This window comes from Molothrus aeneus, chromosome 19, assembly GCF_037042795.1.
Source record: "Molothrus aeneus isolate 106 chromosome 19, BPBGC_Maene_1.0, whole genome shotgun sequence".
Lineage (NCBI taxonomy): Eukaryota > Metazoa > Chordata > Aves > Passeriformes > Icteridae > Molothrus > Molothrus aeneus.
The window spans coordinates 9,240,448-9,311,372 of record NC_089664.1 but is presented as its reverse complement, the minus strand read 5'-3'; the positions used below and the strand labels follow the sequence as shown (position 1 = coordinate 9,311,372).

The following is a 70,925-nucleotide window of genomic DNA, read 5'->3' as shown; positions in this document are numbered from 1 at the left end:
CATTGAAGCAGCTCTTGCCTAACAGAAGTGGAATACTTTATTTCTGTGCTTTGAATGCAGCTCCAGTGTGCTTGATAAAATGAACCCATAAAATTGCAAATATGAGGCAATTTGACTACTGATGGCTAATGCATCACAAGGGCCCAGGGAATGGGAGCATTTAAAAATACCCCATCTAAACACTGGGCACTGCCTCCTTGCCTTGCTCTACAGCAGAATAAATAAACAATATGCGTCTATTACCTTGGCATTGTCCAAAGCCAAAGAATGAGTGCACACTGTGCTACTTGCTTTTTATGGCTGATCCATTATGCCCAGAGACCAACGTGGGAATGAGGAAAGGGGGAATCAACAGCTCTTTCCCTTGGAGGAAAGGCTCCTCTTGTTTCCCTTCCCCAGGGGAATTATTTTCTGTGGTTGCATCCAGCAGCAGGATCCAACCTTGGCCTGACTCTCCTCCAGTTTTGGGGGGACAGCAGAGCCAGGGGAGAGGGGACAGAGCCCACAGCCCTCAGACACCCCCTGTAGTGCAGGGAAAGAGTGAGGGAGCAGCTCAAGATCAGTGTTGATTCCTGCAGGAAACAAAACACCAGGGAGCTGACAAGGAGCACAAAAAGAGACTTTTCACAGGGGTGGATGCCAGGACAAGGGGGAATGAATTCAGACTGACAGAGAGCAGGGTTAGGGGGAATCTGAGGAGGGAATCCTTGTCTGTGAGGGTGGGCAGGCCCTGGCAATCCCTGGCAGTGCCCAAGGCCAGGCTGGATGGGGTTTGGAGCTCCCTGGGACTGTGGGAGGTGTCCCTGCCATGGCAGGGATGGGATGGGATCAGCTTTAAGGTCCCTCCCTACTCAAGGAGCAGAGGTGTGGGAGCAGGACCTGTGCCCTCCCCAGTCCCATTGCTGGGCTGGTTTCTTCTCCTGCAAGGACTCCGAGAGCTGATTCCAAGGCAGGCAGTGCTGGCAGAGTGGGAACATCCAGCCTGGGGGAATCCACGCCAGCACACCCCGTAATCTCTTCTAAATTGTCTGAGAGTGGGAGGAATAAAAGAGAGTGAAAATTACACACCTTCCCCCCCATCCCCAGCTTTTCCTGGGCAATCTCAGAATTTATGGAGACAACTCCTGTGGGATGCTCCATCATGTCATCCAAGACTTGAGTATCGACTCCTCTCCCGCTGCCGCCGAGGGAAGAAATATGATAACGGGTGGGATAATGAAGCAGACATGTTTGCTCCAAATCAAAGCTGCTCTCTCTTCAGCCAGGAGAAAAGGGTAAAGAACTTCCCCTTCACGATATTTTTCTCAGTAATGTGTTTTGACAATTTAATTTAGAAGTCATAGAGTAGCGAAGACAAAGTCACCCGGTGGGTGGACACCGGCGAGTTCAGTTGCCTTTGTGATGAATTGGTGATAGTACAGAGATGACAAAACAACACAGGGGGACAAGGAGGAGGCTGGCAGCACTGTCGAGAGCAGGCACAGGATAAATTGAATGCTACACTTCATCCAGGAGCTTCAACATTCCCAGGCATCCCGACGTAATTTATGAATCGCAATTAGCATTTTATTACGGCTCGTGCCCGAGCTCTGCCTATCACTTGGGTTTAGGTTTTGCAAGAGTTGCAGAGCCAAGTTTCCCTAAGTTTAAAGCACCTTATTTATTTAAATTAAAGTGATAAGTACTCCCAGGAGTTGGCTCTGCTGTTCTGCAGGTGTGTGGGTTCCTGGTGGGGAGGTTTTGGGGCTCTGGCAGCACACGTGTGTTCTGCTGCTGTTGGACAGGCTGTCCCAGGAATGCTGTGGGATCATCAGCACAGCAGCCCTGGGGAGCAGCAGGACCAGTCTGTGCCCCACAGCCCCAGTTTGGGATCTGAACTCTGCCCCTGCTCCCCACTGGGCTCTGACTCTGCTCTGTGCAGCTCTTGCAGAGCCCCATCCTGATCTTTTGGGTCTGATGGCTCCCAGATTTATTTCTCCTTTACCTGAGATGTAGCAACTTCTGTCTCTTGCCCTTTGGTGACTTCTCCAGGCGACCAGCAGAGGAGCAGCCACTGCTGCTCCCTTTTCCATCCTGGGTGGGGACCAGAGCCAATCTGCTTCCCTTGCCCTGCAAACAGAAAATCGTCTTAAAAACCTTTCTGAAAAGGGTGTTTGAAGCTGGAAACTGGAGGACTTTGTGGGCAGTACCCACCAAATTGCCAGCCCTGCTTCAGGACCCACAGCACCCCAGGAGGTGCCCAGGCAGGGTCAGGGATCCCTCTGCCCATCCAGCTTTGCCTGGAGTTGCTACCTCCATGCAGGGACACAGATCTATTGTACAATTTAACTCCAGAGTCACTCTGTAAGGCCCCTGACTGTGTTCAAAACGACTCTGCAGGTTGTTATAAATATACAAAGCTTTTTGTGGGGATATTCATGAAATTCTATCACCACTTACCCTGGCTGGTAATGGCCTTGTTTATGTATGGGCTCTCTACCTGGCTTTGCAGCCTCTCCAAACACAATTCCATTACAGTGTTTAACTGCTCTATCAGTGTAGTACTTAGCTCTCCCTGCTTCCCAGCACAGCTCCTTAATGGCCAGGGAAGGTATTAGGCACTGCAGTTTGTGAGTATTCAAAAGAAAGTTCAAATCTCACGATTTCTTTATTTTAAAATTCATGGAATTTCTAAGTACAACTTGTAAGCCATGACCAAACAGTCATTTCTTCCTTAAACAGCTTTTTCTCCCCCCCACCCCTCCTCTTTCTCCTCCAGCAGTTAATGTGATCTCAGCACAGCTCTGCAGGTGCCAGTCCCTCCTTGTCCCACTGGAGTGGCCCCAGCACCCTCGGGGTCCCCACGGGCTCTTCCCTGCCCAAGAGCAGCCACAGCCCACCCCAAGCAGGGGGACTTCACTCTGGGGGCACTGTGGGCTCACTCTGGGGGCTTGCAGGGGGTGTGGGGCAGGGAAGCAGCTGTGCCCTCCCCAGGAGTGCAGGGGGGAGCAGAGCAAGGGAGGGGAACAGGATTAGAATTGAGGAGAATATTGAAAAGGATGTGCAGTACCTGTGTGAGAAGGGTGGCAGCATCAGGCCCCTGGTGGTGCTGGGGACACAGCAGGGCTGGGAATTTTCCCTCAAGTCCTTCCTGAGCAGCAGCTGTGGTGGGGTGGCCCCAGGTGCCACCAAAGCTGCTCCATCACTGCCACCCTCGCAGCCCTCCACCCCAAACCCTTGCCCCACAAACCCAGCACATCAGCCTTCTCCCTTTGGGCACTGCATGGATCCAGCTCCCAGATTCCTCCCCTGAACTAAGAAAAACCTTTCACCTTCATATCTGGAGTCCCAAAGTCTCAGTTCCCACAGGGAAGGATGAATCCCCACCTGCACCAGGCCTGCCCCATCCATCAGCTGCTGCTTAACCTGTGGCTGTCACCGTGGCACGGGGTGGCAGGAGGCAGCTGGGAGGATTTGCCTTCTCTTTCCAGCTGATTGAGAGCATTTTCTCCTTCCCTTGTATGTTTTGGCAGAATGTCACAATTTAATTGTTGGAAACAAGAGCAGGAAATATTAGCAGCACTGGCACAATAGGATTTTAATTTAGCTTCAGGACAGAAATGGGTCTCTAGCAGAGTGCCAGGCTCCAGGATTGCCTCTGACTATGAGGAGCCTGGAGTTTGCCTAATAGTTTTGCACAACTGGGGTAATTCTGCAGGGATGTGAGGGACTTAATTGGGCTGATGCTTAAACACCCTGGTAATGCGAGGCACACTGCGTGCTCCCAGCATCGTTATTAAACAGCCCATTTCCCTTTTTAATGATCATCTTGGATCACTCCAGCAGTGATCAGCCAATAATCCCGGACAAATAAACATCTGTCTTCAGTGCTGCCACAGCTGGGGCTGCTGCTGAGGCTGGCACAGAGGGACAGCAGTGCCCCGAGCCCCCAGGGACCCCAAATAATCCCTCTGTGCCCAGCCCGGGGGGCTCACAGGTTGGGTGGGCTCTCAACACCACCCCTCGGGCCACCACTGTCTGCTCAAGCAGGAGGGGCCTCCCCACCCACCCTGACATTGAGGTAAAATATGGGGCACCACTCAATTATTCAGTTGGCGAGAGGGGCTCTCAGGATGGTGTGTTGCTCTTCTGCAGTGTAATTAATAGTCTTTAGATTAAATATGAAATCATTCCTGCTCATTAATAATTCAGCGGCAGCGTGGCGATCTTTGGAGAGGAGCAGCGCTTCATATTCCTCTCGAGTCTGGTGCCTGGAACGCTCTGGGGGAGGCAGCCGCCCTTTCATCCATCTCAATTACAGCTGCTGCCTGCTCATTTCCTTCTCCAATGGGTTTTGCAAAGGTGTGAAACTTTCCTGCCCCTCTGGCCTCGGTGCTGAGCGGTGCCAGCCCCTCCTGGGGGTGCTCTGCATCCACTCCGGTGCCAACTTCTGGTGCTTCCCAAGCTGTCCGTGGGCAGCGCCAGGAGATTTTGGGTTGGACGGAGCTCGAACGCACCTTCACCCTCCTCCTCACGGGCCCTGAGCGTGCAGCCCACACCCGGAGGGAGGCGGAGGGATGGGAAAGAGCTCCCGGTGGCCGAAGTGCCTGCAGTGACACTCCTGCCGTCATAGCATCATCCTTGGCCACGGCAAAATCACCAGCACCAGCTCCACAAAGCCAAAACTCCACAAAAACCTGCAGTTCACAATCCCAGCTCCCCAAACCCTGCAGTTCCCAATCCCAGCTCCACAAACCCTGCATTTCCCAGTCCCAGCTCCCCAAACCCTGCAGTTCCCAGTCCCATCTCCACAAAAACCTGCATTTCCCAGTCCCAGCTCCCCAAACCCCTGCAGTTCCCAGAAACCAGGAGCTGCCCCAGCTTTCCCCCACCCCTGCCAGCCCCAGGCCCCTCTGCTGTGCTTTACAGGCAGGATGGGGATGATGGGTTTTGCTAATGCTGACAACGACCATAATTTACCTTTACACCAGCACTGAAAACAGAGAAAAAATTCATGTCCTGGGACATCTGTGACACAGTTGCTGCTGAGGGCAGATTTATGGGCAGCCCCAGAAGCTCCCAGCAAGGAAAACACCCCAGTGCACACAGAGAGGTGAAACAGCCTGGGTTGACTGCAGCCCCTCTGTGGGGACCAAGCCCTGCTCCAGCTGATCCCAGTGCAGTCAGTGGGATGGGGAAGGGAGGGAGGGAAGGTAAATCCCTGTCCTGGTGCTGCTGGTGGGCATCCACAGCCCTGCTGGACTGCTCCAGGGCAGGCAAGCAGCAGATGGATGGCTAAATCCCCCTGAAGATGGCACCTGGAGCAGCAGGAATGTTCTGGGATGCCAGGCTGAGCCAGCAGCAGCTCCAGAGGGTCCCTGCTTTTTGCAGAGTGCCATAATTCCTGTTCCCAAAGAGCAAACAAATGTGAGACAGCTGCTGCAGGAAAACCTGAAATCAAAGCTCCGGGTGCAGCAGGCAGGAGGGCAGGATGAGGCTGGTCCCAGCTCAGGGCAGGAATCGCAGCCCTGGGCTCGCCTGGCTGCAGGCAGCAGCTCCAGGGGCCCCAAAAGCTGAGTGTCACCTGTCCCAAGGAACCCCAACAGCCCCACCTGGCTGCCGTGACCTTTGTGGAGCCCTCCCGATTCCCCACGAGCTGCTGTGAGAGGAGAAACTTGTTTGCACACCTGGCTGGCTTTAAATGGGTTTAATTCCTATTTTAAACGGGTTTCATTCCTATTTTAAACGGGTTTCATTCCCCCGTGCCCGCCACAGCTTCCCCTAGAGAGTGAATGGCTCAGCTGAGCCCGCCGGCTCCGGGAGCGGCCCCGGCGGGGCTGGCACTGCCCGGGCACCGGGGCATTGGCCAAAAGCAGCCAAACGCTGCCTCTGTGGGCTGAGAGGATGTGGGGTCACGGGAGAGGAGGGGCAGCAGGAGGCCAGGGACACTTTGGGGGGTCAAAAAGCCTCCAGAGGGGTCCCATGGTATTGGGCATCCTCCCAAGAGGGGCTGGTCCATAAATCCCCCCCGGTGCATAATGGGATCCCCACATCCTGTGGGATACTGGCTGGGGTGGTGTGGGACAATTCTGGCGCTGGGTCCGTCCCCAAATCACCCCTAAGGTGCTGATGTCCCAAACTGGGTGTGAGAGGAGCCAAAGCCAGAAAGACTCTGAGCATCCCGAGATACCCAAGAGGTGACTCCTCATTAAATTGGGCACAAAACCAGGCAGGGATCACAGAGCAGATTTCCAAGACCTGCTTCTTTTGGAGACCCTTCTGCGTGGTCCAGGGGGATGAAAAGCCAGAGCCATGAGGGAGCATGTTAATGAATCTGGAATCCTTCTTTTCGGGTAGTGCTCGCTCATAAATGAATCCACTTTATAGAGCCATAGCAGGGAGGAAATGACTGCTCGGAGCCTGATTTATCTGCTCAAATGCTTTGTAGTACTTCAGATTAATAAAAATATTTAATAAAGAATCAACTTGGTTTATGCAAAGAGAATCACATCCCCTGTATTTTTATTACTGAAAAATTGGAAGCGGGAAGGAATAATGATATAAGCTACTGTATAAATGACAAAAATACCCATTCTAGTTATATGCATTGCTGTACAATCTTTTTCTATCCTATAAACATAATATATTCTTATGCCTATTTCAACTGATTCAGTAGTCATATGCTGCATTGTGCAGTTTAATACCATCCCATCCTCAACAGCTCTGGCAAGTGATTAAATAAGAAATAAATTTTGCTGTCATTGCATTTAAAATCAAATCAAGGATCATTTGTTACCCCAAACGAACCAGTTATCCTGCTCTGCTCATAAGGAGGCTGCTGTTTGCTGAAGCATTTAGAAATGTATATATAGTAAACTCTTTGCATAATGGCTTGTACTGTAATATGATCTTTATGAGCCTCCCGCTCCGGAGACGCTCAGCAGCGCCAATAAACAGCACATTGCTTTTTTAATTTAAAGTTATAGGTATGAGACACTCCACGTTCTCCTTGTGCTCCTCTGAGCCCTGCTGGCTGTGCCACGGAGCTGGGGGCAAAGCTCTGTGTCCCCCCAGTGTCCCCCAGTGTCCCCAGTGTGGCACCTCAGTGACACCCCCAGTGCTGGCGGCTCCTCCCCAGCAGCTCTCGGGGAGAAACCCGGCCTGGCCAGACCCCAAACATGCAGGGAATACACCCAGAGGGCAGAGACAAACTGTCCCATCACCAAGTACATTAAATTTAATGTCACCGCCTCGTTAATGGCCCCTCACGTGGTAATGTGTAATATAAACCTACAAATTAATTGTGGTACCTCCGAAAGCTTCTTTAGCTGCTGCCAGAATGAAACCTGGCTAATAACCATCATTTCAAAGTCCTTTCTTCTTAGAAGATTGTGTCTGACCAGACTCCTTTTGTTGGCTCATTATTTTAGTTCCTCTCCTCTCCAGGAATTGCCGTGTTCTGGCCACCTCCTCATCCTCACTGGGATTTACCTGAGAGCAGCTGCTCCTTCCTCTGGGATTTCATCCACAGGTGAGCCTACACTGCTGAACCACCTGCCTTGTGCTCCAGGTGTGAGCAAAAGCCCATGGAGGGAACCTTTTTCCTTGGAAAGAAAAGAACCCCAAAGTATTTTCATTAAAAAATGACCATTGCAAGGAAAAGGAGGTTCCTGGGGTGCCCTGTGGGGGTTTGGGCATCACCTGTGGCTCCCAGCCCCTCACCATCAGCCACAGACCCACCACAAACCCCTCCAAACCCACTGGGTGAATTATTTGTTGCAAATTATTTGCTCAGCTTTAATTATCAAGTTTTGGCACCCATTAGTTAAACCGGTTAATTTTATTACGGAGAAAACAACAAATCACACGGCTGACAATAATGAGGATGAACAGGCATTTAATTATCCTTGTTCTAGACAGAACAATTATTAATTTTAAACTGCAAAAACTCATTTGGAAAGTTTGGAGTCTGGAGGATTCTGATGGGGAGCGGGGATGTTGTCTGTGGTCAGCGGCTTCATTAACACCAGGAGCTCCAGGAAATCAATTCCTGCGCCAGCCTCTTCCTCCCCCTTGGACAGGACAGGAGGAAAACCAATAAACTCCTGTGTTTGGGGTTGTTAAAAGGGATTTGGAGTTGCTCTTGCAGGCACTGCTGGATCTGGAAGGGTTTGGGGTCCCTGTGCACCCAGCAGGACACAGATCCCCCCGAATTTGGGACAGCACAGACCCCTCCCCTCAGATCCTTCCTCAGGGCATCCCCAAGGAGAAGCAAAACCACCCAATAATAAAAATTGGGGGAATGAACCTGAAGAGGGGAGGAGCAAGTGGAATCTCATCATTTATCCCCAGTGGTCAGTGGCACAGATAACATTTTTCAAAGTGTAATTGCAGTCAATTGTACTTTCCCCCCAGTGCCCGTCAGCTCAGCTGGGGTGATAAATGTTGGCTTTTAAGCAAGAATGGATTGATTATTAATAGCTTAGATACCAGTTACAGGAACTGCAATAAAGCTAGATTTTAATTTCCCTCTCTATTAAGGGATCTCATGTTTCATTCAATGTAGAGAGAAAATGGGGGGTTTTGCAAAGATATTAGATTTACTGCCACTGTAAGAGATCATTGATGCAACCAACTCTGGGCTGTATTTGACTGATTCTTCAACAAAAGGGTCACTGAGTCCCCCTGAGCCCAGCCCTGAACCTCCGTGGCAGGTGGGAGCAGAGGATTCATGGAAACCCAGAATGGTTTGGGTGGAAAGGACCTTAAAGCTCATCCATGGGTACAGGCACCTTCCGCTGTCCCAGGCTGCTCCAAACCCTGTCCAACCTGGCCTTGGAGCAGCCACAGCTTCCCTGGGCAACATTTCCACATCTCCAGAGTTCCTGATCTCCCAGCCTCCCTCCTGTGCACTCCTGCTCCCCATCAAACCCAAAATCCCAGCAGAAAATCACTTAATCGGGGCAGGGATGTTTTGGCTGTGATTTGTGTCTAAGTCAGGAGCAAAAGCATAAAAGCTGCCTTGACTGAAGAACAGAGTTGTGCATTTTAATCTCTTATAACTTACTTTTATGATGTAATTCTGAATTATGTTATTGCATTTGTATTTAGAGAGCACACCAGATGGTGCATGCAGTAACACTTTAAATTAGGGTTTCCCAAATACACATTAAATTTAGATTTAATAAGACAGTTATCACATGGGAATTAAATACCAATTGATTATTTAGAAGGTGCCACAGCTCAGCAAAGTGTGCAGCTCCTGGCACTGCAGCTGGCACAGGGGAGGGACCTGGGGGAGCACCCAGGGCTCCTGCCAGGCCCCCATGGCCTGCCTGGCTCTTTGTCACCTCAGTGGTGACACGAAGGGAGGGACATTGCTGTCCCCCCCAGCCAGGCCAGTGCCCCAGCATGCTGGATCCCGGTGTCACCCAGACTGGTTCCAGACCAGCACCAGCCCTGGGAAAATCAAATCCCCGCTCTGAGGGCACCTGCAGCCACACAAACCCATTGACAGCCCTTGGTGCCCAGCCATGCCCAGCTCCCGCAGCCCCACGCCCACCCCGTCCCTCTGGGGCTCGTCCTGGTGGCACAGGGGACAAGGGGACAGCCCTGCCTGGCAGTGTCCCTCCCGCACAAGGAGCGGGGATCCAGCCCTGTTTCCATGTGGGAAGTGATCACAGCTCACTCACTGCCAGGTCTGTAAAAGCATTTAAGATCCTTTGCTGCCACTGATTTATTTTTTTATTATTATTATTATTTTTATTATTATTATTCCGAGCCACAATGTGCTGCTCATAGACTGCAGGTAATTTACTTTTCTAATCAAATTGATTTCCATTCAAATGAATTCTCTTGTCCATCTCCATTCCAGTAATGTTATTTTAAGCGTGAGCTCTGTCTTGGTACAAATGTCTAATCAAATGGGGAGATGCAGAGGGCAGCCTGGTGTGTCCTGGTGAATCACTCACAAGTGAAATTAGAGATGCTTTTAGGTGCAATAATTTATGGATTGTAACTTCTGGTGAGGCCCAGTGAGTGAAATTACATTGCTCTCCTGGATTTATCTGCCTTGGTTTGTGGCTTGGCATTTCTGCCTTTATTTTTTTTCCTCCCCGCATTTTTGCCCTGTCCCTGAATTGGGCTGATATAATTCCTCTCCCAGAGGGATGAGGGTGTCCCTCCCTGGAGGCCCCCAGTGGGGACAATCTGCACCTGTGTGGGTGTAAATAGAGAGCCAGACTCAAAGAGTTCGAGCAGGTGCTCCAAAATCTCTCCCTCTGGAGCAGATCCCAAGGAAATTAAGGCAGGTGAAGTCCTAAGAACACACCAATAACCAATTTTTAATGCCCTGGGGAGGAGCACACCCATCACCGCTCTCACCCACCTCCCTCTCATTTTGGCACTGCCAAAATCACAACCCCACTCCAGGCAGGGGGAAAAGGCCTGTTTTATAACAATAGCCATAAAAATAATAACATCAGTGCCAAGAAAATCCCCTTTGCACCCCACAGGCTTCCTCCAGCCGCTCCCCTCGCTCTGCTGCCGCAATCCCGGGGCCCAGCCGGCCTGAGCCAACCCCCCCTGCGCATTTTCCCTCAGCACATTTCTACAGCAACGTCGTTTACTTGGTTAAATAACTCATTTATCTTTTTATACTCTCTGCAGATCATAATACACCCACTCTGACAATACCGCACACCAAAGCCCTAATTTTAGCGCTGGTGTTTAGAAGTAATCAGTTTGAAATATTGGAGCGGGCCTACGATGGGCTTGGGGTTGGTTTTTTTCCTTTTTTTTTTTTCTTTTTCTTCCCCCCCTGAAATACTGACGTTTGCAAGAAAGCTGCTCATAAGGAAAATTCTGATTATAACAACTCATTTAGAATAAATCAGTTTGAAATGGTTTATGTAACGCGGCGGAATGCGCCGTGCGCCAAGCATCCAAGTTTCTGTGTTTTTCCTTCCCAGTGAGATGAGATTAAATGAAACCCCAAATGCAAGTGGTTTTGGGCACTTTCTATTTTGCTAAGCTGAGGAAATGCAGCTTCTCAGCAATTTTATGGCCAATTGGGTTGGGGGGGAAAAAAGGGTAAAGATTAGAGAGAGGAGAATTACCACTCTCAGAAAGGAGAATTACCAACACGCCCAACCCTCCCTGCCTTTGAAACCTTTCCCCCTCCACATCCTAAAGACAACAACAATTCCAGGACAGCCTCATCTGGGCAGAGCCAGGGGTCCTGGGATGCTGCTTGGAGCTCCTGGTGCTCCATCTGCCCTGCTGGTGCCTGGGCACCTCCCCCTGGAGCAGGGGAGGCAGCGCTGCCGCATCTCCGGAGCATCCCCAGAGGATCCCCTGAGCATCCCCTGAGCATCCCCCAGAGCATCCCCTGAGCATCCCCTGAGCATCCCCTGAGCATCCCCTGAGCATCCCCCAAACATCCCCCAGAGCATCCCCAGAGCATCCCCTGAGCATCCCCAGAGCATCCCCAGAGCATCCCCCAAACATCCCCCAGAGCATCCCCAGAGCATCCCCAGAGCATCCCCAGAGCATCCCCTGAGCATCCCCTGAGCATCCCCCAGAGCATCCCCAGAGCATCCCCTGAGCATCCCCTGAGCATCCCCTGAGCATCCCCCAAACATCCCCCAGAGCATCCCCCAAACATCCCCCAGAGCATCCCCTGAGCATCCCCCAGAGCATCCCCAGAGCATCCCCCAAACATCCCCCAAACATCCCCAGAGCATCCCCCAAACATCCCCCAAACTTCCCCCAGAGCATCCCCTGAGCATCCCCTGAGCATCCCCTGAGCATCCCCACCCTGCCCCAGGGCCGTGGGACGCCCTCTGAGGCCTGGCAGACTCGTCACACGTGTCCCTGGGGGGTGGCAGGAGCCCTCCTGCCCGTTCTCAGAGCCTGGGGAAGGATTTTCCCTGGTGTGAGGTGGGGAGCTCCCAGCAGAGCAGGGGACAGGAGGATTTCAGCTGCTGCTGCATCCTCCAGTCCCGGCCCCACTCTCTGGAAAAGCCCCAGATTAATTTGGGAGCGCAGCAAATTCAATTTTAAATAATTATAACAATAAATATTAGTTTTTATGAGTGGAGGGAGGGAGGGAGTGTGTGATGTGTCCAGGTAAAAAAGCCAAAAGATGCCCAAACCACATCAGGTGAGGCCCAGGGCAGTGCAGGGAACTTCAAAATCCCAAAATTTGGGCAAAACCCTTCAATTGGCCAAATCTGGGGAATGTTTCATACCTTGAAGTGGAGCCTGAGGCACCAGAGCCCCCTCAGCATCTATTAACAACCCCCTGCTTAACACTGCCCACCACCTAGAAACACAAAAACCAGAGCAAAGGAAACCTTTTAATTGTAATTTACTTTATTATTTTGTAAATGTGAATTTTACAAAGCGTTTTACAATTAATGATCACATTGGGTTGGTTTTTTTTGTTTTTGTTTTTTTTTTTTTTTAAATGGATTTTTTCATCATATGAAAACAGCTATGAGCACAGTTCCAGCTCGGGGGCAGGGGGGGTCTTCATGTTTTCTCTCTCTCTTTTTTTTTTGTTTTAGTTACTGATATATCGTGTCAGCCATGGCTACAAAATAACAGTCTGAACTATACAGAGTAAGAGCACATAAATACTAGTGAATAATGCACGGTAAAAAATAAAATAAAATAAAATAAAAAAAAAAAAAGAAGAAGCTAGCATCGTTCGTGGCTGAGACAGTTGAGGAACATAATTCAGTGGTACTGTGAGATTTCCTTACAGCACAGAAAGTATTTTTAACAGTCATGAATTACAGTACTACTTAATACCCTATGAAGACGCTTTAAAAACAACCTTGTACTTTAAGTCCTTTTTTTTCCCCAAACATTCTGTCCAAAGGATTAATGTTCTATTTGAATCAAGTGCCATCCAAATGTTCAAGTCAAAAATATTTATACATTTATACTCAGTTGTTTTTTATTATTTATTAATTATTTCATTTACTTTTTTTTTCTTTATTCTTGTCTGCTAAAAATAGTATTGCAAGTTTTGGCTTTTTTTTTTTTATTATTTATTATAACCTTGACATAAAAATCACGATTTTTTTTCTTTTTTTTTTTTTTTTTTTTTTTTAATTTTTGTGTGTGTGCAAAACGCTTTTAAACAGTGGAAGAAACTGGAGGAGGAGTGGAGGGGTTTCCAATGTGAGTGTGTCCCACTCGCCCCCCAGGCTCGCTCCCAGCACGGTTTGGAGAGCAGGAACACTTGGAACAGCAGTTGAATCCCGGGATGGCCACGGGGGCTGCGGGGACAGCTGGGGACACTCTGGGGACACTCCGGGCTCACCCCGGCTTCCCACGGCTCCTTCTCCATTCGCAGCGAGCGATTTCCAGCAAAACGAGAGCTCTGAGCACAGCCCCGGGGCACAGGGATGGGGACAGGGATGGGGACAGGGATGGGGGACAAGGACGGAGACAGGGATGGGGGACAAGGATGGGGGTCAGGGATGGGGACAGGGATGGGGGACAAGGATGGGGGACAGGGATGGGGGACAGGGGTGGAGACAGGAATGGGGGACAGGGATGGGGGACAGGGATGGGGGACAGGGATGGGGACAGGGATGGGGACAGGGATGGGGGACAGGGATGGGGGTCAGGGATGGGGGACAGGGATGGGGGACAGGGATGGGGGACAGGGATGGGGACAGGGATGGGGACAGGGATGGGGACAGGGATGGTGGACAGGGATGGAGACAGGGATGGTGGACAGGGATGGGGACAGGGATGGAGACAGGAATGGGGGACAGGGATGGGGACAGGGATGGGATCAGCCCCAGAGGACAAGGCTGGGGGGACAGGGATGGGGACAGGGCTGGGGACAGCCCTGGGGACACCACCGAGGGCTCTGCTCCCCAAAGCCCGCGGGCAGTTCCAGTTTTGGGGCGCTGCGGGGCTCGGAGCCCGCGGTTCCCAGCCCGACGCCCCGGGAATCCCCAGGGAATTCCCAGCCCCGAGGAGCCGCTCCAGCTGCTGCCCTCCCGCCGGGAAAGGCCGGGAATGTCACCGTGTCACCGTGCGCCAGCGGGGGTGGCGGAGGGAGGGTCATGCAGCCCCTCGGCTGTGCAAAGCGGTGTTTAATTAGCGCTAACGAGGAGGAGAGGAGCTGGTCCTAGGCTACGGCAGCTGCGGGGAACTCGGGTGCTTTTACACTCTGCGCTCGTTAAAGGTGCTTGGTATAACTTTAGATATAGAATATACAGGTAATATTGCTAATAGTCAAGCATAAGAATAAAGGTGCAGACATACCATAAATACTGATGCTCTGATTTTACACTGTCAGACCTAGATGAATGCAGTTTCCTATTCACATTATAAAGCAGCCCCAAAATTCTAGAATTTAAAATAGTGTCGTAAACAAAGAGGAGGAAGGAGTTGGTTATGATCTGATCTTCTTAATCTGTTTTCCTTGGAAAAAAAATGATCAAAAAATTCTAAGGCACTCAGGAAAGCCGCATACAATCGATGGACTGCTCTGTTCTCACCTTACATTCAGTTTTAAGGGGTTATTTTTTTTTTGCATTTTTTTTTGTTGGTTTTTTTTTTTTCTCGGAAGAATACAATCATTACCATATAACATTTTCAAACATATCATTAATCCTCCACACACAGGAAACATTAGTGCAAAATGCTTGCCCTCATCTACCAGATAAGGAAAAACCCAACGCCCTTCACATTTTAGAAGTTTGCCTTCCTAATAATAATAATAATAATAATAATTAATAAAACAAACCCAAATCAGGAAAAAAAAAAAAAAGGAAATGAAAGGAAAAAAAAAAAGAAAGGAAAAAACCCCAAAATATACAGGAAGTTGTGCTAGGTATAAAAATATATATTTTCACTGTGCAACTTGACTCTCTCCAGACTCTCTGTCCTAAGCCATTCAAGTACTTTGCTGCTGCCCCCCTGGTGGCCCCCCTGGCTGTCTGGGAACAGGTTTGGTCCAGAATTAATCCCTCCAGCCAAGTGCAGCCCCCAGCTGGGGGGCTCAGCCTGCTCCCCACCCCCAGCAAGTGCCAAAAAGGAGGAGGAGGAATCCTCTGCAATATCTTTTCTCTCTATATTTATATTTATATATATGCACACAGACACACACACAAGGGACGACTTTTGATCTCCGGCACCCGGAGCCGCTCCCAGCTTGCCTCAAACTTTTGGCAAACCCAAAGATCTGGGGATCAGGAGGGTCCTCAGCCAAACCTGAGCCCCACCAAGCTGGCTGAGCTGCCCTCCAGCAGCTGTCCCCAGGGCACAGGAATTGCTCCACGTCCCCAGGGATGGCTGGGGACAAACCCCCCAAGCTCAGCCTGTGGTCCCCGGGGTTGTTCAGTGACGTGGGTAAAGTGCAAATAGAGCCGTGCCCATTCCCACTTCTCTGAAGCATCCCACACCTCTGCACCTGCACCAGCCCCCAAAACCTGGTCTGGGGCGTCACAGTCCCCCCCAAAAAGCTGTGCCAAATCCCAGCGTGGGGCAGGACTCCCCCATCACTGATTTGTTGTGTCAGGAGCAGTGGCACAGGCTGGGCAGCCTCGTTATTTACGATGCAAAAAAACTGCTTCAAGTATCAAAGAAAACAAAACAAATGGCCAAAAGTTGGGTTATCCTCTCCCCACTCCCCCTTTCCCAATGGAAATACAAAGAAGGAAGAAAACCCTGAGCAAAGCACTGTCTGGATTAGGGAATCAAAGCAGGAAAGAAAAGAGGAGCACAGCCACAGCAGCCTAAAAGTGACTCTTTGTGCACCTTGTTCCTCGTCCCCAACGTGTTAGAGAACAAGCTGCAAGTGTCATTAAAGCAGGTCGTTAAATCACAGTAAAAATAATCATCATTAAAAAAGGAAAGGAAAAAAAGGAAAAAGCCAAACTTGGCTTTACTGTTCCTGTCCCCATCCCCTGGGGGCACCCCAGCAGTGCCATCCCCGTGGGACCCCCAGCACTCGGGGGAAGCTGCAGGGTCCCCTTGGACGGACTCTGCTCACTCTGGGGTTTGGAAAGGGGAGGGACAGAGCAGGTACCTGCTGCCCATCGGGCTCCAGGGACACCCACAAGTCCCATCCCGAGGCCACCAAAGCCACCACAGCCTGGGGACATCAGCCTGCAACAAGAAAAATAAAGACAAATAACTCCACATCGGGTTTTCCCCAGAAGGGGCAGCGGGAGGGTGGGCAGGAGGCAAAGCGCTTCCTCCCGCCCAAAACCTCTTCACAGAAGGGCTCAAAGCTCATTTTTTCTTTTAATTTTTGCTTCCAATACACTCCATATTATTAAAAAGTGAGAGCCTGGTTGGCCTGGGGAGGAGGGAGGGGCAGAGGGTGAGCTCTGCACGCACTGAGCTCTGCCTCTGGTGGGGATGCTGCCAGGAGCCAACACCAAGAGCTCCCAACTCCGTGCCCTTTGGAGCAAGAACAACGTGCTCTCCATGCTCAGATCCCTCCCTGAATCCCTTCACAGGCTGAGGGGGGGCTGCTCCCCTCCCAGTGGGTGCCCCTGGACCTGCACACCCTGGGGTGCTGAGGGGTGACAGAGCCCGAGCCCCCAGGAGCGGGGACGTGAAGGTGCAAACACGGAGAAGCAAAGGAATAGGAGAGGCTGGGAGGGAGGAAGGGAGGAGGGAGAGAGAAACCAAACCCAAACCCAGCCATATTGGGCAAAAACCAGACCACAACCACAACGGCAGCCAGGCTCTCCACCTGCATCCCACACAGTCCTCCCGACACGTGCCAGCCTGAACTCCCACAGCACCATCCCTGCTCCAGGGGGCTGCAGGAACCTCCCTGCGACAGCAGCACCCACGGCCAGGGCTCCCCCTGCCTCCAGAGGGGTCTGGCCACGATTTCACTGCCACGATTTCCCCCAGCCCATCCCACTTGGCTCGAGCCCTTCCCGAGACAAACGCGGCCAGTCACAGCACCTGCACCCGAACACGCCTCGCTTTCCTGTTCAGTGACAAAACTCTCCTTAGAGGACAAGGTTAACGATGGCTTTACTTCTGAGCTGAGTGATGGATGGGGTGATGACGGGGTGGTGGTGGGTGGGGGGTGGCTAGCTTTTCTCCTCCCCTTCTTAAAACAAACAAACAAAAAAAGGAAAAACCAAAAAAAAACAAAAAAAAAAAAAAGGAAAGGAAAGGAAAAAAAAAAAGAAAAAGCTACAATCTTATAGACTAACCTCAGGAATATCAAAAAAGGAGCCCAATATTTTTTTAAGTAGGTCGCCACAGACCTAGTCGTTTACAGTATAACGAATGCGATTATTTCCTTCATAAATTTTAAATACAAGCAGAATAAAAATCACATTTTTTTCAGGCAACAGTAGCAGTTCAGTAGGTAAGTGGCTTGATCACATTTTTTTTTTTGTTTCGTATTAGTAATGCATGCAAGCAGCTTTAGTATTACAGATCCCTTATAGGTCATGAAATGTTTGCTCTCTTTATAAAGTCCCTCCATAAGTACCATCCTGTCTCCTCACGGGGGTCTCGGGCCGGCTGGAGGAGCCCGAGCCTTGCTCGAAGGGTTGGGGGGTGCTTTGGGTTTCTGACGCCACAGCCTCCGTGGCAGCTGCCTCCTGGATCACAGAGCCGCTGCCCTCGGCGTCCTCGCCCTGCTCGAAGGACTGGCTGGACCCGTTGCTGAGCTCCACGTTCACCGTGCTAGTTCTCAGGGCTACGATAGTCCCCGCCTCGCTCCTCCTCTCTGCATAGATGCGCTGCTCGAAGGGCTGGGCCGTGCCAGGCTGGAAGTCGGGCTCCAGGGGGACAGTGTTTGTGGAGGAGCCCATGACGCTGCGGTACATCTCCATCCCCTCGGGCAGCATGGACTTGATCTTGGGCAGCCAGCGCTTGCGCACGCGCCGCGCGTTGGTGCACATGTCGGCCGCGATCACGTTCATCTCGCTCTCCTTAAAGCTCGGGGCAAAGTTCTGACAGTACACTGCAAAAACAGGGAGACACGGGGCTCAGCCTTCACGGGGAGGGACACAAAGGTGAGCCCGGACTCCCAGGAGGGAGCAGAGCTTCACCCACAGGCCTGAGCTCTCCACACAGACAGAGCTCCTCAGCTGGAGACAACCAGGAAGGCATGAACAAGAAGGGACAACCAAGAAGGGACAACCAGGAAGGGACAACCAGGAAGGTATGACCAAGAAGGACCAGGAAGGTATGAACAAGAAAGGACAAGCAGGAAGGTATGACCAAGAAGGACCAGGAAGGTATGAACAAGAAAGGACAAGCAGGAAGGTATGACCAAGAAGGACCAGGAAGGTATGAACAAGAAAGGACAACCAAGAAGGTATGAACAAGAAGGGACAACCAGGAAGGCATGAACAAGAAGGGACAACCAGGAAGGCATGAACAAGAAGAAACAACCAAGAAGGGACAACCAGGAAGGGACAACCAGGAAGGTATGAACAAGAAGGGACACAATCAAGAAGGTATGAAGACCCCAGAAGGGCCCCTGTCGCAGACATGTTTTATGAAAAATCCTTTCCTTAGGATCTTTTCTCCTGAGAAGCTGAGAGGCCTCAGAAACGAAATGTAACCAATGGTTATCTGCTGCTGTGGAATGCAACAGGTTCATCTGGGATTGGTCTCATGTGGTTGTTTCTAATTAATGGCCAATCACAGTCAGCTGGCTCAGACTCTCTGGTCAGTCACAAGATTTTATTATCATTCCATTCCTTTCCTTTCCTTGCTAGCCTTCTGTGAAATCCTTTCTTCTATTCTTTAGTATAGTTCCAATATATCATTTTAATATAATATTTATCATAAAATAATCAATCAGCTTTCTGAAACATGGAGTCAGATCCTCGTCTCTTCCCTCATCCTGGGACCCCTGCAAACACCACCACAGGCCCCTCACTGCATGGAGACCCCCACAGCCACAGGGGATGGCCAAACCAGAGGTGGACACACAAAAGACCCCACACACTCCCCGTTAATGGCTCCTAAACCCCCAGTGCTGCAGGAAGTGTCAGAGCTGAGGGGCTGCCCCAGGGACTGCCCTCTGCCTGTCCCTCTCCTCACACCACCCCTGCGTGGCCCTGGCTGCTCCAGCACCCATCCCTGTGCTGGCACAAGCCCTGGGAGCTGCAGGAGCCCTGCAATCCCTCGTGCCCTGCTCCTCTGCAGCAGCCAAGCACCTGATGTTATGGAGCAGCATCCAAGGAACTGCCATGGTGAACAACTGTCAGCTAAAGCTCCTGCACAGGGACAAATCCAGGCAGGAGGAACCCACCCCATATCCTGGCACACAGCACCAATGCCCTTGCAGCCCCCCTCATGGCTGCAAAGTCTAGAGTTGGGACTCTGCAGGATAAAATTGCCAACAGGGAGCTGGCTCCACCATCTTCAACCACATTACTGAACATCTGCCCTCTTCTCCCTTTCCCCCAGATGCCACAGGGCAGCTGGAAGGCCCCTGCACTTTACAGTTAGGGAGGGGAGAGATTTCTCTTCCAAATCTTAAAAACAAAATGAAAAAAACTGCTTAAGAGTTTTGTTCTCCAGCACAGTAATATTTACACATAGATTTACTCCCCAGAATTCAGCCAGGGTGAGAGAACACAGTGATTCCCACTGCATATGAAGTCCATGGCAAATAGATTTTTCTCAACCCTTCAGGGTTTTCTCCAGCACCTCCTGTCCCAAAACACTACAGATGACTGAGGGAGAAGCGGCTGGTGGAGAGCAGATTCCACCCACAGCTTCTCTGGGCAACCAAAAGGACGTAAACTAAAAAATAAATTGATTTTCCTACAACCTAATTCCACCATTACCACACAACAGCGTGCCCTCCCCTGCGCAGGGCTGGGCCATGCTGTCCCACCCCAGCAGCAGAACACCCCTCTCCTTACATTTGACTGCATTGAGGACCCTGCTGTCCAAGGGCTTCCTGCTGGGATCGCTCGTGGAGGACCTGATTCCAGTTCCACAGCTGTTGGCAAGAGTGTTCCTGTGGGGAGGCAAAGGATATAATATAATATATATAATAAAATAATAAACCAGCTTTCTGATTTATTATTTATATTTATAAGGGACATCCTGGGAGAGGGGACCAGGGGGCAGCCACTCCCTGCCCTGCTCCCTCCAGGTCCTGCTGGAGGCATCACCAGGATTTTAAGCTGAGGAATGGGAAAATGTGCATGGAAATGGAATCAAGTTCTCGAGCATCACTAAGAAAATGCACAGAGCTGAGTGCAGAGGAGGAGGCACCCCCGACCCAGGGTTAAACCCCTGGGAGGTGAAGGGAACAGGGAAGGGATCCCTTGGCAGAGCACGAGGAGCAGCAGGACAGGACAGGACAGGACAGGACAGGACAGGACCTACCGATCGAAGAAGGTGGCCAGGAGACGTCTGAGCAGGACCTTGTGTTTGACACCAGCACATAAATGGCAATTCATCAGCTGGCCCCGGGTGATGTAAACACCTGAGCCTGCAAGGGGGAGAGGGAAATCCAGAATGAGCCCCTGACACAGCCACAGAGCCACCCCTGAGGCACCCACAGCTCCTCCTCGCTGGTGGGAGCCTCCTCTTCACCTGCTGCAACAAGGACAGAGGGGTTTCTGGAGAATCCTGACAGATCCTTGGGGTCTTGGTGAGTCCCAGGCAATAACAACTCCTAATTTTATCTGTACAGACAGAAAGTCTATGGGAATCAAATGAAAGGGTTCTTATTTTCTCACCAATGCACACTGTGCAAGGCTTACACTGTGATTTGATATGTACAGATCAGATTATTTATTTTTTCTGAAGCAAGAAAACCCCAATCCATTTGGCCTTTTCTTTTTTTTTTTTTTTTTTTTCCCCAGTGCAAGACTGTAGAACACAGAGCTGGAAATGAAAGAAAAAAAACCCATCTAGCACAGAAAGAGGTACTTGGTTACAGATCTAACTGCTTCCAAAACCCCAGCCCATCACCTCTTGATACCTCTGGTGAGCAGGGAATTTTCCTTCTAATGCACAGCAACTGCTGCCTTTGAAGCTGCTGCCTTTAAGGATGTTTTCTGGAAGAAAAAGGAACCCTGTGCAAAGCAGCTGGACATGTCCAGAGGTCTGGCAGTACTTTACAGCAGGTTTTATATCAAACCTTTTTACTCTGCTCACACACCAACCTGCTCCTGCCTCAGCTCTGCTTCCAGGGAGAGGTTATCCCATTTTTCAAGCATTCTCTTACATGAGAGGGTTTTGGTATTTGCTTTTAATTAAGATTAAATAATGGGTCATAGCTGGATCCAGAACACACTCTGTTCTCAAGATATAAAACCATCTGCTAGAGCAGTACCATTTCCTCCTGGATTTCCAGGGAAGAGGATTGTCCCTGACCTTGTGGATGGAGCTGGAGCTCAGGGCAGCCCCTGGGCTGCACCAGAGGCACCCCAGGACCCCGATCCTGCCCCAGGATCCAGCACCCCTCTGCATCTCTGAGCCATGCCACCTCTCACCAGGAATCCTCCTCGTGTTCTCTTCCATCTAATGAGGGGTTTTTGTTTTGTTCTGTTGGTTTTTTTTAATAACAGCCTCAGCCCCTCCCTCAGATGTGCTGTGGTGACTGCAAGCCTTGTTAAAGACCCTTTTTCAGAGAGGGCTGCTCGAGTTTGCTGAATCAACTGTAGCATGAAAAACCAGAAACAAAAGGAAAACACTCCCACTTGGAGAGTTGAGGAAAACTTTCACAGCAGGATCAAGCCCTCCCTCCAGGTCTGAGACAGGAATTAGGGGAGTTTATTTTGTATTTTAAGAGATAAGGCATCAGAGCAAACACCAGCCACCACTGAGGGGAACTTCACTTTAATAAATGAAAAATAACCAGGCAGCCACTATCGGTTAGTGATATTAATCTGCTTTTTTCCAGATTGAAAAATGTAAATCAAGCAGAGTTGCCTCAAACCAATTTGCAGCTCTCACTGTGAAAATAACCTGCACTACTTGATGGTTTTAAGAAGTCTCACATTAAATGGAAATGGGTACAAAATGAATATTCCAGATCCAAAATAAATACTTGTGGTTGTACGCTGTGCTTTGCCTTCCATCAAAGTCCTGTCCTCCATCAGCTGCAAATCTTTGTGGGCATCCCCTGAAATCCTGACTCCTTCTCCAGAATGAAAATGAAATCATGCTACTCACCAAGAGACAAATGACTGGAAGGGAAGAAGAATTGATTTGGATGGACTGTGCTGCCACATGTCCCTTTTGGACCAAGGGCTTTGCAGGGATTAATTAAACCTCCCCACCTGGGGGCACGTCTGGGATGCCCTGCCCAGTCATCCCCACACAGCCACATCCAAGGGAAAAACCCACAGCCAAGCCACTGCAAAGTAAAGCTGGGGGGAGCTTCTAAAAGCAGAATATGATTATTATGATTATTTCCACTGGAATTCGACCCGGTCACTCCAGTTAAACACTTTCTGCGCAGTGCTGGGTGTGCCTGGGCTGGCACAACCACCTGGTTTCACTCCTCCAGCTCTACATTCTCTAACATCTTCCACCTCACACTGGCCAGAAATCTTTTCTAGAGAAGGAGTAAATTCTGTCAGTATTGTAAATTCCCCCCAAAATGAAAATAAAGACAGAAGAAAGGACCAAACCCAATTCCTTCTCCTCCTGCTGCAGCGTTTGACCACTTAGTAAATTTATGAAGAAATTTTACAGGTTTTTCAAAGCTTGTTCATTGACACAGATTTTTATCTCCCTTGCTTTGTAAATCTTGCAATGTGGCAATTTTTGAAGGGGGGGGCTGTTGGGTTTTTAGATCTGTGATTCTAAATGAAAACACATTCACTGCAGCCACACCGAGCAGGAAGAACACAAGCTGCAGAATTCAATTAAAATGCTAAATTAATTCAATTGAATAAATCCTGTTAATGACACATTTTTCTGTCAGCAAATTAAAGGAAACTCGGAACTTTCCAAAAGACCATTGGTGACGAATAATCCAGAAAGACACAGCAAGGGCACACAAGATATGGAGAGCACAACTCCAGAAGGGAAACAGCAGCGATCCAGAGGCATTCCAAGGAGAATCTACCTGCAACCAGCTCGAGTTTCTCGCCAGGATCCCCCTCGGAGTAGAGCTTTGGGTGGCAGCGGTAGCCGATCTGGCTGATGAGGCTGGCAGGGAGCGCCACCAGGTCCCGCCGGATCAGCACACAGGAGCGGTTCTCCAGAGGGATCTGCTCTGCCTTCTCCTGAGCAACTTCAAAGTGAAAAGGGAAAGCTGTTAAAAGAACTTGTCATGACGCTGACGAGGAGGTCAGGGCTGACTTCTTCACGCAGCAGTTGGGAATATTCCCCCCCTCCAGACGTCCAGACATGGGGCAGGTGCCACCTGAAAGCTTGGGAAAATCCCCTGGTCTCCCCCTCCACAGCAGCCTCAGGTTCTGCAAAAGGGATCCTCAGAATCTAATTATGCTTTAACGTCTCCTGAGTCAACAATTTGTGAAAATGGACAGCTCTGCATGGCTGACATCACTCTGCACACGGAGCTGCTGCCCCACACACCCCACGAGGGTGGCAGGAATTTCACCAGGGGTTCTGAACAAGCAGTGAATTGCCCCAGTTTGGTGAACACCTGCAGCAGTTCCATCATTACTTCCCTTGATGGTTTTCCCTGCTGAAGTTAAAATCCAGACCCTGCAGACACCTCTGCTCTGAGAGAGGTCAGCAGAGCCTCTCTGTGCACCCACCAGCCACCTGCAGCCCACCTTCCCTTCCTCTGCCTTCTGCAGGCCAGCTTTCCCTCTCAGTAACAGAAAGAAGCCCCCATCAACAAGGCAAAAAATGTTATTAAGGTGTAGCTTAAAAAAAAATACCAAAATAAAGACCAAAATACCAGATTTTCCCAACCTGCTCTGATGCACCATCTCCAGAGCCCACCACTGCCCAGGAGCAAGCAGTAACATGGAAAAGCTGGAAATACTGGGCTGTCCTGCCAGCACCTCCAAACCTGGGCATTGTGGGCACACAGAGGATTGGTTTGTAAAGCACATTTACAGTCCAAGACCACCAGATTGCTTAAAATGACAATTTTTGACAGCAATGAGGGCTGACCATGCGCATCAACCTCAGGACACAGTGGGAGTCAGCTCCAGGGCTGAACTGCAGCCCAGCTCTGCCATGATCCACCTTTTTTCCCCAAAAACTGTTTGATAACGTGGCAAGTGCCAGGCACAAACCCAAACCCAGCTCTGTGCTCAAAACCTGTCAACACCGAGAGAAGCAGAAACCCCAGCAAGGAGCATTTCTGCACTCAAAACCTGCTCCAGAGGTGTCTTTTCCTGCAATTATCCCCGAGTTCTGGGTTCGCTTTTCCTCCCTGCAGATAAAATAACAAGTTTTGCAGAGTTGCTGCTCAGTAACCCAGGGTGATGGCTCGGGGACAAAGGGAGCAGTGTTCTGCTCTAAGTAGGACACGGCCACGGTGCCCTGCTGGGCTGGGGCATCCCAGGGAGGCTCTGGGGGCATCCCCACCCTCAGGACATGGGCTGGATGGCTCCCTCTGCCCCTGAGGAATGCCAGGAGGGGCTCTGGAATGGCAGGAGGACGGTCCCTGCTCAGGGAGACAGACTCAAGAGCAGCAGAACGACTCTCAGGGTGTTTTTAAACCCTTTGTGCCATCGCAGCCCCATCATCAGTGGGAAATCTGTGCCATTGACGTTCCCAGCTGCAATATTCCCTGCATTCCCAAGCATCCAGAGCCCAGATCCAGCTGCAGATGGGGGTCAGCTCCCACTGAGGGAGAATCTCAAAGACCAGCTCTGTTTTGAGGCCTTTAAAGAGTGATAAGCAAACCATATCCCATAAAATACTGGTATTTTCCAGCTCAAAGACACCAAAAAAAGCAAAGGGACAGTGGGAGGAACCAGTCCTGCTCTGCTGTCCTTCCCAGGCAAGGCAGGGCCACCAGGGCAGCTCCAGGGGAAGACGGGACACCTCAGTCATCTCCCAGAGGCAAAATTTTACTCAGAGGTAAAATTAAATATACAACCCCTAGGAGCTGTATATGTGACCTACACAATCCCACCCCAGCACAGGGCTCTGCCAAGGTTATTAAAAATTACTAAAAATTATTAAAAATTGAATTTTTAATATTTCATTTTTACTCTAACCAATGGCTCAGATCGAAAGGACCCACAATATCCATCAGCACCATACTTCATAAACCAAACTAAAATTCAGCTAAAAAGACCAAGTGCACTTCAACCCACTGCTGGATTTTGGTTACATCTGTCCTGCTAGCTCACTGTCTATAAATCTCATATTAAGCATGGCCATGAATCATTTTGGGGGGCTTTGTTTCCATTCAAGCATTAGCAGAAAATCAACGATACCAAACAAAAAGAGGTTTGGGGCTTTCAGTGGCACCTCCATTGAGCAGATAGCAATCAGTTATGTAAAGGAGCAGGACACAAGAGCCACTTTGGTGCCATGTTTCCACAGAAAGCCACTCTGTTTGGCCTTTCTGCTCCAGAGAACAGGAGAGCATTTGCTTCTAATTAATTTGTATCTTCAGAGGGCAGCGGCTCCTTCCCTTTGAATGAAAGGGCAAACAATGGGAAGTATTGTTAAATACAGTTTTGTTCCTGAACAAGAAAGGAGCTCCCAGCCAGCAGAGAGGGGCAGGAAATCATTACAGAGGAAGCCACCAGAGCTGCCAGCCAAACACTGGAATATTTGATTTATTTGGATATATGCTTTTATCCCAAACTTAGCTGGAGGCTGCAGCTGCAACAGGTGGTGCAGAATGGGAAAAACCCATTTTCCTGCATTTTTCTGGCTGAAGAAACAGCCTCAAACTAACTCACTGGTCCATGCTCCGTGGCTCCAGGCCCTGCATGATGTTGGGGCTCGTGTCCTCCTTATCCCTAAAACAAACTCCAGAGGTCCCTCACAGCCCCTTGGTGCTGAGCCCATGATGCTTGGGTGACATTGGGATTTCTGCATGTCCCACCTGAGCTTTGCTGGGGATGGGCTGCTCAGGTGAGTGATTGGGAATTGCTGGACACACACCCGGCCCCAGCACTCACTCATCTCTTTACTTCCTGACAGCAGGGCTTCAAAATGGGTCATAAAGCTCCAATTCCCACCAGTTTGGGTTCTCCAAACTGCACGTAAACATCAAGGTGCTCCTGTGGGTAAGAAACAACTGCTGCTGGTTTAGGAATGGGAGGTGGAGATACAGAAAGATCAGAGTGATGGAGCCTCACCCAAAAACGGATCCTTACAGAGTCCCAACATGCAACCACACATCTCAAGCCCTGAATAAAAGGCTGGAGATCCCATCTCCACCTGCTTCACCACGGATGCAAACATGTGGATGATCCTTTCTGTACACAGCCAGAAGTCACTTTTCAAACAGCAATATTTTACCATCTCTCTCCCATCAGCTTATTTTCCACTGGCAGTGGGACCACCTCAAAAATATCTTCCCTCCACAGCCTCAGCATCCCCAGCATCTGCTGCAGATGTAAACCTGGAGCAGAGGACACACGCAAGCACCCTGGGATAGATCCATCACAGAGTCCCAACGGGGAGAGTTTACATTTCCCAAATAGTACATTTATACCAACGTACTGAAATGTAGCCTTTGATTTGTGACCTATTTATACAGGGAGGTAATCTGGAATTAGTATAGGAAAAATATTACTGGTTTATAAATACCCCTATCTTGCCTTCGCCTCAGATCTCAGCCAGGAGTGAAACATCTGCCAGCCTAAAATTAAACATCTGTGGTTCAGAGGGAGGAAAATGGGGCTGGAAGTTTAATGCCAAAAAAGGCCAGAGGCTGACTGCCCCCAGCCTGGGGCTCAGCTCCGACCGTGCCAGGGTCAGGATGGGGCACTGCCACCACACAGCCACTCAGCCTGGAAAACACCTCCAAGACCACCAAGTCCAACCTGTGATCAGTGCCCACCTTGTCCCATGAACACACACAGCCAGGCTTTCAGCAGTCTGCAGGTGTCTGAATCCCTCTGCAAAAGCCAAAGGGCTCTGGTGGATAACTGGCGCAGTCCTCTAAAATCCATGAACCGTTTGCTGCTGAGCATCCTCCCTGTGCACAGGCTGGTCCCATGGGGAGCAGGGGGAGCTGGCAGGAGCAGGGGCTGTCCCTGCAGTGGCAGCCAGCTGCTCCATCCCACTGCAATTCCTGTTGTGGCTGCCGTGGTTTGTGATTTACGGGGCTGCAGCGCGCCGTGCCCGGCTCCGCTCGGGATGCTGCACGGGCTGCACCATTTGGGATTCTGGGCTGTTCCTTGCCCTCTTTCCTTACTGTCAGGAATCAGAGGCCAGGAGAGAAAACTATTCTCTCAGCTAATTACCACAACTATTCTATAATGGCTATTTTAGATGAATTTTTAATGAAGTGTGCTCTTGTCAGTTCAGGATTTCATAACTTTCAAGTCCAGCCTTTACATTCCAGCCATTTGCTGCATCAAGATTTTTCCCTTTTCCCTGCAAACCGGTGCAGCAGGAGCAGGGGAGGAGGACGGACCCTTGCACAACTTCTCTGGTGCCTGTCAAAATTAAATTAACTGCATCTGCTCAGCAGAGAGCTGACTGACAAGAACGTGGCTCAGCGCAGAAAAGCGCCGAGCATCTGCAAGTCCTGCTGAAACCCACTTCAGCTCAGGCCCACGACGCTGTAATTAACAGGGATAAAAATACTTTGCTTTTGTTTAATGTTTTCTGGAGTTGTGCGTTCCTCAGATCAGATGCTGGAAACCTCATTAAGTCTCGCTCGTGTCCTCGAGGCCCACATGTTCTCCACACCCAGACCTAGTTCTGGAGTCAGGAGCCATTTTACCGCAGTGCTCCCAGCCTGGCACGGCAAACGTGGCCACTAAACCTGGCCAGAGCCTGGGGGGAAACTGAGGCAGCTTTTCCTACCCCCCTCTGGCAGCTGCCACCCTGCCTGCCAACACCTAAGCCTGACCCTCCTGTGTTTAATCCTGGCCTCATGCTGCTGTTCCTTCTGCAGGTCCAACACTCGTCCCGGTCCCTCACACCAGTGCCACCGCTGCAGGTGGCACCAGCCTCTTCTCCCAGGGTTCCTCCGAGAGGAAACAGCCTCAAACCGTGCCAGAAAAGGTTCAGATTGGACTTCAGGAGGAATTTCTTCATGGAAAAGGTGTTCAGGCATTGGAAGGAGCCGCCCAGGGAGGTTTTGGAGTCCCCATCCCTGGAGGTGCCCAAGGAACAACTGGATGTAATGCTCAGTGCTCCTGGTGGTGTTTGGTCAAAGTTTGATCTTGGAGGCCTTTTCCAGCCTTCACGATCCTGTGATTTGGAGATGTGGATCTGATCCAGCTTTGGAAATTCAGAATGGCTCTGACTACAAAAAGGGGTGAAGAAAATAAATTAAAAACTCCCAGCCTTGGGGCAAGAAGAGGATTGGTGACCCCTCCCAAGGGTGGTGGGTGATGCTGAAGGCAGGTGAGGAGCATCAGCCACCAGTGTCCCACCACACCCTCACCAGCACCAACACTTCAGATGGGGAACAAAAAAGCCCAGAAAAAGAAGGAAAAAAAATCCAGCAACCCTCTCTGAAATTCAGAGCTTCGTCTGCTCTGCTCCTCTTTGGCTTTGTTTTTGTTTTCACAAACAGGGCTCTTGGAAACCTTGGCAATGCCTGGTTTAAAGGGCTCCCCCTCCCCCAGGGCTTTGTGAGGCTGTGGGATCTCCATGCCAGGAGCAGGATTAGCTGCCTTCTCTCTTCCATCTCACAGTTTCATTATTCTGCACCTTTTGAGAGGGTACAGTTTATCCTGAGTAATTAAAACACAGCTAGCTCTACAAGTCCAAACCATAATGGAACAGCTTAGGTTTTACTTTTTGTAACCTGTCTTTTGCATGCCCTCTTTTCCAGGAAGCCTGATACCTATAGCTGCCTTATTTCAAACAGGAAACTCCCCTGAAAGGTGCGGGTGGGGAAGAGGAATTTCAGCAGAAATGTGGGATATTTAGAGCCTTACAACCTGCCTCTTCCCTGCATGGCCTCGGCATCACCACCTGCAGAAAACAAGCAGGAAAACTTGGCTGTGGGATGCCCAGCCCTGGCACAAGGGCTGCAGCATCTCCAGTGACACCTGAGAAAGCTGCTCAGATTTTCACTTTTCCAGCTGGGATGATTCCTGCCCAGCATGGATTAGGGACAGCCTCAGAGCTGCTGCCTCCACCATCCCCAGGCTGGTCCTGTCCTTGCCTTCTGAGCTGGTTTTGTTCTGTTCCTGCAGGAACTGGCCCCGTGACAGGGATGGAAAACACACTCCAAGGGCATGATCCCACTGCTCTGAGGAATAACTGAGGGCAAACCCACATTGCTCACCACAGGTTCTACAGCAGGGAAAAGCAAAATAAACCCAAAGCAAGTGAGCAACAGCAAAATTCCTGTTCAGTCTGACTCCAACAGCAGCCATGGAGGAGACCCTGACCTTGTCCCACCCCTGATCCCACTCCTCTCCTGCCCCATCCCAACCACTGGAACCTGAAGCAGGACAGGGAGAGTACTCAGGCTTTTGAGGTTCACTTCCTACATCTCCTTGTCCACTTCTCTTAACAAATATTTCTAATATTAAAATAGTGAATTTGCCATTTCCCCCTTTTTCATATGACTTAGTAAAACAACACCTTGGAAAATCCTGTTTATCTGCTTGCTGTCTGTCAGGGAACGTGGCAAGAGGATGCTGAGCTCCTGGGATGGGATGGGATGGGATGGGATGGGACAGTGTGTGGGGGTGAGCCCACTCTCAGTACTAAGGAAGCCTACCTGTTTTATGGAACAAAAAATGTCCTATTTGCCAAATCTTGTTCCTTGGTGAAGACTAAAATCAAATGGCTTTGAGGAAAGCTCATCAATGAACCAGAGTTAAAATATTTGCAACATCAGTGCAGCAATTCCAGGAGCCAGAGCAGGGGAAGCAGCTGCAAGCGAGGGGATGCTGCGTGCAGCCAGAGCCAGTGGGAAGATGTCCCTCCCTGGGGAGCTCCTGAGGATCAAAGCTGCTGCCACAAACACCTGCAGCTCCCACGAGGAGGCCACTGGGAGGCTGAGCTTCCATGTGGGACACTGCCAGCCCCATCTGTGCGGGGTGCTGGGAGCTGCTTCCACGGGGGATGCTCACAGGACAGCACCCAGGGGCATCTCCCCTTGGAACTGAGCTCCTGGACCTGCAGCCCCTCTGTCCTGGCTCCTCAGGAGGGTCTGAGCCCTGCAAGGTGCCAGGGAAAGGGGATGTGTGCCCAAGGAAGTGGGAGGGAAAGGAGCTCTTGTGTCCCTGCGCCCACTCTGAGGCTGAGCAGCAGCTCCCAGCCAAGCACCACCAAAGTGAAGCTGCCTCCTCTGTCTGAGACCCGTCAAGGGATTCACACTTATCCCTTAATCCCAAATTCTGGAAGGGCAGCAGAGGGGTTTTACTTAGTTCTTGACACTGTGTTTCTAATGGAGAAATAAAAGAACATCAAGCCCCAAAAATGCTTTTCCCTTTCCGACAGTGATGTGTGGGACAAGGAGAGAGGGGCACTTCAGGCAGTGAGGAAAAAAGTCCATCTTTCCTTCCTGTTGCAGACATTCCTAGTTAACTTCAACAAAAATTATTTCATTTATATTCTCCCTTCCTCCAAATATCCCATGCTCATCACTTTTTTTGGAAACTCTTATTCCAAAAAGCCAGGACAGAAGACAGCTCCCAGAGTGACCACCTGGCCCTGGGCCAAGAGGGTGACCCACGGCAGGTGAGCTCAGCCATCACCGCGGGATGGATGCCACCACCACAGGGCTCGTGCAGCCACCAGGCTCCTCGCTGGCAGCCTCAGCCAAAAAGCAAAGGCTGAGCTGACCCTGGTGGATGATACAGCCTCTCATCTAAAGAATCTCCCAGCTAGGGAGCGATGGCAGGGGAGACCTGCCCATGTCACACCTGGACATCAGCACCAAGCCCACCACGTGGGCAAAAACCAACAAATGAAACCCCCAAAGACAAAAACCCGGTGACCAACCCAAATCTGCCCACAGTGGCTGGACAAGGCCCACACAACCACATCAAGGGGGCAGAAAACCCAAGCAGAGAGAGAACCATCCATTACCAGAGTAACCTCCTGAGGACTTGATGTACATCTGCCCGTACTGCTCCTCCACCATGGTGTCGTAGGCCTCATCATCCTCCTCATCCTCCTCGTTGTGGTAGGAGGTGGGGCTGTCGGTGGTGGGGATGCTGCTGGCGCCGGGGCTGGTGCGCTCTCCCTGGGAGTACTGCACCTGCTGCACGTTGGGCAGCAGCGTGGCCAGGTTGGGCACGCCGTAGTAGGAGACGCGCGACAGCTTCAGGGGCCCCGCGCTGGTGCCGCCGCCGCCGCCGCCGGGCCCGTCCCGAGCTCCAGGCTCCAGGGGCCGCTTGCCGGGCAGGCCGGGCAGGGCCTGCAGCTCCAGGTTCTCGTGTTTGACGCGCGTGAGGAGCGGGATGGGCATGGAGGGGGACATGACGTAGGGCGCCGAGGCCGACTGCAGCTGGTTGCAGGGGCTCTGCGGCTCCGAGCTGGGGTCTTCGATCATGGTGGTCTGAGAGTCACAGTGCGGGGAGCTGACCTTGAACATCAAGTCCGTGCCTTTCTCCACGATGTGCTGGATCTGCAGGAAGCCCGCCGTGTACATCACCACCAGCTGCTCGCTCGCCGCCATGGTCAGCTTGCCGGTGTAGCAGAAGGAGAGGATCTGCTGGAAGCAGGCGGGGGGGACGGTGCCCGGCAGCTCGAAGGCGTTTTTGCTGTTCCCACTGAACAAGTCTCGGAAGTAGAGGCTGCTGGCGGCCAGCACCGCCCGGTGAGCCTTGAAGGCTTGGCCCTTCACCACGATGGAGACATCGCAGTAGAGCCCCAGCAGGCGCTGCTCGTTCAGGCAGCCCAGCACGGTGTTCCCGAAGTTGGGAATCTCTATGTGCAACATCTGCGACATGGCTCAGGATCGGCCGGAGCTCCTCAGACATTCAATGCAGGAATATCCAAAGTAGGGCACATCTGAAAAACGGAGAAGGCAGGGGAGAGAGGAACAAGGTTTTTAGACAGTTCACCAAAGGCAGGCGGGAGCACAGGAACCCACCTTACCCGACATCAAAGGCTCCAAGGCGAGCTCCCAGAGCCAAGGTGGAAAAGCGATCGCTTGCAAAAATTACTTATCGGTGGTTTTGAGCAGCGTTGGGAATGCCATTGGTGGATGGCAAAGGATATTTCAAAAAAAAGCAAGTATTTCCTTCAAGTTGTGGTCTGTTTAAATAAGCACCACTGATTTATTCCCCCGGGAGTTTTTACTTTATGCAGGAAAATCTGAACGATAATGGGAGAGAACAGTAAAGCAAACGAAAGGCAGTCAGACAGATCTCGGTAGCATTATATAAGAAACACAACAACCAGCAGCTATGTTGAAACTACAGAAAAGATATTTATAAAACAATGTGCCATTCTGCCCGAAATAAATACAGGATTCTGCCGGAGCGAGAGCTCCCAGGAAAAAGCACTTTGAAAAGCAATCTTCCCATTTGCACCAGAAAGAGGGAGCGTTTCAACAGTTAAACCCCTTCTCAACAGATTTATCCTCCAACAAAACGAAGCTTATCTCCAAATTAAGCCAGATATTTGAGCCCCAATAAAACAAACCAACGTGCCTGCCGCAGCGAGCCGCCTACCAAGTTGTCTTCTTATTTTCCTCCCCCAGACGCCGAGCGGGGCAGGGGGAGCCCCAGCCCAGCCCCCGGCGCCCCCGGTACCGGCAGCGCGGACCCTCCGAGCCAGCCCGGGCTGGGGGCGGCTCCGCAGCCCGCCCCGGCCGCTCTCCGGGGCCAGCTGTACCTTTTGGCCATGGGCAGAATCCCTGCTCCCAGCTCCCAGAAGCAGAGGCTGGCGCTGGAAGGGCGCCGGGAGGTGCGCAGAGCCCGAGCAGGTAACGCTGGTGCAGCCTGGGCGCTGAAACTCCAGCGGAGCAAATCACTGCGGATGCACCGAGCCCAGACCCCCCCGTGCTCCCTCCCCAAACACTCCAGGAGATTTAAAATCCTGCAATACCACTGAAGAAAAACTACCTTTAACTAATACTGAAAGCTCAGAAGAGCGATTTTTTTTTTTATTAAAAAAAAAAAAGGAGAAAAAAAATTAGAAGTTTATCTGAGAAAGATAAAAAAAAAAATCTCTGGAAAGAAAATAATAACCCACAAAGAGCTGCTCTGTTCCCATTGCCGAGGGGAAAAAAAAAAAAAAAGTCCTATCTGCAAGGCCACGGGGTAACAGGAAGAAAAGGGAACACACTCGGAGCCAATTTAATTGTATCTGCATGGTTAAAAAAAAAAAAAAAAAAAAAAAAAAAGGGGAAAAAAAAATCTTCCAAGCGAGGAAGTTCGCGGTGCCTTCGCCTGGCCGGGAGCGAACGTACCTTGAGCAGCGGCCGCTGCCGAGGGGCTCCGGTGCCCCGAGTGCCCGGGGGAGGGGGAAAATAAAATATAGTATCAAGAGCTAGGTTTGTATCTGCTGGAGCTCGAGCTTTTACCAAGTCAAATCTCCCCGGCAGCGCACAGCATCTAAATGAATAGGCCGGATGCAGATTAACATTCAGGCTGCTCTCTGCAATGAATAGAGCCCTTTGATTAGGGACCTGAAGTAAATGCCAGTTTCAAACCGAAGCTTTAAAAACAGAGAAATATCAGTGCCAGAGGAATGCTCTCAGTGTTGGTACAAGACAGACTTTTGATGAGTCACTGCAATGCAAACAAAGATGGCAGAAATACTGTACTGTATGCTGATGAAATGCTTAGTGGTGCCACGGCAACTGAGACAGGTTTTAAATTTATAGTGCAGTTTTGCATATGAATTACGCTGTAAACTGCCTCCCCTGCCATCTAGTACATCCAGAGTGTCAAAGCATTTAAACTATTCCAAACAGTCTGCAGAGCTGGCACTGCTGCTGGTTAACTCCTGCGGCCAGGGGAAGGCAGGGAGCAGGGCTGGTGAGCATCCCCTGCATCCCCCCAGCACCCTCCTGTACCCCCTGCATGTCCCCAGCATCCTCCTGCATCCTGAGCATCCCCTGCATCCCCCCAGCATCTTCCTGCATCACCCCTGCATGGACTCAGCATCCTCCCTGCACTACCCCCACATGCCCCCAGCATCCTCCTGCATCCCTCCAGCATCCTCTGCATCCCCCTCAACAACCCCTGCATCCCCCCAGCATCCTCCCACCTGGCCCAGCATCCCACCCTGAGAGCTCCCCAAAAGCACCTGCCCAAAAGCACAGCTTTGGGAATGCCCAAATTAAAGGTGCTCCTTGGGCAGCCACAGTCCTGCTTCCTGTCCCCCCCCAGATCCCCCCCCCAATACAAGAAAGCCTTTCAAATGCAGGAAAAATGTTTACCCCTTGGGGAAAGCTTCTTTCAGTCTGTGGCTGAATCCACTAAAAGCAAATCCATTTGCTTAAGTAATGAAATCCCAGTCACATTGTCTCCTGGATTCAGATTTTAAATTACCTTCGCATTTATTGAGCATGTTTGGTGCTTTTTTCTGGGAAAGAGGGTGGGGCCTCCCTTTGCTTATTTCTCCTTTGCCCAGAGCGTTTTTCCTCGTGCCTTTGGCCTCGGGTTTGGTTCAATTGCTGTGCTCTGATGGTCACACACAGTTAAAATTCCAGGGATGAGAGGTGAGGCCATCCCCAGAGCAGGATAACTGCAGGGAGCACAGGGCTGGTGATGCTCCAGCCTGACCCTTCCCTCCTGATCCTGCTCACAGCTCCACTTCCACGTCCTGAGGGATGTTTGGTGCATGAGGTTCAAGCCCAGGGCAGGGAAGTGCTGCTCTCCCAGCAAAGCCCTGTGACATGGGTGCCCCAAATCCCACAGGACCTGCAGCCCCACGGAGCCTGGAGAGCCCCACTGCTCCCATTCCCTGCCTTGGGAATGCTCCCCACACTCAGGAGGTCACTGGGGTCCCTGCCTGGTGCTGCTGAGAGGGGACCAAGGTGACATTCCACGAGGAGATCAGAGGTGACACCACAACGACCAAGCCTGAGAGCCCAAAACCTCTCCCAAGCACGACAGCACCCACCTCTGCTGGAGAAAGGATGGAATCCGCCCTGGCAAACAAAGATCCCCTCTGGATCTGTGAAAATTACTGAGAAATACCCGAGTTAAAGAAAAAACATCACTGCTCAGGCACCTAAGGAAGCCTCATCCTTCCACGAGGATGGGAAGAACACGGGTGGAGAAGGATTTCCTCCTCTTCTCTTCCAGGAAGGGCTCCCTCAGAGCTGGAGAAGACACCAGGGAGGCCTTGGATGGACCTCCTTGGACCCAGCAGGGCAGGGTGTGTGGGACCAGCCAAGGACAGCTCGGTAGCACAGAACAAGCCAAACTTAAAATAAATATCAATTATTAATATTACTTAGAATTTGCTCTATAAGCAAACAGGCTTGTCAGGAGCAACCCCTGTCTCTCCCTAAAAGCACCAAATTGGGCTGGTTTAGGGAATGTTTTAAGCCAGAGAGAAGCAACAAAGTGCCCCAGCATCCCAAATCTTTGGCAAACCTCAGATAAAACCTCCCAGGAGAGTTTGAACCAAGATGCTGGACACAACTGGTCCCTCCCAAAATGCAGCTCCCAGGGAAATGGAGGGGAAGTAACAGTGCTTGGTTTAGAAAGAGCATCAAGGAACAGGAGCAAAGCCACACAAGGAAGCTGCAGAAGCCCAAACCACCCCAATAAACCATCAACCAGGACTGCTGGAATTTTCCCTTCTTCCTCCCTCTGCCCCTTTCCTTTTTATGACCAGAATACATTAAAAAAGCCTCCCAAAACCCAACCCAAAACCACCAACAACCCCAAATCATAAAGAAATAAAATAAAACAGTCTTGAAAGCCCAGGAGAATCTGCTCACCACCAAACCTCACATTCCCTAAAAACAACAGCAACAAAAAAACTAGTGAGATTAGACAGCAAATGCAATAAAGCTTGATAATTTCTAACTTTAAAATTCCTCTATTAAATATGATCATTTTTCTTTTAAATAGAGCACCAAGAGACTTTTGAAGGGTTTGAAATGGCTTCAGCCCATCTGACACAGGAAGAGCTGTGCTGCAGGAGAAATGACCTTTGCAATTACAGATGTAAACTGTATTTTTCCAGTCTCATCTCCCAAGCTGAGCTGTGTCCCAAGGTGCAGGAGGAGCCCCCAGCATGACCATGACCCCAAAAAATCCAGTTCCCTTTGGCCTGGAGTGCCCTACAGGTGACAGACCATCAACAGGACATCTCCAAATGGGAAAACTTGGATAAAACTGGATTAAAACCAGACAAACATCCCCCACCTTGAACATTTTACAAATGTGACCATTCAAGCAAAACATCATTTTGTTTTCTGATGGCAGCCTCTTTCTCCAGGAGGATAATTTGTACATCTCTGCCTGATTTTTGTAAAGTCATAGCCTTTGTCACAAGATGTTCATAAAAAATGCAGCTGTTATTTGAGACAACTTCCAGGAGAGTTTGGGAATTCTCAGTTTCTGCATTCATCTGCTTCGGGGGAAAGAAAAAAGCAGGTTTGCTCTTTTCCAAACTAATTCCCTGCTCTGAGGCCTGAAAGGTCAGGGCGAGGCGACAGCAACAAAGGAAAAAAGCATCGACCTAGAATGAGATGCTGCCATCAGAGCTCCCCCAGGAGTAATCAGAAATAATTAGATAATGTATTTAAATTGGCTTTTTTTTCTTAGCCAAACAACAGAGAGACTGGGTGGAGAATCATTTCCCCAAAACCCCCCAGATATCCCCCAAGTCCTGCAGCTCCCCAGGAAGGTGAGCTGGGCAGCAGCTGGGACAGGGACAAAGGGACAGGGACCCTCTGGGGCTGGGAGACAAAGCAGCCAAAGGCTTCCACCCCCCCAGCCAAAGCCCCAGGAAAGAAAAGAGCTGAAAAGTCCTGCCCTTGAAGGCCCCAAAGGGTCAAAGGAAACTTCCCTTTCTTCTGTAAATGAGGAGAGAGGGGGGGAAAATCCCACCCTTGGATTTGAGGCTGGCAGGGGGTCCTCAAAGCCACCCAATCCCCCAGGCACAGGGGTGGCACCTGCCCTGCTCTCACTGCAGGGTTTGGGGGTTATTTCCCCATTTTTTAATGTAAAGGAAATGTAAAAACCCAAGAGAAAATATGCAACAGCTCACTGCAAACTCAGTGGCCAAGTGTCGTTCCCCGAGCCCGGAGATGCTGTAATGCCTCAAATAAAATAGAGAGTTAAATAAAATAGAGTTCAGTAAACTAAAGAGTTAAATAAAATAAATAGCCAAATAAAATGCACTTCGGGTCTAGGCTGAGCATATTCCCCCCACCCCTGCATCACAGGCTGTGCCAGGGAGCCAAGGAGCCAAATTGCAAAGTCTGCACCCCCACCCCAACAACTGAGCATCCCCTCTTCCAGGTGAGAAAATCCAGGAGGGCAAGGGACAGGGATTGGAGCACAGGTTTGGATTCCTGCACAGGGTGGAGAAAACAAGGTTAAGTTCAGTAATCAAATGGCAATGAGCCTCCTCTCCTGCAGCACTGGTATCTGCAGCTCCAAAGTATTTATTTTTGAAATGCTGCAAGTGGCAAGCGGCGCGGACAGACCCTATTTTTAGTGTAGCAGCCAGTGGCAATGGGTGAAAGAAGATTATTTCTGCCTTATTAAGAGCAGAAAGTGAATTTGCAAATATTACTCAGTAACACACGGGCAGCCCCCACGCAGCAGACATGCAGCACGGAGCCACCACGGCTCCAGAGCCCGCAAAGTTCACACAGAAAGTGCAGCCCCAGAGGCTGGGCATTGGAAAATGGGGGGAAAAGGTGGAAAAGTGAATTAAAATCCCGCTGATGCCGCAGCTCAGGAGGTGTGGGCAGCCCCACTGCCAGGGGATGGGGACTGGGTGCTCAGTTTGGGACCCTGGCACTGCCCTGGGGGCTCTCCAAACATCTCCTCTGGGGACCTGGCACAGCCCCGAGGGGTCTCTGCCCAGGGAGCCTGGCACAGCCCCAAGGGGTCTCTCCTTGGGGACCCTGGCACAGTCCTGGGGGCGCTTCCTGGGAACCCTGGTACAGCCCAGAGGGTCTCACCCCAGTTCCCCATCACCGCCCTTAGGGTCTCTGTGGGGAACCCAGCACAGTCCCGAGGGTCTGTCCCCAATCCCCAGCACAGTCCCGAGGGTCTCTTTGCAGGGACCCCGACACTGCCCCAAGGGTCTCTCCCAGTTCCCCAGCACAGCCCTGAGGGTCTCTCCCCAAACCCTGGCACAGTCTCGAGGGTCTCCCCCAATCCCCCCGAGGGTCTCACCCCAATCCCCCAGCACAGCCCCAAGGGTCTCCCCCAGTTCCCCATCACTGCCCCGAGTGTCTCTCCCCAACCCCTGGCACAGCCCCGAGGGTCTCTTTGCAGGGACCCCGCACAGCCCCGTGTCCCCCTGGTGCCAGCACAGCTCCGAGGGTCTCTCCCCAATCCCTGGCACAGTCCCCAGGGTCTCTTTGCAGGGACCCCGGCACAGCCCCGGGGGTCTCTCCCAGTCCCCATCACATCCCCGAGGGTCTCTCCCAGTCCCCATCACATCCCCGAGGGTCTCTCCCAGTCCCCCATCACATCCCCGAGTGTCTCTCCCAGTCCCCCAGCACAGCCCCGGGGGTCTCTCTGCAGGGACCCGGCCCAGCCCCGTGTCCCCTCCCCGGTGCAGCCCGGCTCTGTCCCTCTGTCCTGCTGCAAGGTGAGTCACCGTCCCCGGGAGCACCGCGGCTCCTCGAGGTCACCCACCCGGCAGCTCCGAAAGTGCCGTCATTCAGCCAAGGCAAAGCGTGCTTTTGCCATTATTATTTAATTAGGCTTTCTTTTTTTTTCTTTCCCCCTTCCCTAAAACTGATCTTAAGAGCTCTCAAAGCAAAGAGAAGCAAAAATAGAAAATGCAACATTTTAATTTTTTTTTTTTTTTCTCTCTCTCAGATTGCTGCAAGGGGAAGGGAGAAGGGAGAGACATGGCTAGAAAATACAATTATTCTGCAGAACGGAGTATTTTGCCATCTAATAAAAAGTCAAGACCCCGAGTAAGTTATGGCCACAGGAAAGCACAGAGCACCCCATCACCCTGTCTGCAGCATCCCATCACAAGCACTAATTCCCATCCGTAACACATCAAAAAAGACAAGTGCCATGCTGAATCCTATTCTCCTCACTCCTAGTACACAACAGCAGAGCTAGCAATATATAACATGCATGACTCAGTCCTAGCACCGTGCCACTACGGAACAGAAAGCTTTAAAATAAAGTAAATATCTTAAAAGGTCAATTAAAAAAAGCTTACAAAACATCAGACGCTGCTTCTCGCTAGAGCTCATTACCTAGTATGGTGGAGCTGCCTGTGTGTTTTTTTTTCTTGTGCAAGTTAGTCTGTGAGTCAGCATTAACACACATGAGAACATCAGGAATACTGCCTAGTTCTGATGCAATGGAGGTTGTAAAAAAAAAAAAAAAAGAAGAAGAAGAAGAAGAAATCGCACTCGGTTTGGACAGGAGCCTGTAATTCAATTGCCTTTACTTTTCAATTACTGCATAGCCTACCCTGACCAACCTGCAGAGGGGAAGGAAACTTTGCTTACATCTCTGTCTTAAAATTAATGACTTTTACTTTTGGCTACAGCTTATTCTCCCTGCTTTAAAAAAAAAAAAAAAAAAAGACATAGTATAATTAACCCTTCAAGGGCAGCTGAGCCCGTGCAGCAATTGGGATCTTTGTGGTTTTGTAGGAATTTCAGGGCTGCCAAAAAGTTCTGGTGAAGGGAGACATTTATGCATTAAACTTTTAATACTCAATAAAGCAAAGCTACAATTGCATCTGAGCTTGATCTTTAATGGAAAGAGGAGCTTGCAGACAAGGGAAGTTAGAGACTGCAGAAATTTAACTCTGTGCTTCTGGGCTCAGACAGGCAAATACGAGACTGCACAGGAGCTTCTTCAAAAATGAGGGGCTTGGTGATCCAGCAAAACCCCTGACAAATCCAAAATTGGTGACACGAGGTGGCCACCCCAGCCTGACACCCACTTTGCCCAGACAGAGCTGAAAATCTGCTTTTTTTATATACTGCATTTACTGCTTGTAGTCCAGCAAAGAATTCCCTGTCCCCCCTTTTCCTGGGGGAAAAACCCCCCCAAGGCTGATCCCTGCTCCCAGGAGCATTGAGTACAGGAGCCTCAACACCGACTTTTCATTTCTGCCTCCTCTCCTCCTGCAGCAAAACCCCTCACTGGGGGCAACAAACTGTGCCCAAAGCTTCAGAATGTGCCTATTTCTGTATCACACCCTAAACCACCCCCAGACAATGCTGCAGCCCAGAATATTGTATTATATATACACTGCTGATGATTATAGATATGGAATATTATAATATAGATGATGTATGATCAATATATTGTTTTTATATATATGTATAAAGCATATTTTATATATATATATATATATATATATATATATATATATTATACTAAACTATGTCCACCAACATCTGACAAGTTCTGAGCTGCTGGGAGAGCCCTCTAAAATCTGGGGTTTTTTTTAATCTCTGCAGCAGGGAGAGGTCAGAGGTTGGAGTGAGAAAGTCTCCCCAGTGCTCACAACCTGAGCTGGTCCCACACCAACAAACACTGACCAAGCCCCAAAAATATAAACAGGTCTATCTAATTCATACAGACTCATAATCCAGTGAAACACAAAAAAATGCCAAACCCCCGTTTAGTTAGCTGGTTGTTTTCATGAGCAGACACAAACACTGCAAAACCCTTTCTTCTTTCCAAGTATAAATACTTATTAATGGTGATTAACCAACACAGAAGCCTCTAATATTAGAGATCACTCACTTCTGCAGCCTCTCCTGCAGGCAAGGGTCTGTCTCAAACCAGTATGAGCCTGGTGGGGTTATTTTTCCTTAAAGCATGTGGGATACTTGAATACAGATGAATTGAGTTTTAAAGGAAAAAAACCCAAGCAGCAACTTCTGGGCCAAGTTCTTGTGTGCCAAACTTTTCAACTGCCACAGCACAGCTCGACAGTGTTTCAAAAGAATTTAAGCACTGTTTTGAATACTGCTGACAATCTTCCTCATCAAAATTTGTAATTTAAATACCTCAAATCTGAAAAGCACGCTCCCTGGGGCATGCTTCATTCTCCCTCCCCACCACCCACCCTCCCCAAGCCCCATTTGGAATAAAATCCATTGCTTTCTGTATCTGGCGGGGTTTTCCCCCCTCCTGCAGCCCCCCAGCATCCTCTGCATCCCACAGGGATCCCAGCAGAGCTGGTTCTGCAGGGCAGCCCTGGGTGGAGCCTCTGTGTGCACCCCAAAACACAGAGCCCCCTTCCTCTTTCACAGCTCTCGAGGCTGCTTTAGAGATAAAACCAGTCACTGGTTTAGAGATAAGATCAGTCACTGGTTTAGAGATAAAATCACTGATTTAGAGCTAAGTCCAATTAGTGATTTAGGGCTAAAACAGTCACTGATTTAGGGCTAAAACCAGTTAGTGATTTAAAGCTAACACCAGTTAGTGATTTAGAGTTAAAACCAGTAACTGATTGAAAGCTAAAACCAGTTAGTGATTTAGGGCTAAAACCAGTTGCTGATTTAGGGCTAAAACCAGTTGCTGATTTAGAATTCAACCCAGTTAGTGATTTAGGGCTAAAACCAGTGCCTGGTTTAGGGCTAAAGCCAGTTAGTGATTCAGAATTAAAACCAGTGATCAATTTAAAGCTAAAACCAGTGACTGATGTAGGGCTAAAACCAGTTAGTGATTTAGAATTAAAACCAGTAACTGATTTTGGGCTAAAACCAGTAACTGATTTAAAGCTAAAACCAGTAACTGATTTTGGGCTAAAACCAGTAACTGATTTAGGGCTAAAACCAGTAACTGATTCAGGGCTAAAACCAGTTGCTGATTTAGAATTAAACCCAGTTACTGATCTAAAGCTAAAAGCAGGCAGTCCTGACTCCTACCCCCAGAAGGGGTTAATCCAAGGAGCCCCATTCCCACCTCTCTGCTCTCCAGTGGATGAGATGCTCCTTCAGACGTGTCAATAACCCCCCAAATAATTCCCTAATCCCGGAGGAGCAGCTGAAGGAATGTCTTGGGGTGGCAGTGCCGGGGGAGCAGCAGCTCCATTTTGGCAGGATTTGTGTTTAAGATTCCCTCCCATGGCTGCAAAGCACCTTGAAAGGTCGGCGAGCGCTTTCATATTCTCACATCCATCCCCGGCGCTGCCGCAGACGAAACGGATTGACCTAGACAAGAACTGCAACAGCCTCGCTGAAATAATCCATCAGCAGCCCTCAGCTGCAGCCTCCTTTGTCATGGGAACGCCGGGGAATCTCACCTACCTACTGCAGCCGAGAGGGGCTGGAGAGCCTTTAAATCCCAGCCCTGCTCTCCTGGGATGCAACCAAAGCCGGGCGAGCCGGCACGCAGCACCGATCCCTCCATGTTCCAAAGCCTGTGCCCATTACCCAACTCATTAAAGACAGTGATACTTTGTAACACACTCTAATCTTTAATATTCATAGCTTGCTTCATTTGCATATCATGCCATAAATAGTTGGAGCAGAGGTAAAACACAAAGCGCTCCACTTGCATTTCTAATTATGCCTAAAATCAAATGTAAATCACAACACAGCCAAGACACAGAAAATATTAAATTTGCTGGCTCTCAGTTAAAAATTTTTAAACATCCCCCCCCTCCCAATCATGCTCACAAACCCAATTATTTTTAAAAAGAAAAATCAAAGGGGCTCACGCTGTCTGTTCTCAAAGAGGAGCTGACACATCCCAGCCCCAGCCCTGGCGAGGGACCCAGCAGCATTCCCCCAGTGCCAGCCCATCTCCCCAAAACCACCCCCAAAAACCTGCCCTGCCCTTCCCACGGGGCTGGGCTGCAGCTGCCCATTTAACCTTGGTCTCTGGAGGAACATCAGGAGCCTTTTGCTCCGGGGTGCCTGGGAAAGCTGATCCCAGGCAAAGGAGGCAAATTTGAAACATCAGCTCAAATCTGAACTTGTGCTAATTGGGCTGGCTGGAGGTCAGGGCTTTGGGTTTGGGAAGGAGAAAGCCCTGGGGCTGGGAGCTGCTCAGTCCCGAGGTTTAACGAGGGAAGTTTTGGGGTGCTGGCACTCAGCAGCTCCGTGTCCAGAAGGAAACAAACAATTCCTGCTCACAATGTACCAAAAGCAGGCAGAGGCAGCACAGGCAGCTCCTCCCTGCTGTGTTTTCTCCTGGAACATGGAAGAGCCCTCAGAGGCAGGAGCTGCCCCTCAGTGGGACACCAGTCCTGTGGAAAAGGCTCAAGACCCCATTTCAGCCCTGCCAGGGAAAGGTTTGGCCTCAGTGAGCCCTGTGCTCTCTCCAGACACATCCCAAATATCAGCCCTGTTTGTGGGAGCTGCAGCAAATTCACTGCCTCCCCCAGAAAGGATCCTGGGGAGTGATGTGGAGCTGGCAGTGGCTCCTGGGACTTCAGTCCATCCACCACAGCCCTGGAGGATTGGTCCACAACAACTCCCAATTTACCAGCTTTTAGGGAAAAGCAACAATACCCAATTTATCAGCTTTTAGGGAAAAGTGTGGCATCAGCTGAGGCTGCACCCCTGGGGCAAACAGGGGTGAGGTGTTTGCCCCTGCACAGATGAACTGCCCCCACCTCCCCCAGTTCACAGAGACACCAGAACACTTTATACCTGCAAAGCACCTCGATATTCATGGATAAAAATTGTTATTAGTACATTCCTGCCATATTCTGCTCCTACTTGAATGCTGCTTTTCCAGGGTCCCTAAATCCCATCAGTGAATGGGTCCCCAATTCTTGCCCTCCCCTGGTGCTGCAGCTCATCCTGCCCCTTTCCAGACTCAACTCCAGCTCAGCAACTACACTGCATCAGCTCTAAGAAAGAGTTAAAAGATTTTTTTTTCCCTGCCATATCAACTTCCAAAGGATTCCAGAGACATCATTAAATTTAACTCCAAAAGGTGAGCAACCGCCCCGTGCCCCCAGCCTGCACCCAGGGAGAAGTGAAAGCGAGCAGCTCACAGCCTGCAAAGCTTTTCTGCTCTTCTTATGTACCCTGGCATCTTGCCCAGACCTATTTTTAAGCCCATTTACTAGAAATCCCACAAATTAAAGGAAATACGGATAATGTTGTAAGAATCCTTTGGGCCAAATAAAAGCTACACATAATTTTCCTTGTGCATCAAGAGTAAGATCCTTAACCACAAAAACCAGATTTCCCCAAAGCTCTTTTGCAACAGTGAGAGAGAATCTTGTTTTGTAAAAAGTTGCTTTGATTCACTCCTGGATTACAGGGAGCTCCGCTGCCTCCCGGCCAAACCCAGGAGTGATTCCTGTTATGAAACACAGAGGTGTTAGAACACAAATAAATTCAACATCTCAGCTCTGGAACAGGGACTGCAAGGACAGCCAGGCACAGAGTGCAGTGGGGAGAAGCTGCAGGATGGTTATTGGGATTTTTTTTCCCCTCTGCAGAGGAGATTTGGGTGGGTTTATCCCCCAGATCTATGCACTGTGTGTTCACAGTGCTCATGGAGGGGCAGTGGGCTGGGAAATTTCCAACCTGCAGGCAGGACACTCAGCACAGACCCTGTCCTCCATCTCCTGTGCCCATTCCCAGAGCCACCTGCACCCCCAGGATGGGGACAGGGTGGTGACAGGGTGAGATGTGCATCACCCCAGCCCCAGGGAAGGGCCTCCTCAGGGATTTCCTGAGAAACAGGGATTTTATACCAAAATAAATCTATCTCTGCATCTCTGCTTGAATAATGACAGTGGGGTCTCTCCTGGGGTGAGCAGGAAATACAGGAGCATCCACCTGCTGCAGGGCTTTGGGAAGGAGGGAAGAGCTGAGTTTAATGCAGCATCCATGATTTTAACTTTAAATAAACTCCACTAACAGCTCTTGTACTGGGATAGGATTAAAAAGAAACCAACAAGCAGATCCATGTTTCACTGAAACTCATCAGACGAGCAGAAACAGCCCCAAAACACAGCAAGTCAAAGCACCATTTGTGGTTAGTCCTGGCACAGAGCAAATTGAGGGGAAGGTGCTTCCTTTCCCCATCCAACCTCACTCTCCTTCATCCCCACCACTGGCTTAAAATGTCTTCCTCACAAACATTCCAGCTTCCTTTTAAAAAAGGAAAATAATTATGCTGGGGAATAACCACTTCTCTCCTACAAGCACACAGATATGAACAGTTAAACACACAACTTTGGGAACTTTGCCAAGATTTACATGTTTTGCATGGAAAGCAAATGTTGGTGGTTTTTTTTTTCCCCTGCCTGGGAAAATATTTAAGTGCTAAGTTTATGGAGCCAAGTCCATTTATTCCTGGTTTAGGCTGCTGCTCAGACAGAACTGAATTAGTGATTTAAGCAGCACTGGGGGATGCAGAGCTGGCCCACGCCAGAGCCCCCAGCCCAGAGCTGTGCTGGCACGTGGCTCTGGGAATTCTGTGCCAGACAGGGTTTTATCCATGGCACAGGATGGCAGGAGTGGCCACCCTTCCCTGGAGAGCCCCCCAGGTCCCTCCCAGCCCCACCAGTTCATTGCTGTGGTGCTTTTTGAAGCAGTAAAAGTCTTTTCACGGTGATGCCCTTAGAAACAGCAACACTTGATTTGCATTTTCCTGGCCCAATTTACCAAATCCCTGCCTCCAGATGGAAACTCCTCCCTGTGGTCCCAGCTCAGAGCAGCTCCCAGCTCCATCAGTGTGCTGGGACCAGTCCCATGAGCCAAGGCAGCAGCGGGCAGCAGGCCTGTCCCATCCCTGCAAGTGTCCAAGGCCAGGCTGGGCAGGGCTTGGAGCAACCTGGGACAGGGGAAAGGGGATGGAATAGGATGAGCTTTAAGGTCCTTTTCAAAAAAAAATCATTCAGGAATTCTATAAAACCCTGAGATCCCCAGCTTCAGCCACTTGCTCACACCTCTTCACAAGGCCCTCCAGCTTTTTGCAGCAAGCCATCCAGTGATTTTTGCCTCTGTATTTCCATTTATTTGTGTATTTTTGCAAATCTTTCTGGCCAGTTAAACCAGAACCGTGGCGATTGCGAAATCAGGAAATTTGCTGCAACGCTCGGTAACTCTTGCAAGGCAATTAGCCAAAGCCTCACACAAATAAGCTTTTTTTGCCACACCATTCTAACCACCAAGCATTAACCCATTTTCTTAGGAAACAACATCTGCTGAAACAACTTCCTAATCTAGCAGCAGGCATGGAAAAAACCCAGTGCAGTATCTCCAGTGCAGATTTGTCCTGCTCAGAGGGTACTGAGCAGACCCAGCCTCCTCTCACAGACCCTCTCCCTGGAATATTTATTCCCTGGGGCAGGAAAAGTGTTAAGGTCAAAGGTTTTCCTGCAGCCCTTCCATGTTTTAAAGACAGGGATGGTGGTGGAGCAGCCTGGGGGCTTTGGAGCAGGATTTGCTCCAAATGTGGGGTCTGAAATCCTTGGAGCTCCAGGAGCTGCACCCTACAGCTGCAGGGACAAATCAAAGCACAGCAGGATGGCACAGGTGTCATTCATAAAAATAAACTGGGAAATATTCATAAAAAAAAAACTACTGGGCAATAAAACAACAGTTTCTATTTCCTACCCTGGCCTTCACACAGCTTTTTTTCCTGGGAAAATGGGAACATAGAGCCAAAATCAGGCTCCGTGATTTGCCCTAGGAAAGACAGAAACCACACTGCATCCTTCTCCTTACTCCAGCCTGAAACAGCAGCCACACTTCTGTGCCATTTGTTAGAACTCATTTCCTCCCTTACTCGCTGCCCCTGCTTTCTCCACCATCCCAAAAGCCAATAAAATAAAATAAAAAGCTTCCTTTTGGGAACGCAGTGGTAATAATATTGCTCCCATCTGTTGGTAAGTCTGAGGACCTGCACGGGGAGCAAAGAGGCTGCAAAGCTGAAAGGGAGTCAAGTGTTTGCATGGTTTTAGTGAGAAATGAAATCCAGCTTTAAACACAGTAAATCGGAGACTATTCTGAATCACCTCTTGAATTTTTTAATGCTACTCCTGGGAGCACTGAAGGTAAATATGTTAATTTGACTTCAATCATGGAGCAGGGAAAAAAAAAAAGCAGCACACTGTATTAGTTTAGGGTACCAAGTCTTAAAACTATTCATGCATTTCTGCATATTTTATACTCAGCAAATAAAGTTCCAAGGTTCTATAAGGAGGCTGCAAAATTATTCTGAGTAAGCAATAATGAGCTGTGCATTATATAAGGCTGATACTAATGGTAATCTATTATTAAAATTTGAGAGTTATAGCAGCTCCATAGGAGTCCGAGAGCAGGTTTTCCTCCCTGGGAAGGGAGAGCAGCACCTGGAGCAGGGAGCTTGGCCAGGTTTTAGGGGACCCAGGCTGCACCCCAGCTCCTTGGGATCATCTGAGCCATGGCTAATGAACTTTTCCACAGGTACCACCTTGTCCCACTGCAGCATCCTCAGCCCCAGTATGTCCCATTCCCTGCCTGAGTGCAACACATCTCCCAAAACGCATTAAAAAATGAACAGGGTTCATTTTTAGTTGTCAGGTTTGTGTATCTCAGCTGTCCCCAGAGCCAGCCTGACCTTGATCCCTGCTGAGCTGCCCCACCTGGGCTGCAGGGATGTGTCCAGTGAAACCCAGGGAGCTTTTCCTGCCTGTCCCCTCCTGTCAAATCACCTCCAGGGCCTCCAAAGAGCACCAGGGTGGGAGCATGGGCTCAAATCTCGATGGAAGAGGGCACAGCCCAGCAGCCTGATCCACTGGAAGGTTCCCTGCCCTTGGAACAGGGATGGAACAAGACAGCTTTAAGGTCTCTTCCAAACCAAACCAAATTCCATGGTTTTAGAATGCTCAGCCAGTTCAAGCCAAGCTTTGCCTGGTGCTGGTTTGAGCTGGACTTGTTCTGCCCCTCTCCAGCCCCATTCCTCCCTGGAGATGGATGCTGCTTTCCTGGGGACTGCTGCTTCAGGATCCATCCCAGCCAGAGCTGAGGATTTTAAGGACAAATCATCATCTCCTGGAACAGCACCTCTCTGCATTGCTGTGAGAGAAACAAACAGCAAAAAGCCCAGAGTTTGGCTCCTTTTCCTCCTTCCTACATCTTTTGGTGAGAATCGAAGCAGTCTCTGGAGGCTGCAAATCTGGATCTGGAGAACTCACACAGAAATAGGCACAGCAGGGAGGGACCAGGACATGTCCATGTTTAACCTGCACACCTCCATCCCACAGAACTCATGGATCCTGAGCACCCCTGGGAACATGGTGGTCTCACCCCATGACCTGCCCCTTGGAGGAAAACCTCCCTTGGTTTTGCATGAAATGCAAAATTGCATTTTTCCCTGTGTTGCAGAGAGCAGCCAAGCTCCTTTTTCCCCAGTGAAATTCTGCAGCAAGTGCAGATCCCAAAGGCAACGTTCTGCCCAAACCAGAGGATAATGGAGCACAATAATTCCAGGAGAAACAAACTTAGTCTGAGACCTCTCTGCACCGAGAAGGATCTCAAACAGCAACGAGCTCTTTGCTCTCTCTCCACGCTGAAAAAGGCTCTGGGAAGGAAACCAAACAGAGCAGGTCAGACTTGCTGGGAGTTTCTGGCATCCACCTGCTCTGTGCCTGCTCCCTGCTGCCCTGAAGGAGTTAACAGCTCCTGGGGGATGTAACAGGAGCTGGAGTCAGTCACCCAGGCATAGCTGCCTATGAATGAAGTTGCCTTGGAGATGCAGCCAAAAGCAATGACCAGATATTAACTTTTCACCACGGGCTGCCAAGGCAGGCAGGACTTGTGAAACCAGCAGGACACAGCTCCCAGCCAGGCTGGAACATCCGGAGGCAACGCGAGGGACCCCTGATCCCCCCCAGAGGAGCAAAACTTTGTGTCTTTGCTCAAGGAACAGAAGGAATTTCCCCTTGCAAAGCCAAGCTGGCAAGAAAACCCAGCTCTGGGACCTTCTGGAATGGGCAATTAATGTCCATAAGCAGGATGATGCCTTCCCTTGGTTTAATTTTAAAGTTGATATTAAAGATAGCAGCTCATTGCTATTAAAGATACCAAGCTCCTTAATTCTTTCTGTAATCAGCTTCATAAGCAGAAAAAGCAGCACGGGCACCTTACCCAATGCAGCTGAAATGAGACATCATGAAACAAAACCATGAAGAAGGAGCTCAGAGGCTGGGCTGGTGCAGGATCACACACCTGCCTGAGCCAGCACTTCCTCTGCACTCCCAAGGACAGGGGTGGAGGTGGGTGAGCAGCAAGGAGAGGCTGCTCTGCCTCCCAGGGCAGCCACACAGAGGGAAACTCAACTTTAACTTTCTCAATCTCGGCTCAGAGCTCCCTTTTGTGCCCCATGAAGGTGCTCAGCCGCTTCCCAAGGGGACCATGTGGGGAGGACAGGGGTGACCAAAAAGGTGGCAGCAGGCAGCACCGGGAGGAAGAGCATCCACTCAATTCCAGGGGTGAAACCACCTCACCTGCACCTCTCCTCCCTCCAGCCTCACTGAGCCAAGGAAAAAAAACACCTTTCAACCACCACAAGGCTCGTTCTGCATGAGATAAATCAGAGCAGCACACTCCAGCCTGCCCTGGGGAACACACAGCACCAATGGACATTCCTCAAAAGCCCTGATTTCAACCCAAAACCCAGCCCCTGCAGGGGATGGTGCTCTCCAGGCCCTGTGTGAGCTGCACTGTGTCTCACACAGGGCCTGGCTTGGACACCAAGCCCAGCCCCACCAGCAGCACCAGCAGGGATGAACGGGTGGTGAAGCCACACCTGGGGCTGTCAGGGACATCACAGATCCACAAAGATGAAATAAAATGGACATCTTCCCATCAGAGCAAACACTTCCTTCCCATCCACACGCCAGCCCCTTGATATTTTTTCCCTGAAGGAAAAACAGAAGATGCTTTCCATAAGCAGACGATTTCAGCAGCTAATTTTACCATCACTTATGGTCGACTTTATGACTAAGATTTCATGCTGACTATATTAATCCTGTCAAATTTCAGAGTGAGAGAGAAATGATACTGTATATTTTATGGCTGCAATAACTTCTAAGCCATTAGACATGCATGCTGACATGAAAGTAATCAAATTGATTTTTTCCTATTACAATGAAGAACTTTGTATGAGCAAATAGTCTTTCTGGCACAGGAATGAAACTCCAAGAAGCCTGTGCTCACTCAGGAAATTAGGAAATTGCCACGAGCCATCGTTCAGAAATGTGAGTTTTCTGCTTACTCACATTTTATTGTCACCAAAGCTGAAAGGGACACGTTAGCCAACCAAAGGATCGACAAAAGCCAACGCCAGGGATAATCAGAGGGGTTTGAAGCCCTGTTAAATACTGCAGAAGCTGCAGTTAAATGCTTTCCCAGCATTAAAGGCTCCCCTGTGCCTTTTTTAACCTCATCAGACGCGTTTTTTCCCCCCCACAGCTCACTGGCCACTCCTGCAGGTGTTGGGTGTGCAAGGCAGAATGGACCAGGGTAAGTTGCTCAGAGGGTTTTTGGCAAGTCCAGGAGCCCTGAAAGTGTAAATGGATATCCCACAGCCAATGAGAAAGCCAGGGGGCCAGAAGGTCAACTGAAATGATTTTTAAATGCAAATAGGCCTTTAATTGTAAATTCCACTTGCTTGGTGCTTCGTTGAGCGTTTCAACACCAACTCATCTCTGCAGTTCAGCTCTGCCAGCCTAAAATTCCAATTTAAAACCCCGAAATTCCAATTTAAAACCCCTTAATCCACCCTGTGTGCCAAGCTCTAGAGAAAGCGAGGTCACAGCAGCAGACAAGTGGCAGGGCAGAGGTGCCCTGTGTGGACAGGGGCACACCTGGGCAGGGCAGGGGCTCTGCAAGCCAGGCCTTGCAGGGATGGGCCAACAGGGCACACCTGCCAGCTGAAAAACCCTGTGGAAACCTGCCTGCTTCCCCTGCTGCATGAGAACACGCTGGGTGTGAGAGGACAAGATCAGAGAGGCTCAACATCTCCAAAGACTCAGCAACCAGAAGCAATTAAGGGCAGATAACACAAATAATGCAAGAGACTCACCTGACACCCTGCGGGCACGGCCATGGTTCCTCTGCAGCCAGTAAAGTGCAAGGTTTTCTTTCAGTTTTTGGTTTTTTGGTTTTTTTTTTTGTGGAATATTGGTATCAATCATTAAATAATGTCAGATCTTTCAGACCAAGCAATGCTAAAGCTATCTGAATGCTCAAAGAGATAGGGGTGTATATAAATATATATATACACACATATATGTATCTATGTCTTGGGTTAGCAAAATCATTACAGTTTTAACATGGATTTAGTTGCAAATTAAAATGCTTTGATGGCTCTCGATCAATAACATTTATTTTTGGTTAAGTTTTCTTTTGGTATTTTTTTAAGCAAAAAAGAATTTAGAAATACAAAACCATAAAACCACAACTACATGGATCGCCTCAACCAAGACTTGCAAAACACCAATTTTAGTGAATTCCAATTTCAGTGAATTCCAGTTTCAGTGAATTCCTTTTCCTTCCACACCAGACATTTGTAAAATCACCAGAGCTGCCGTGGACAGGGAACCTTCCATTAGACCAGGTTGTTCCACCCAACATGGCCTTAAAGAAAAACAAAGTTGGGTGTTTTGCTGTTGTCTTGGGGCATGTTATTATTTGGGGTTTGGGTTTTTTTTAAGTTACAATGCGAACAAGCATAAGTTAGCAGTAAGTTATACAAGTGAAGCTCTCCCAACAAAACCCAATCCAAGGCTCACCCCAGCACACCATTAACCAGCACCAACCCAAGGTCCTCCTGCTGCCCCTGAGGTTCAGGAGGACCCCAGAACCTTCCAGAACAAGCCTGGTCCATCCTGACTCGGGATGTGGTGCCCAGAGGAGGGGGAGCAGTGAGCCACCAGCCCTCCACCACGCTCACCTGAACCCCCAGCAGGAACCAGCAAATCCTTCCAGCCCAACCCCAACAAGACCCTGCTTCAAAGTTCTTCCCCAAACCCCGAGTGCTGCAAAGGTAGAGCCTCCCAAGAGAGGCAGGGAACAATATCCATGAGTTTCTCATGACCTTACGGAGATTGCCATGACAACACCGCTGCCACCCTCCAAACATGGATATATTCATTTGCACTGGTGTGATTGAGAATAATTAGAGTGAGATTCCCTGAGCCAGGGAGTCACAGCTCTGGCAGCAGAGCCCAAGTTTCAAGGGAAGCAGCCTCAAATTTAAATGTAAAAAAGAAAACCGACAACACTCCTCGGAGCCGCGTGACCTAATTCATTATAAAGAATGTCAGTTAGCAAACCTTTTAAATAAAACATTAAGCTAGAGGTAATTTGAAGCCTTGTGGATTTTGTTTTACTCAATTATTTTCTAATGCTTCAACTTCAAGAATAAATATGCAGGAATCAAAAAAAAAAAAAGAAAAAAAAAAGGAATACTAAGGGTTTCATTTAATTCTTTTTTCAAAAGAAATGAAGACATTCATACTAAACCAAAATACCCTCAACCAAGCTGGATTTTTAATTAAAACTTTTATGTCCTACAAGATTCTTCAAGGTTATAATATCTGCTCCCACATCATGAGGCAGCATCATGCTCACACAAGGGCAAGCCCAACATCCACGTTAGAACAACCTGTGCTATGCATTGCTATACCTTATTTCCAGGACATCCACTCACAAATTAAACCAGGCTGGAATGCTATTTCTTCCCTGCCCCATAATTTCCATAACCACTTGCAATTTTCACTCTGTTGGGAAGGGTTTCCCTGCAGCAGGCTGAGGCAGGGGATGATCATGCTGGCCTCTGCTTTGGTTTTATTAATGCCTGGTGGGAAGAGCAGGGCTGGAGTGAGGCAGGTGGGGATGGAAAACCTGCAGAAGGGCAGCAGAGGGTAAAAGGCACTGCTGGTGATCACAGCTTAAAATGAGGTTAATTGGGAAAAGGGGGGAAACAAAGGGAATCACAGAATCCTGGAGGAGTTGGGTTGGAAGTGACATCAAAGCCCATCCAGTGCCACCCCTGCCATGGGCAGGGACACCTTCCACTGTCCCAGGCTGCTCCAAGCCCTGTCCAACCTGGCCTTGGGCACTGCCAGGGATCCAGGGGCAGCCACAGCTTCTCCTGGAAGAATAGAAGTTCTCCTGTGATGAACAGGAGCAGTTCTCCTGTGATGAACACTACAAATGCTCTTCTAAGAAATACAACAAAACCAAAAAACAAAAATAGTCATAAAGAGTCATCCTTTGAAGGAAAAAAAAAAAAGTTTAGAGTTAAATATTTGATTTGATTTTGGCAGCATCACCCTTTTCCAGAGGCTACCAGAAAGAGATTTGCAGGAATGTGCTTAACACCGCTCTGCTACAAGTCCATGCTACAAAACATTCCGGAAACAAAGAAACCCAGAAGATAAAAAGATTCCTTTCCGCCACACTGTTCAGAATAAAACACCTCCCTACTTTGATTCAGCCTTCCTTGCAGTGTTTAAAAAATAAAAAGTCAGCTTTTGCCTGTAATTCGCCCAGTGGGTCCAGCAGGGATCCCCAGCAGTTCCCATCCTGTGCCCAGGAGATGCCAGGGGAGCAGAGCCAGCTCATGTAACCCCTCACTGCCCTGATTTCTCAGGTCACAACCACACCCTGGGGCCACTTTCGGGGTGTTAAAAGTTCTCCGTGTCACGGAAATAAAGGATTTGGTGTTGGTGGAAGGTGTGAAGGGCGGAATTCACATGGCACATCACACCCCTGCACCCAGGGCTCCTTTTCAAGGCAGAAAACTCCGGATAAATCCATTTCTCTGCAGCAGGGAATAAACAAGGATTAGAATTCACCCGTTCATAACAGGGAAACCCTGCAGCTAGGGGTGGAGTCAGGCAGGGCTGGAACATCCAGCCTAAGTTGCTTGACGAATGCTAACTATGACTTCCAGCTTATTTATCTAATTTGGCTTGATTTTTAAATATTGAGTTATCTAACCAGACACAAAAAGAGAGCCTGAAAATTTCCTGGGTTAGTGAAAACTCTCCCTGCTGCTTTAATTCAATATACATGTCTGAATATTACTGACTTTTCTCAATCACATTTGTATTGAGAAATCAGGAGCTCGTTTTCTCAAAATGGTGTTAAGTGCCTGGAAAACGGGGTTCTACAGCAAAAGAGCCTCTCCAAAGCTGACTGAATGCATAGCTTACACGTATTTTAGTCATTTACAATATTTATCAGGCTCTATTTTTGTCAATCAATCCATAAGAAGAGCAGAACAGCCAATACCTATAAAACAATCAGCTCCATTTCAGCACAATCCGATTTCTGTGTGAGAAAGGGGCAGCTCTGAACTGATACAGCCAGTTTGTAATACACACACACACACACAAAAAAATACATACAGCAGGGATGAAGTCAGTGGCAAAATCCTCAATGGCTTCATCTGGGCCAGGATCACCTCCAGGAACGTGCTGGTGCTTGGAGAAACAGCAGGGAGGTGCCAAGGCTGGGAAAAGGAGGCTCAGGGAAGATTTCAGTGCTCCCAACAACTCCTGACAGGAGGGGACAGGCAGGGTGTCGGGCTCTGCTGCCAGGGAACAGGGTCAGGAGAGAGGGAACAGCCTCCAGCTGTGCCAGGGGAGGCCCAGCTTGGACAGCAGCAGGATTTTCCCCATGGAAAGGGTGGCCAGGCACTGCCCAGGGAGTGCCCAGGGAAGGCCTGGATGTGGCACTCAGTGCTCCAGGATGGGCCTGATGATTGATTCTTTTCAAATGATTTAATGATTGCTACTTTTGATCAGTGGGATCAATGATCCCAGAGGTTTTTTCCAGCCTCAGTGACCCCGGGAAGGCTGCATGGGGCACGACCACCCACCCCATCCCCACTGGATGGGTCCAACCCCATCCAGGGTGGTCTGACTGGTCCCAGTGGCCCAGAGGCTGACACAGGTGGCACTGGGCACCTGGGGAGTCTGTCCCTGTGGGATCCATCCCAGGCCTGTTCCTTGGAGCTGCTGCTGGTGCCCAGGCTGGTGCTGAGCATCCCCACCCCAGGAACACGAGGCCCCGCCACGGAATTCCAGAGAGCACCACACAGCTGAGCACACCAGCGCCTGTCATCACCATCAGGGGGATTGGAAACAAAGATCCAAGCACAAAAACCCTGCCTGACCATCCCTGAACCCACGAGGTACCACTCACTCCCCCCAGCCCCAGCCTGCTTTTAAAATTCAGCCTTTATCAGCTTGAGTTGAGCAAATCCAGTCAAAAGGCAGAAACGGATTGTGCTAGTAAGCAGAAAAACTGTTACATCTTCTGAATGTAATTTTGCCAAAAGCCTCTGCACAATTTTTTTTGTCACGCTTTGCATTATGAAGGAAATTTCTTTTTAGAAGAACAGGAGAATGATTTGCATAATATTCTTTGCAAGTTAATATCAGCCTCTGATAATGATCTCTGCATAATGCAAAAACGTTTGAGAAGACTGTTACAACACTAAGTAATCATATTTTAAATTATGTTTCCCTTTATAGAAAGGTGTTGCAAAAACACACAGACATGAAATCTGTCTGTTGAAGTCCCAAGAACCACCTGACCATCTTCCCACTATTCTACTGTTACAGATTGCAACACTGCCTTTCAAAATCTTACAAAACAAATTACACTGCAACAGTCTGGCTTCACAGAAGGCAGAGCTTTTTCCTGTGCTGCTGCTCCAGCACATTACATTTCACAAGAGCCTCTGATGTGCTGCAGGGGTTAAGCAAGGGCCCAGAAATGAAGCTGTAACACCATCAGATGTGGCTGCTCAGGTGGATTGTCCCCTCTCACAGTGCCACCAGCAGAGGTGGCAGTACCAGGGTATGCCCTGCCTGCCAGCAGATGGGTAACTCCTGCTTTGGCCCAGCTGCCATTCAGACTGTGACACCCCACAGGGGTCCCTTCCAGCAGGGAGGGGTCTCCCCAAAATCCCTGCGAGGGATCTCTGCTCACCCCATCACTCATGGCTAACCAGGCCAGGAACCAGACATCAAAGCAGAGGTGCTGGAGGAAGCCATTTGTACAACTCTGCTGGGCAGCATCCTGCTGGATGTGGGTGATTTCCCTCCAAAGGGGGATGTGGGTGGGCAGCTAATGCACTTGGATATTAAATACTTAATATGTCACTGAGGCTTAACAGCCACAGGCAAGTGGTTAAAACCTGAGCCAAGCTTCCCTGAACTGCCAGGAACAGAGGGAGGCTCCTGAGACAGGAGGAGGTGGAATCAGGAGTGGGATGAGGACTTTGGGACCGAACATACAAATGATGCAGCTCAGGTCTGGGGTGGGCAGTGCTACCAAGGGCAGTGCCAGCAGCAGAGAGTGTCCCAGAGAGCCACTGTGCCCATGGCAGCCTCAGGAGCACAGTGGGCAGCACGTACAGTCAGTGCCACCCACGCCCGTCACACACACAACAGGGCATCATTCAGCCTCTGCGGTGGGTGGTTCTTGTCCCACCTACAAAACCAAGACTAAAATTCAAATACCAGATCTGAGCAGCCAAGGCAAGGAGGAAAAAAACCTCTGGGATGTCAGTCTGGGCTCGCTGAGGCAGCTCAAGCACTGCCCTGGCTATGAAACCATCCCAGAGCCATGAGACCATTCCTGCCCTCAAGAACTTTGGGTAACTTGGAGAGTTTGTCCAACCACATGGACATGAGAACAATCCTTCACCCCATCCATCTCCCCTTTTCATATCTTTTCAAACAAGCTCCAAGCAGCTCCTGGCTACACCTCACGCCAGGCTCCCTCAGATGGGTTTGCAAGCATTGGGAGGTTGGTTGGGTTTTTCTCCAAAAGTGCCAGCAAATCTCTCCCTCTTCCTCCCAAACTGACATATCCATCCATAGAGGTGGGTGCTACCACCAGACACAACTCCTAAGCTCCCAACCCACCTGCTGTCACCTGGACAGCCATCACCTGGACAGCAGGAGGGAAAACTCCTCCCAGCAAAACACCAGAGCTCCTGGCACACGTGCACTGGGGCGGGCACAGGGTGTGGGAACTGCCTGCACCAAATATTTCCATTGCTAATGCTGCACCCCGGGTCTCACACAACATTCCTGAGGCACCCAGGAGAGGTCAGGAGCAGGCTGCAGGGCGGGGAGGGGACAGCAAAGCAGCCAAACAGCACCAATCCCTCAGGCACAGCCAGGGGAGGCTGCAGGAGCATCCGGCATCACTTGTGATGCTTCATAAATACACTGCAATTGAACTTCCAGGATTTTTGGGGCAAAAACCACTTGGGAGGTGTGAAAAAGAAGCAAGAAATCATGACTGTCACTCTATAGGACCTCACAGAAGAGTGGTAAAAGCCACTGGAATATTTTTGTTTAAAATCGCTCACAACACTTTGCACTGTGGACATCACCAGTGTGCCACTGTGCTTCTCTGGGTTTTCAGGATGGTCAAGCAAAAAAATTCAGCTCAGTGCTCTGCCAAGCTGTGCTGGGGTGACAGCCTGGACCAGACACACACAGGCTGCAGCTTCTCCTGGTTTCTCCACCCCCTCCAAGTTGTGCTGCCCTCCTGTCCCCCTGCAAAGAGTTAAGTCCTCCCTCCTGCATCATTTCTCCTGCCAAATGCAGATTAGTCAGCAACTACTGCAGGATACACCTCTCCTAAGGCACTCATGAACAAAGCAACAGCCAGCTTGGGACCTTAAAGGGAAGGTAAATGAGGAAACTTCCTAAACTTGATTGCAAAAATATTCATGAAGGTACCCCGTGGCTCAGGTACCTCCAGCTGCTCTGCTGAAGCTCCCACTGGCTCCCAAGGGACTGCAGAGGTGGGATGGACACTAAATCAAGTGCTGCAAGCTGGAATTAGAATCCACCAGAGCATCTGAAAACCACCCAGAGCCAAACCCCCAGCCCTCACTGCCTGACCCCAGAGCAAGCCTTGGGATGGAGGCTCCCACTGCCCAGCTAAAGCCCTGCAAGGACCCTGGGCTCCATGTACATTTTTACACTTGCACAAAGAAACCAAACACCCAGCAGTCATCTGAAAGGCCAGTTATTAGATCACTTGAAATGAGCTGAAATGAAAATCCCACAGGTTTTATTGGACTACTGAGATATTGATTCTGGTGTGCTTCTCACTCAGCCTGCAGCACAGAAATTCACCCTGCTAGAAATCCCACCTGTGTGCTGGGCCAGAAAATGCACTGGGAATGTTCAGGGCTGCTTTTCCTTGTTCCCTTTTCCCGAGCCTGGAACTTTCCCTTCCCCTAAGGGAAAGTCATTTAGCTTGACTGGCACAAATGCTGCTGGTTTCACCCAAAGGCACAAACCACCCCCTGGGGTACCCCTGGTGCAGAATATACCCCCAGTTCATCTGACCAGCTGAGCTGGGACAAGGATGGCTCCCACTCTGGCAAGGCCTCCCCCAGCCCTGCCATTATTTGACAATTTTGGATCCCCATCCCCAATTCTCTCAGGTTATAAATTCACGCGATGCCTCGACAGCAAAACAACACCGCTATAAATTATTATATTTTTTCCTACCCACATAAAAAGGGAGCAAAACAATTAAAACCCAGGCTGTGCTGTGTGTGCAGAGGCACTGCAGAGCTCCAAGAAGCCCTTCCCCAGCCGGGGTGCCCAGTGCTGGTCCCTGTGATGAGGTGCCAGCAGCACGCTCTGTGCTGCACGGCTCACTGCCCACGGCATGAGCCAGCCCCAGGCCACTGCCAGCCCAGGGTTCTGCTGCTCTGTTCTCCCCAGCCCAGAGTTCTCCTCCTCTCCCCAACCCAGAGTTCTGCTCTGTTCTCCCCAGCCCAGAGTTCTGCTCTGTTCTCCCCAGCCCAGAGTTCTCCTGTTCTCCCCAGCCCAAAATTCTCCTCTCCCCAGCCCAGAGTTCTCCTCCTCTCCCCAGCCCAGAATTCTCCTCCTCTCCCCAGCCCAGAGTTCTCCTGCTGGGAGGCAGCAGCTCTGCGCCTCGCATGGATCTGTGCAGCTTTTTGCTTTAAAAAAAAAAAATAAAATCTCTAAATAAAAATTCATGCTTGCAGCACAAACACAAGCTGGGCTGGTACTCCACTCCTCCCTGGGCGGGATGTGCTCATCCCTTGAGCTGCAGCTCAGCCTGAGGTCCTGAGGTGCATCACTGCCTGGACAGCAGCACACCCACCCTCCCAAAAACCCCAAACCCTTCCCCATGCTGGCAAGGACAATGTTCTTCCCTAAAGGACCTGCCCTTCCCTAAAGATCCAAGGTCCCACAGGAGGTGTAAAGCTCTTGGGCTCTGGAGAAGGTGTCCAGGAGTGTGTAAGGCTGGGACTGACCAGCACAGAGTGTTCTGGAGCCTTGGAGGGGCTGAGCACAGCCCATGGCCCTGATGCAGCCATGGCACAGATCCTGGGAGCTGTGTGGTGAGTCAAGAAGTCCTGATGTTGGATTCACTGCACAGCCTGTGAATTAGTCAATCCTCCTCTTTCGCCTGGGGAGGGGGGCTGGTCCCAATTCAAATATTGTGTAAGCTGAAAAAGAGCCTCTTAAAAAAAAAAAAAAAACCCAACCAAATTCGAACAGATAAAATGCAGAAATACTATTTTGGAGGAACTGGGGAAAGCTGAAGCAATAATGACAAACGATTCCTTGCTGCTCTCCCATTCCCTTCCTCCCAGGGCCTTAAAAAGGCCTCTCACCATCCTGCCCTGGCCCTGCTCACGTTACACTGGGATCAACCAAAGCAGAGTCTGGTGCTCGTGTCCTGCCCAAGGTCACCGTGACAGCCAGAGCCCAGCAGGAGCCCAGCCTGGAGCTTCTGGAGCTTCTGGAGCTTCCCAGGGCTCTGCCCCAGCCCCTGACCCCGGCATTCCCACATTCCCAGGCACGACCTGGGGGGAACACAGCACTGGGGAGTGATGGAGCAGCAGGGCTGGGTTTGGTTGGCTTCATTTCCACGGACACCATGCAGAAAGCCAAAGAAACCTTCCCAACTTCCCCTTTTCTCCAAGGCTTTTCTCTCTCCCTGCTTTTCTTCCCCCCAGTTCTTAAAATCCAATTATAGCACGACTCTCTCAGCAGGGGTCAGTGTGGAATAAGAATCGCCCGAGTTAATGGACATGAGACCAAGAAAGATTAATGCCTAAATGGTTTCAAAAGTTGTATGATGCCGATTTCATTAACATTTTAATTGTAATGTATCTTTTAAATCTTCTTTCACACTAATGGTTTTTATATGCTTCAAAAAAGAAAAAGAAAAAAAAAACTGCTGACAACAAAAATATCAACATACCAAAATTAACAGACGGAACTGAGTGCTGTAATGGGAACTGAATGAAATGCAGAAAACCATGTTAATGATGCATTAAGAGTAGAAACTGTGCTCAGACAAGAGTCAAAAATTCAGCCCTACACTTGCATGCCTTGACTTTGAACAGGGGCACCTTTCCCCAGGTACTCAGCACAACCTCATCTTGTGTCTTTCAGGGGGAAAAAAACCCAACCTGTCAAGCTACTTATGCTTAAATGTACATTTCATAATCACTTAGAAGTTGTATGAAAAAAAACCCCATAAAGCAACAACCCCAGAAGCTCTACCAAACGCAGAAGTTTATAACAAAAAAAAAAAAGCTGTCAATTAATCAGATTTTAGCAGGGTGACAGAGAGGAGCAGCAGGTTCAGGGGAGGAGGCTGCTGCTGTCCATCCCCTTCTCCATGGAATGGCACTGCTGTGGCTGTCACCACTCCCTGGGCTCTGGCACCTCAAGCACAGCAGAATTCCCAGACAGGAAAGATGCTGCTGCAACCGCCGTGCAAAATTTTATTTTACTTAATTAGAAGACAATTAAACCTAAGCAATAATGTTTCATTAAGCATGGGCATGTATTGATGATGTTAGCACGGATAAACGGAGACACAGAAGGAGCAGATAATTGGGGAGCAGACAGATGAAGTTTTAAACAACTTTGGTTTGTAGAAATGAGTGAGAGATATGCTTCTGTCGCCTGCCCTGAGGCCAAGCTGCAGGGGAGATGCAAAAACCACAGCTTTCCTTCCCAGTCCATCAGAACTTCTTAGAAGAGAGAAAATCCAGTCTGAGGGATTCAAAGCCTCCTTATGCCCAATAGGAAATCATAATCCCCAGGTTTGCCATGAGGATGTGATTCCAGCCACAACAGAATAACCATCATCCTACTCAGGTTTAAACGTTTTAAGGTTTCTGCAGCTGGTGAGGTGCTGAGGGAGGTTTCCAGTGAAGGGGTAGCTATGGAGAGAGGTTACTGCTGCTTGTGGGGATTTCATCCCACAGGATCTCAGCCATGGAAGGGTCTGTAATCCCACAGGGCAGCCAGGCTCATGCATCCCACTGGAATCCTCCCAGCAAGCCCCATCTGCCTCTTCCCTTGGAAATCAAATCCTTTTATCCACCTTCAAATGGATAAACCCTCACTCCCCATCTCCTTTGGGCACCGGGCCATTGCCTTCTGCACGGCACACCATGAGACACCAACCCTTTATTGATGTCTCACATTTCACCTCTGTGCAGCATAACCCCACAAAGCTCAGGAGGACCAAAACATCATCATCACCCCTTTGCCCTGCCACCACTGCCCAGCCTCTCCTACAGCCTCCCTGCAAGCATTGATGTTCTCTCCTGTTTCCCTAATGCTTCCTATAATCCAAGTGTAAATGTTTGTCCTATGACAGGGAGAACTGGCATGTAAAACATGTCCCCCCACACAAAATGTATATATATATCCCAGGCTGCCATATGCTTCCCAGTGGGTACCACGGCAGGAATGCTGCGTGGAGCAGAGCCAGCGCTGGCAGGACCCTCCTGCCCCTCCACCTCAGCCCCACTGAGCCCCAGCTCCCTGCACAGGCTGTGCTGCTGAAATCCAGCCCCCAGACAGCCCAGGATGAAAAACACCTGGCTGCTGTCCCCCTGCCCATCCATCCAGAGGAGCCCTGATCGCTGCCCAGAGGGACAAGAGGGATTTCCTAATGAAGGATGCACAGATCCTGCTTGTGGCTCCACAGCCCTGGGGATGACACCGGGGAGGAGGTGAGGGGTTTAATCTCGTCCCAGTGACTATATATGGTCACTGTGATGGAGCCACCTCCCCGTGCTCACGCTCTGCTGCCCTTGGCTCCTGGCACTGGGCTCCGCAGCAAACTGGCAGGGCCTGGGCACGGCGCCGGCGCGCCACAAGTCAGCAGACTCCCCACGTTCCTGTGCTCTCTCTCCCCCTTTCCCAATTTTTTTCTGGCTTGTAAAAAGTCTTTTATCAGTTAAAAACCAGAGAGAATGCGCAAATACTCAAGGAAAAAAAAAAAACAAACAAAACAAAAAACCCTAAGACATTTTAAGAGTGTTTTATAGAGAATTGTTGCACGGGGGACAAAAAAAAAAAAACCAACAAGCTGTCAAGTTACTTATGCTTAAATGTACATTTCATAATCACTTAGATGTTTTATGGAAAAAAAATTTAATCTTTTGGTGAAAAGTGTATCAATTTATTCAGCCCACATAGGCTGTTAGTGCTGGGTAGTTTGTGGCTGCAATTCCTGGCCCTACCCCCCATCCACCCACCTAGGGGAAAAAAAACTCACTGAAATACTTGTCTTCATAGGAAATGCAACACCAAAAAATGTACTTGACATGCAAAATTCTGTGAAAAGTCTGACGTGAGGACCTCTGAAAAGCCTGAGGCCAAACTGCGCCGGCTGCTCGCAGCCCCGGGAACACACAGAGCACAAAACCTGTGCCAAGGGCTATTTATCTTCATTTTATCCATTCAGCCAGGAGCTTTCAGGGGGTCTTGGGCACAGCCACCAAAGAACTGCTCTCATCACCATCATCCCAACAGCACCAGCATCCCCCATCCCTCCTGTCCAGCCCAGCCTGGATCCCTGGGATCCTGCCCAGGGCTGAAGCCCCAGCAGGGAGCAGGAGGAAGCTCCACACTCTGCCTCCATCCTCTGTCCCAGCAGTCTGATTTTTATTACCTCCGTCCCCATTTAGAAGTAACCACATGACAAAGCCGAGCGCAATCCTGCCCAGGGAGCTCGCCTGGGATTGCCTCTCCCTCCCCGGGAACACAGCATTTTAGCAAGTTTTCCCTTCACAGCAGAATTTGTGGCTACAAAGAATGTTAAGATTTAATCTTTTTTTTTTTTTCAAGATGCCTGTTCTGCCTCCAAACATTTGCTCAAAAACAAGTTGAACTTAAAAAAAAAAACCAAAAACCCCAACAAAAAATAAACCACTAATGAATCACAGTTCCTAGCAAATGAGCAATTGCAGTTGACACAATGAATTATGCCTGAAGCAAGCTGGGAAACATATTTTGCAAATGATCTCATCCACAGGCAAACCTGGCATGACACTTGATTTGCTAAAAAAGACACAAAGCCTGTCAAAATTCCTGTCACTCCGCAAATAAAGTCAGGTAGAGAAAACCAACAGCCTCACCCTCTTTTAAGCACGCTTCACCTATTTCTCAATTGCTCTACAGGCTTGAATTAATAAAATAAAAAAACCCCACACGCCCTCCTGTAGGTGTGCCCATCCCAGTGGGTGCTGAGGGCCATGGGATGTGCTGCCACTTCCCTGGATGAGGAAGAAATGGGCTGGGAAGCTGCTCTTTGGATGCCAAGCCCAGGCTCAGCTCGATTTGAAGCCTAATTGCAGCAAGATCCGATGCTCGATGCTCGCTCTGGCCATTAGGTATGGCAGGGAACTCACAATTCCCTTTAATTTCCTCCAGCTGCATGCCTGGGTTTTATTTCTTTCATTACATTCAAGCAAACTCAGGGGTTAGAAAAGAGAGGGGGGGAAAAGCCACTCAAGTGCAGCCCCCCCCTGCTCCTCACATCCCTGGAGCTGTCTCAGAGCAGTTCCCTTTGGCCCAGCACATCCCACCCTATTTCCCCACCTGAAAAGCTGCTGGCTCAGAAAACCTGAAAAAACTCAAAGCCATGGCTGAACCCTCCTTCTAACCCCGTTTTGTCAGAGTATTTTTAAACACAGAGCAAAGCAGGAGCCGAGTCCCAGCACTCTTTCCCGGGTTGTTCCATGGTGTTTGTCCCCAGTTCCTGCCACCCCAGTGCCAGCAGAGCCACCTCTGACCCCATCCCTGCCCACCCCACAGCCCTCCAGGGACCAGGGGCTGTCCAACAAGACAGCCTGAAATAAATATTTCCATTCCAAGGTGAGCTGGGCTGTGTCCCCAGCCAGGAAGGCACAGTCTGGAGGTTCCTCCCAAGCCAGCCCTGATCTCCCCGGGTGGATCAGGCTCTGGCAGGAGCTCTGTTGGTGTTTCTCCCCTGGCCGGCAATGCTGCAAAGTGGCCTCGCTCCTCCTGACACCTCCAGCTGGGATCTGAGCCAAAGCCCAGCCCAGAGGGACTCACCTGGATGCTCCAGCCAGGCTCAAGTTCAAGGAGAAGGGAATTTTCTTTCCTGGACTTACAAGCAGTGAGGATGCTCCGTGCCCCCCCGAGCACGGGGATGCTGCCCTGTCACTGGCACCAGCCAAAAGGAGCCAAAATCTGCCTCCAGTTCCAGCAGGCTCCCTCAGGAAAGCACAGTCATGGCTGGGGGAGCTAAAAGGCTTTTATATTGCCAGAGGGCTCCAAAAATATCACTTCCAAAGTGATCCAGCATCAGCACACGCATCCTGGCTAATGGCATCCATCTCTCAGAACAGAGGGGGGCTCTGGGAAAAGCTTGGGGAGCCCTGGACAACGTTTTGGGAGCACTGCCCTGCACAGCCACAGCCCAACCAACACACAGACCACATCTCTGGCCCCCGTGGGACCCCCTGCTCCTGCCCTGATGCCTGGCTTTACTCTGCTCTCTGTAATTCCAGCCGCCTTGGGAGGGGTTTTTTTTTGACAAATTTTAAGTTTCAGAAATCCATCCCCACCCTGCTCTGTCCCAATACGACAGCTTTTACCCAGTGAAGCCTTAATTAAAAGGCCTCTGCAGGACGAAAATCCCCAAAACACAGCAGTTACAGCCACAGAAGGACATTTACTCTCAGGAGGGACAGGATCAGACCCCTGATTTTTTTTCTACTTGCCACTTACTTCAAATCCAAGCATTATCACCCCCATCATCCTCACCTTGGGGTCACAGCCTTACTGTCCTCAGCTGGGCAAGCCACAGCAAGTCAGCTGCTAAGGAACAGCTCAGCTTTGCTCTTTTTAGTTAAAAGCTTTCAGAATTTCAGAGCAGGCTGCGAATCTGGCAGGAGATTTGGGGGGGAGGCGTGCTGGGATGCTGCAGTTTGGAGCAGCCCCGCTCTCCCCAGGACCCCAGGGGCAGTGTCCCCACGGAGCAGCAGCAGCAGCAGCAATCATCCCGGTTTGTTTACCGATCCCAGCTTCTCCTGCTGTTTAATATTTCAGCTGGAGAAGGTGAGCCGGCACGCCAGCCCCTCAATTACGCAGGGCGAGAGGCAAACACTTGGCAGGCAGCGAGCACATCAAGCTGCCCACAAGCTTCGCAAATGCCTCCGGAAAGGAGGAGGGGGGAGAGAGGGGAAGAAAGAAAAAAAAAAAAAGGAATATTCAAATTAATGAGCCGGCGGGGTAATGGAGACTTGGCTGGAAGTGATCCTGCACTTCGCCGTCGGCCGGGCCGGCGGAGCAGCACGCGATGTACCGCTGGCTTTTCCTAGGGCAGGGAAGATGTTTGGAGAAGTCCTTGAGCGCTGTAACTACAGCAGGGCTGCGGCGGGCACGGAGCGCTCCCGGCCGAGCCCAACTCCCGGCCCCGCTCCCCGCACCCCGGAGCGGCTCCAGCCCCCCGACAGAGGGGTCCCCCTGGGATGGGGGCACATCCCACCCGGCCAAGGGGACCCCCGTGAGCGCCCACGGCTCGGGGGTCCTTCCCCAAACCCCAATTTCGGGGTTCGGCCGGGTTTTGGATTTCAGTCTCTCCCGTTTCGCAGCGTTTCCCTCCCCTGGGAGCCAAAGTCCGAGCCTGCGCCTGCATTCACCCCTAACCCGCAGCCCCCGAGGGGGTTCCCGCACAGCCCAACCCCGCATTGCCGCAGGACCGCCAGGAACCCCCGAACCGCGCTTCCCACGGGGGTACCGGGGGCACAGCCCGGCCGGTCCCCCCTGCGCTGCCCTGCCCTGCCCTCCCCGCACCCCCGGCCGGGACCCCCGGGACCCGCGGGTGAGGGGCGCGATGTGCGCGTCCCCCAGCCCAGCCCAGCCCAGCCCAGCCCGGCACAGCCCGCCCCGGGGGCCATGCGGGCTCGGCGCTGCCCCGGGCGCTGCCGGGGCCGGGCCGGGGCTGGGCCGGGGGTCGGGGCCGGGCCGGGGTCCCGGGGCTGCGCTCACCTGCGGGGCGCCGGCCCCCGAGGCTGCCCTGGGCCTGACGCGGCGGGGCCGGGCGGCGGCAGGAAGTGATTCCAGCCGCTCCTCACATGGACTTTCCCTGACCTCGCCCAGCAGCGCCGGCAGCCGCCGCACAGACCGGCCCGGCGGGACCGGCACCGGCAGCGGCTCCGCGCCAGGGCCGCCCGCGGGGCGGGGGCGGGCGGGGGGCGGCACCGGCCCGGGGGGACCCGCGGGAGGAGCCGCGGGGGGCGGGACCGGCGCGGACACCCCGAACCCCCCGGGCCCGCTCCCCCAGCCCCGGGCCCGGGAGGGGCGGGCACGGCCCGGAGCGGGGCGGGAACCGCGGGGCTCGGGCTGCTGCCTTCGGCTCCCCATGTGTTCTACTTTTATTTTATTTTATTTTATTTTATTTTATTTTATTTTATTTTATTTTATTTTATTCCATTTTATTTTATTCCATTTTAATATTATTTTATTTATTTTATTTTATTCCATTTTAATATTATTTTATTTATTTTATTTTATTCTATTCTATTATTATTTTATTCTATGCTATTCTATTGTTATTTTATTTCTTATTTTTTATTTATTTTATTTTTTATTCATTTTATTTTTTATTCTATTTTATTCTATTTTTTTAATTTTATGCTTTATTTTTATTTTATTTTTTTGTCTATTTTATTTGATTTTTATTTTAGTCTATTTTATTTTTATTTTATTTTATTCTCCCTTAATATTTCGTCTCATTTTAGCCCTTCTATTTTATATTATTTCTTTTTTGCTGTTTATATTTTTAATTTCCTTTTCCTCTTTCACTTTTTAAATTCCATTTATTTTGTCTGTTTATATTTTATTTAACTTTATTTTTCTTTTTAATTAATTTCATTATTTCCTTCCTAATTTCCTTTTCATTTATTTTTTAACCTGATAATTTATTTTTCTTTTTTATTTTTCACTTCATTTAATCTCATTTCTGTTATTTATTTATTTATAATTACTTATTATTATTTATAATTCTGTTATTTATTTATTTATAATTATTTCACTATATAATGAGCTTCCATCCCCAGTTTTGGTGTTTATCCCAGCCCAGATTGGATGTCACAGGGAGATGCCCTGTGCTGACCCACAGCTCCAGGGCTGCCCCTTTTCCACACCCTTGTCCTGCAGAAAAAGCCTTTCAAGCATCACAAAAAGCAGAGTAATCTGAGGTGGGACTGCTCGAGCCTTGTGGGCACATTTCCATTCCAAATTTCATCCTACAGCCTAAAAAATTAAAAAAGTCCTTTTGCTTTGTTGCCTCCCTAAGCCCAAAATATTAAAATCAGCAAATTTGCATGATGAAAGTGTGCAGCGTTGGCCCTATGTCTGCTAAAGGAATTTCAAAGGAGTAACAAAAAACCTCTTTAAAGCAGGAGCCTCTTGCTGTCTGCTTTGCATGCGAGATTATGTCAGAACTTCTTTGGATCTGGAAGTTTCTCTCCTCTCACACTCACCAACATTCATCATTTAGAGGCTGCCTCAAAATCTGCAGCAAAATATCCCCATATTTTAAAAATCAGCATTGAATGCCTAGAACTGCTCAAGGCTGAGGAATTTCATTAGCACTTGACACTTTAAAAAACAGTGTCAGGTCAGGACAAACACATTTGCTTTTCTGCTCAAGATAAATTCGGGGTTTTTTTTTAGAAATGATGCATGAGAAATATGTCCCCAACTGCATTCTGAGCAGAGCAACCGTAGAACCCTTCCAGTGGGAGAGCCCAGCTCCTCTTCCTCGGCTTTCATTGAAGCATCTCCACATCAGCTCATCAGGAAGGAGCGACAGGAAAAGGGGGAATGGCTGCAGGGAGGGCAGGGTTAGGTGGGATTTTGGGACAAAATCCTTTCCTGGGAGGGTGGGGATGCCCAGAGCAGCTGTGGCTGCCCCTGGATCCCTGGAAGTGTCCCTGGACAGGGCTTGGAGCCACCTGGCACAGGGAGAGGTGAAATCTGAGCAATATCTCCTGCAAGAACTTCCCTGGCCCAGGAGATGCCCCAAAGCACCTTGTGGGGCTACAGCACTGCTCTGGGGGACAAACACCCCTGTGGGGTGACAGCACTGTCCCCTGTCCCTCCCTGAGCAGCACAGCCACATCAGAGCATCCCTGTGACACACAGGACATGGGGACACGGCTCAGGGCACTCCTGTGGCCCCAAGTGCTGCACTGAGCAGCTCCATGCCCTGGCTCAGCACAGGGATTTGGGGTTTGGGAGCCCCCAGCACCTCCCTGAGGGTCTCAGAAAATCCAGAGACATCCACAGGGAGCTGGAAAACTCCAGTCCCTCCTGCAGTGCTCCAACAGGAGAGGAGATCTGAGCTCTGTGACTCGCCCAGGGCCTCCCCAGCTTGGAGAGACAGCAGAGCCCTTAATGCTCCAGCGCAGGAGCATCTCCCTCCCTTCAGCCATGGACATTTTAAAAACGTTCTGTGATGGAGAAAGAAACATTTCTTAAGTACCATTTGATGTCTCAGAATGGCTCCGGGGTTAGAGAAAACATGTTTATTTACTACTCTGCTGATTTTAATGCGAAAGATTGGTTCAGTGAGTAGAGGAAACAAACCAGGCAACATTTTCCATAATGTCTGCAAAGTGTTCCCGGGCTGCGGAAATATTTTCTTTCTCTCTCTCTCTCTTGCCTGCGTTTTTTTCAATCTAGCATTTCAAATTGAAGAATGGCTTGAGGGCTGAAGAAATCACTTGATAAAATACCCAACATTTACATTCTTGCAGGAGAACAGCTAACTTTTTTATTTTTTTTTTCCATCTGAACAGTGGTTTAGTGAAGCAGAAGAAACAATCCTGCAGCATCCCACATCCCTTTAACCCCTTCTGGCTGCATCTGAACTTTCGCTGTTCACTGCAAAGCTTTAGGGATTTTGTTCCTTCTCCAAATTCTGGGCTCTAAGGCCACTGCAGGTGGCTAAAATACACCTTGCAGCTTGATTTCCAGGTGGATTTCTGGATGTCTGGGTGAGAGAGCCAGCCTGGCTGGGGACCAGCCCATGGCAAAGCATCAATCTCTGCACCAATCTCTGATTTATTTTGTGCAGGGATGTGACTTTCCAGCAAACTTTGGAAAGCAAAAAGGTCTTTCTAATCTTCCTGCCCGCAGAGATGCTGGGCTGGGAATGCCCCTGGACTGATTCCCAGCACTTGGTGGCGGTGGGATCACCTTGAGCAGGTGCTGGAAGACCTGCAAAAATTCAGGAGTCTGCCAGGAGACTCCTTACCCTGCAGCAATCCTTCAGAGGACTTCAATTGCCACATTAGGAAGGATTTTTGTAGTTTGCTTTGTAGGTAGAATAATTTTTATCTCCCCAGCCCAAGGTGTGACCGATATTTGTGCTGGGCTGTGAGCTACAAGGCCTGGTGGAAGGTGGAGAGGATCTCCAGAAACCTTCCCTGGCATGGCCCACTCAGCCAGCCCTGAGCACAATTGATATTCATGGACGGAGGAGAGGACACAGGGCTCTGTTACAGCCCAGCCAAGTTCCCTGGGATTAGCATCACACCCAACAAAACAAAATGTGTCAGAACCCCTCATTCTGTGCTTCACTTCATGCCAGAGGGATCTGCCTTTTCCTCTGCCGTTCACAGCAGCCCAGTGAACTTTGCCAGGTGGGGAGTTCTGCTTGTGGCGCTCCCTCGTGCAGGAATAGAGACAATCTCTGAAACCAAACAGCACCATGAGTGAGGGGAGAGCTGGTTCTGAGGGGATTTGTGACAACCAGCAGGGCAGAGGCTCTGGCACTGGGAGCAGTGACCCTCCAGGTGCACCCCTGTCAGCCACAAAGCTCAAATCAGGGCTGAGGGCAGCTCTTCCACCACCTTTGCCCTGGAAAATGGACATTAAGAGGTTGGATGGCCCTCCCTGCCTCCTGTGCTGCGGTGTCTCCATCTCCTCCCGCTGCAGGATTTCTCTCTGCTCCCATCAGGGAGCCTGCCTGGGGTGGATTTCACTGGGAAAGCTCGAACCCTGCTGCAGTAAATCTCTCCTGGGTCACAGGGGGTCTCATTCCAGCCCAGCAATGTTTCCATGTCAGCCCCCAGAGCTCCCCTGGGAGGCTCAGAATTGGCATTTTGATGGTGTTTGAGCTCTCTGGACCTGGCTGTGACCCTGTGAGGTCTCTGGTGACGAGAGCCATTGCCACTGCAGCTGGGATAGCGAACATCCCCCACAGCCTCCAGTGCCACACATGGGACGAGGGATGAGGTGCTAACACCACAATTTGGGACAAGCCCCTGAAATCTTTGTTCAGCCAAAGCCACAGCACCCAGGGGATGATTCCTTACCCATGAAAGCCTTTGTTTGTTGTCTTTGGTGGCTGTTCAGCTCTCTCATTTTTTCTCCGTGGGGTTTTCTCCTTCCCAGCTCTGAGAGGGGTGCGATGGCTCCAGCTCTTCCAGCCCTCCATCCACCCCAGCTCCTGATGTCAGCCAGGAGAGGGAAGCTCTGCT

General features: G+C 50.0%; 1 protein-coding gene across 4 annotated transcripts; it reads right to left on the bottom strand.

Moving 5' to 3' along the window:
• Positions 1 to 17,253: 17,253 nt before the first annotated feature.
• On the bottom strand, positions 17,254 to 66,547 carry NACC2 (NACC family member 2). Of its 4 annotated transcripts, none has more exons than XM_066562942.1 (6): positions 66,424 to 66,547; positions 31,099 to 32,025; positions 23,045 to 23,212; positions 20,347 to 20,452; positions 19,875 to 19,972; positions 17,254 to 17,953 (listed from the first exon to the last, which is right to left on the bottom strand). In XM_066562942.1, the coding sequence occupies exons 2-6, from the start codon at positions 31,961 to 31,963 to the stop codon at positions 17,454 to 17,456; spliced, it is 1,737 nt and encodes a 578-aa protein (XP_066419039.1). In that variant the 5' UTR covers positions 31,964 to 32,025; positions 66,424 to 66,547; the 3' UTR covers positions 17,254 to 17,453. The 4 variants fall into 4 exon arrangements, with proteins under 4 accessions (XP_066419039.1, XP_066419041.1, XP_066419038.1 ...); XM_066562944.1 differs by lacking the exon at positions 66,424 to 66,547 and adding an exon at positions 33,431 to 33,731; XM_066562941.1 differs by lacking the exon at positions 66,424 to 66,547 and adding an exon at positions 32,854 to 32,996.
• Between the last annotated feature and the right edge of the window lie 4,378 nt (positions 66,548 to 70,925).

Excerpts from the sequence above, each read along its gene's own strand:
- NACC2 (XM_066562942.1), bottom strand. The coding sequence starts at position 31,963 with ATGTCGCAGATGTTGCACATAGAGATTCCCAACTTCGGGAACACCGTG. Across the intron at positions 23,213-31,098 it reads GTCCTCAGGAGGTTACTCTG|TTGCTCAGGAGAAGGCAGAG; the intron begins GTAATGGATGGT and ends TTCACTTTGAAG. Across the intron at positions 19,973-20,346 it reads CTGGCCACCTTCTTCGATCG|GAACACTCTTGCCAACAGCT; the intron begins GTAGGTCCTGTC and ends GCCTCCCCACAG.